The sequence below is a fragment of the Schistocerca piceifrons genome, chromosome 8 (genome assembly GCF_021461385.2).
Source record: "Schistocerca piceifrons isolate TAMUIC-IGC-003096 chromosome 8, iqSchPice1.1, whole genome shotgun sequence".
NCBI lineage: Eukaryota > Metazoa > Arthropoda > Insecta > Orthoptera > Acrididae > Schistocerca > Schistocerca piceifrons.
The window spans coordinates 243,479,522-243,538,661 of NC_060145.1; the positions used below are offsets into that span (position 1 = coordinate 243,479,522).

The window sequence follows — 59,140 nt, forward strand, 5'->3', positions numbered from 1 at the left end:
TCTCATTGTTAATTACTGAGCCATCATCATTTTTAACTGATCACTATCCAAATTCCATCAAATACCGCACAGTTTTGTTTCATTATTGTTCTTGAAGTTTCCAGCTAACTGTATTATCAGATTTTTCATAGCTCATCATGTTCTGTCACATTTGTGTCATCGTTTGAAATTAACTCTTACCTTTTCTGTAGTAGAAGCTTGTTAGCGTTTCTTTTCTTTTACATTTTTCATACCCACAACACAGTTTGCTTTCTGGTTTAGTGAAGGTAAAGCAGTGTTGAAAACTGAAAGATTCTACCACGTGTGTAATGGTTCGATTCCGGCGCCAAAGGCTGCCACTTTGAATTCCCGCCGAGCGACGCACCTGGCGCGGGCAGAACCGTCCGGAAGTGGACGACGCGAACTCTCTGTGACAGAGACAGCTGGTGAAGAGTGGTTGCAGACTTCGCCCTGGTGATCCGTTGGACTGGTTGGGATACATGGTCAGTCAACCTAATGTTGCAAGCCGTTGTTGGATCCAGTGGGCATGAAGAGTTTTACGAAGGGTCCCGCTGGCAAACTACTGCATATCGCCGTTTGCCGAATTGTGGACTCTGAGAGACATTAAGCAGCCACATAAAAGGTGATGTTCGTCGATATGGCCGTTTGCAATTGATTAGACTATGCGGATTCGAGTGGCCGTTACAGCTTGTAAATGCGTATTCAGTGACCAGACTCTTGAGTAACTTAGTTGGCTGGAGCGAAGTACGTTAATGGTGCGCAGGGTGGTTATTGTACTGAGTCCACGTGGTTTTGGGGAGGCGTGCTTCACTTGACAAGAGTCACGTTTATTACATTATGTACTAGTCATATGAGTACTGTGTGTCCTGTTATTCATCTGATCATTTTTGAAAAAAGGTTTTCGGGAGGAGGGCTGTATATAGGTATTAAAAACATGTGAGTTATCAATTGAATGTAGCAATGGACTAGCCAGTTGTGTAAGTATTACCTGTGGTCATTTTAGTATCTATTCTCAAATACGGGATGGTGAACTTGTTCATTGCTACTGAGATCTGTGCGACTTCTGTCTGCCATGTTAGTTGATGGAATTTGTTCTGTATCGAAACATTCTGGGGGCGCTTTAAAATTGTTTATTCTAAATGCAGAAAGGTGAACCCAGCAAATAATTTGAAATTTTTTTTGATTCCAAGTACGATTATGTGAAGCTCGTTCAATAGCTGCAGTCTTAAAGATAAAGGAGGAATGAAAGTTTAAATTGAAATTTTCCCTGCTCATTGATCTTAAAAGTTTATTATTTTTTTTAAAAAAAAGAGACTCTTTCTTTCACAAGCTGTGACATTGTCGCGAAAAAACAGTTTCCTTTAATTTACGTCTATGGTCACAAACTTTTTGTTAACAAAATGTTTGTAACCATAGACGTAAATCAAAGGAGACTCTTTCTGTGTTCAGCGTTCAGAACACTGTGCTATAAAAATTGCTTTATCGAGTCTCTTGTGTATCGAACTTGGGTTTCACCTCTTGACTTAATTTCATGTTTAAAAATTTGCGTGTAAGAAAACGAATGAGCCGTGCTCCGGCTCGCGTTTGTGCCGTTGACAGATTGACGTCGTGTATTCGGATTGTGATCTTTCGTTTTCTTGGTGCGTTCACTGGCGCCACTACGTTTGCCCGCTTCGTCCGTGAGAGGCAGCAGCGCTGTTTATCGATAGCGAGTACTGTGGTACTATCTTTGGAGTGACCTCTAGTATTTGCGGGTCGTGTTATGCCGGAGTCATTTGAGTTGCGACGGAGCATAGCGCCAGTACGCGCCGGGACAGCTGGCGACACATGCACTGCCCCATGGAAGGACGTGGTCGCGAGAGTGAGCGACCACGTCGAGGTCCGGATTCAGCGAGTTTAAGTTGAATGGATTGTTATTCACTGGTGTGTGTGTGTGTGTGTGTGTCCGCCGAAGTGACCTCATGGAATAAGCTGTCAGTCGACGATTCATACTGGAACGTTTGCTTTGCCTGACTTGATCGAGAGCGACCGTTGGTTGGTCGTTCGGTCGGTCGTCTCAACGGACGACGTGTAGTTGGTCTTCCGACCGCTTCTGGGGTATCTGCGTTTGTGTGGACTTGTAATTCGTCCTTGTTGATCCACAGCGACTGGCTTTAGTATTGTTTGAGTTGCGTGTGATGTTGTTTTCGTGGATCCGTGTGTATCTAGTGTGGTTTTGAGTGAGCAGTCATTTTAACGCTGTCCGCGTACTGGATTCGTGGAGGCAACTTGTTGCGATGCCTCGGATTATTCTTGCGTTTGAACATGTTCTCTTGTATAATGATTGTCCTTTTACGATGTCAAGAATGTAATTCGCCCATCTGCCTGGCATGAGTTACTCCGTCTCGTGATAACTGGGTGTTGTGTGATGTCCTTAGGTTAGTTAGGTTTAAGTAGTTCTACGTTCTAGGGGACTGATGACCATAGATGTTAAGTCCCATAGTGCTCAGAGCCATTTGAACAATATTTTTGAGTTACTCCATCTTTGTATTGGGCATCATACGTTAGGTAGATTTTGCGACAGTGTTGGTCATGCGTTTAAACTGTGACTGGTTTGAGTTGCCATCCCGTTAAGTGAGCATAACAACTCTTGGCTGCCTGTCTCAACGCTTACGCAGCTGTAGGGACTTTCCTCAGGTAGATCCTTGGAGCACTGCCTGTGGATCTCTCCCTTCTTTATTTGGTCTGATTGTGTGAGTTGTTTAAAAACATTTGTTCAAGATATTCCTATTGCTTGTGGCCTTCAGGCGAGAAATTGAATTCTTCTTAATAAGGCCTACAGGCGTCAGTGTAGCTTGTGTTACAATCAATTTTTTTAAATGATTATTTTAAAAATGATTTTGGTATTTTCAACGTTTAGTTGTCTTCATACTTGTAATTCAGGCCTTCAGCCGTTAATTGTTCTGAAGTATTGCTTGTGGCCTTCAGCCAACAAATAATTTGAATTCTTTCGTAATAATGCCTTCAGCCGTCAGTGTAGCTTGTGTTACAGTAAATTTTTTTAAAATGATTATTTAAAAGAAATTTATTCCTTAAATAAAGTGTACATGTTTATTGTGCAACCAACGGTAACTGATTAAGCCCCGTCCACATCTTTTCCTACCTTCCCTAAGTCCCACCTATCAAGGATGGAACATTTTTCATTGGAATGTAATTACGTATGCTTATAAACCTCAGTATCACCACTCCATTACTACGTTACAATATATGGTTCTGTTCTTTCGATTGAACTTCCTTACGCATCCTTTTATGGGAGATTTAACGTTTAATTTGGACTTGGAACGGCCGTGCACCTTGCATTTGTTTAGCATATGTCAATAATTGCCAGAGCACGCAGAACATACAAATGAAATAACAAATCCTAGTACGAGCGGTTCACTAAACATCGAACATTTTACTTTGTAGTCTGACTACGTACAAGTGCTAAAAAAATTATTTTCATCGTGGCAGCGACAACAGTAACCGTTATGAAATTGACTCGAATGAAAAACAGCCCACAGTTGCGCTAAATTATGTTTATTTTAAACCTCGACCATGGTTTCAGCTATAATAACATAGCCTTCCTCATAGCCAGAGCCGCTGGGGTAATACATTTTTCATTTATTAGTATGTATAACTTCTGAAGAGGGTTATATTATTATAGCTGAAACCATGGTGAAGATTTAAAATAAACATAATTGAGTGCAACTGAGGGCTGTTTTTCATTCAAGACAATTGTAAAAAATGTCGCTTCCTTCTGTGAAGATATAATCTTGATTTTCTAAGCTTGTGTGCTCGTTGCTTAATTTTACTACCCTACTTTCGCTTTCTGCTAAAAGTCGTCACATGGTACTTATCTGTTCCATTCCTAGATGAGTTGATTTCTTAGAGCCTTATGTGAAACTTTATTGTGATTATTATTCACATATTTCAGCAAAAAAAGTTTAACGAGGTTTAAAGCAGTCACAAAGCTCGCAGGACATTTTGACACTCCTAGAATTCTGAAAGTACATGGAGTATCGTACGTTTATATTTAAGTTCTTGTGACCTATTGCAAAATGTATTCGACAGATCTACGACGAAGAATAGACTTACATGTTAGTATCATTACTTTTAGGACGTTATTTGAGAAAGGAACACATGGCATCAGTTTTACTGCTAATCGACCTGCCTTAGTGATAATTCACAGGCTAAGTATTGTTCTTTTTGAGTGATATCATTATCACAAACCACTATATAAAAAGGAAAAGATGGGGCACGAGCCTGTCACTGCCCTATTGGTCTGCCTTTCTTCAGCGCGTCACTAGGAGGCGGATAGTAGCAAGCCCAGCACCCCAGTCGCTCTCCTCCGAGAGAGACCACGGTACTCAAACTTCCTGGAAGATTAAAACTGTGTGCCGGAACGAGACTCGAACTCGGGACCTTTGCCTTTCGCGGGCAAGAGCTCTACCACTTGCCCGCGAAAGGCAAAGGTTCCGAGTTCGAGTCTCAGTCCGGCACAACGTTTTAATCTGCCAGGAAGTTTGATATCAGTGCACCCTCCGCTGCAGAGTGAAAATCACATTCTGGACCCCAGTACTCATTTGATAGCAGGCTAATTAGAACCAGGGCCGACGTGGAGGGATTAGAACGAGGAAAAATTAACACCCGTATCTGACACTGAAACTGGGATCTTTGGGGCCAAATACCACTGCTCTAGTTCATAGACCATCACAGCCACGTAAACATATATGGCCACCAATATTTTGTTTATGAAAACCTGCAAATGTTTAAGGATAAATTTGTTTTATTTCAGACTGGTCTGACTGTCTGTAGAGGAATTATTTCAAAGCATATCTAGGAGAGGGTCAATAAATTTTTGAAGAATCGGTAAGTAATTTGCGAAAATTATGTCATTCAACATCTTTAGCAGTATGACATGGTGCTCAGAAGAAATTCGTGTATTGTCTTCGTTACAAAACACACGCATATGTGTCGTAGTGTGACAGTAATATAGCGATCGTGCCATTGTAAATAAGACGGGGTTTATGAACAATAATACGAGGGGTATTCGTTTATTAAGGTGCGATCGTTCATGAAATGAAAACAACAGCAAAAATTCAATGGAACTTTTCAAAAATGCCTGCCGTGACATTTCGCCTGATTTTATGCAGCCCACCTAACATAACTGCCACGGATTTCCTTTTTCATAACAATTCTCAGCTGCACACTGCAGGGGTAATGAAGACGCCCCAATAGCATTTCCGATGGGTAATGTTCGATCACCCATCATACAGGCCGGATTTGTTTCTCCTGTGAGTTTCATCTCCGCTCACATGAACAGTTGGCTATGAAGACGGGGTTTTGGCACAGACAAGGAGCTGCACACCTGCGCAGAAAATTGTCGGAAATTTCTACCCTATGGCGAGGGTACTGGAACGTTGGTACTGCGCTACGACAAATGTCTAAGTCGGAATGGCCACTGCGTGGAGAAGTAGCTGGGAGGTGAAGTCAACTATCGCGAATAAAACCGATCGGACCTTAATAAACGAATGACCCTCGTAAATAGAGGCACATCATTGTAGTAAGAATGCCGGCCGGTGTGGCAGTGTGGTTCTACGCGCTTCAGTCTGGAACCGCGTGACCGCTACGGTCGCAGGTTCGAATCCGGCCTCGGGCTTGGATGTGTGTGATGCCCTTAGGTTATTTAGGTTTAAGTAGTTCTAAGTTCTAGGGGACTGATGACCACAGATGTTAAGTCCCATATTGCTCAGAGCCATTTGAACCATTTTTTTTTTTTTTTTTTGTAGTATGAATGTAAACATAATTCATTCACTTCTACGGACGATAACTTCAATAAGTTATATTGATGAAGAGTATACCGTTGGTTCAAATTCCCATTTAATCTGTGAGACCGTGACATATGCGGATCTTAGCTGCCAGGAATTAATAGCAACATTCCAGCTACAAGAGGTAGGTGTTAAGCACTTGCTTGACGATTTTAAGCTGTTAGTTCAGAAACTTGTGTTGAGATATTATACATTTGAATGATCGTGAGGTAAGCAGTGACAGTCCACTTAGCCGACAAGTGTAAGTGCAGCGTTGCTTCCAAGATACGAGGAGGATCGTAGCAGCGGCTGCTGCGGTGCGGGGCGCACCGTGACGGGACCGCTGCCGAAAGAGACTTTGGGCCGGTAGCCGTTCTCGTCGGCCTCGTAGGTGACGCTGTAGGTGGCGCCTCCAGCATCCGGCGGCTGCCACGAGAAGCTGCCCCGCAGGTGCGCGCCGTCGCCCTCCGTGCCGAACTGCTCCTGCCGGATGCCGTTGCTCGTCTCGTACCTGCGCAAGCATTTCACCCACCAATCATTACTGCAGAGGGCGGAGTGCGAAGCTATCTACAGAGCAAGATGATCTTGAGTATGTGTGGGTGTGTGGCTCCAAAACGACAGGGACAATTAAGACCACAGCTGGTAAATGTATGAATTAGTACTATCAAACGCTTGCTGTGGGGTTAAGACCAAGAACTGGTATTAAAATTCAGTGTTTAAAAATACATGTCCAGGGTGTCCCCAACTAACGTTACTAATGTTCACCTGGTCAGCCACTAGCTACGTTCGCGATTTAGACTGATATGAATAGCTTCATGAAGTAGTTTTCAACTGCAAAAATAAAAAACCACGTGAAATCTATGTACTTGTACGTTTATCTAGAGTATCGTTAAAAATCAGTAAAAGAAAGGCTTCTGTTTATGAAGAATCTGTCTTTATAAAAAAAGAAATAACCTTCCACACAGTTAAGGCTCTTACACTACCATTGTCCTCTTAAATAGTTTTTGGAATTTACTTAAAATATAAAGAAATCTACTTCACCAAAGTCCACGAATACGTTCTGAGATCAAATAATGATGAATTAAGGTAAATATAAAGAAAAATAAACAATGATTTTCAATAAAAAATAACAGTAGGTGCATGGACGAATCATCTAAAACAACGAAAAATATCCTAGTCTAAATCATGGAATTTATTTTCAGTCATCACAGTCAAGACCTACATGTTTATATATAAAAATAGCCACATTCTTACTATTTTTCGTTTCTCTTCATAAAAGTTCCCTATTTCGCTGTCATTGTCATCATCAGATATTTCTGTTTCATTGTCACAACACTTGTCTGCCTCTTAAAAATAAACTGATGTATTCGATGACTCAGTCTTCACTAGCTAATACCAATTTAAAATTTGATCATTGTTCTAACACTGCTCCATTCTGTCTGAAACAGTCAAAAATGATTTATGATAACAAGTAAGCGTTTATAGCTTTGTGCGGTATGTTTCCGCCTCAACTGGTACGTATCTACGGAAATAACGGTCGCTGCTTAGAACACAGCTGCACAGTGTAGAAGCACAGCCAGTACAAAGATTGCATAAAATCGAAGTCACAACGTTGCAATGGCAATCGTAAATAAAAGTGTGACACGTACAGTAATAAATTACCCCCAAAAGCAGTTTAAGGTTAATTTTAAATATATGTACAACAAGAGCCCATAAACTATGTGATCTAAAGTATCCTGACACCTGGCTGAAAATAACATACAAGTTCGTGGCGCCCTCTATCGGTGATGCTGAAGTCAATAAGGTGTAGGCCCACCCTTACCCTTGATGACAGCTTCCTCTATCGCAGGCGTATGTTCAGTCACGTGCTGGAAGGTTACCTGAGGAATAGCATCCCATTCTTCATGGAGTGCTGCACTGAGGAGAGGTATCGATGTGGGTCGATGTGGCCTAGCGGGAAGTCGACGTTCCATAACATCCCAAAGGTGTCCTATAGGATTCAGGTCAGGACTCTGCACGCCAGTCCATTACAGAGATGTTATTGTCGTGTAACCACTCCACCACAGGCGGTGCATTATGAACAGGTGCTCGATGGCGTTAAAAGATGCAGTCGCCATCCCCGAATTGCTCTTCAACAGTGGGAAGCAAGAAGGTGGTTAAACATCAATGTAGGCCTGTACTGTGATAGTGCAACAAGGGGTGCAAGCCCCCTCTATATAAGCACGACCACACCATAACACCACCGCCTCCGAATTATAATGTTGGCACTACTCACGTGGGCAGATGACGTTCACCGGGCATTCACCATACGCACACGCTGCCATCAGATGGCCATATTGTGTACCGTGATTCGTCACTCCACACAACGTTTTTCACTGTTCAATTCAGCCAATGTCTAAGCTCCTTAGGCCGGCCGAAGTGGCCGTGCGGTTAAAGGCGCTGCAGCCTGGAACCGCAAGACCGCTACGGTCGCAGGTTCGAATCCTGCCTCGGGCATGGATGTTTGTGATGTCCTTAGGTTAGTTAGGTTTAACTAGTTCTAAGTTCTAGGGGACTAATGACCTCAGCAGTTGAGTCCCATAGTGCTCAGAGCCATTTGAACCATTTTTTTCTAAGCTCCTTACACCAAGCGAGGCGTCGTTTGGCATTTACCTGCGTGATGTGTGGCTTATGAGCAACCGCTCGACCATGAAATCCAAGTTTTCTCACCTCCCGCCTAACTGTCATATTACCTGCTGTGGATCCTGATGCAGTTTGGAATTCCTGTGTGATGGTCTGGATAGATGTCTCCCTATTACACTTTAAAACCCTCTTCAACTGTTGGCGGTCTGTCAGTCAATAGGCGAGGTCGGCCTGCACCCTTTTGTGCTGTACGTGTCCCTTCACGTTTCCACTTCAGTATCACATCGGAAACAGAACCTAGGGATCTTTAGGAGAGTGGAAATCTCGCGTATAGACGTATGACACAAGTGACACCCATCACCTGACGATGTTGGAAGTTATTGAGGCTAATAACTACTGGGGTCGCTGATATGGAGTACCCGGCAGTAGGTGGCAGCACAATGCACCTAATATGGAAAACGAATTTTTGGGGGTGTCCGGATGCTTTTGATCACATACTCTGTGAAGCATTGGAAATCATTGAAGATTAACCAGGCCGCCCTACGTGTCAACGCAGAGGAGGCCAAGCGCCCAGTCAACACATGGTTGAAATAAAAAGCAATGTGATTAAAACGAGGAGGTGCCTTGTCTTGCTGCTGCACTATGAAATTCAGAATTCAGTCAGGCTGTCACTGCAGTTCCAAGAGAAGCTAATACACGACAAGGTAAGTAGTGCCTATTGTCGTTTGCTTTGCCAAAACGAATGGTCCATAAATCTTAGTCTTGGTTATCACTAGCAATCTGTTCTGTTTCAGGGTGTTTCTCTTACCTTGTTGCATCAGATGACTCTTGCCGGCAGATATATGGCAATTGTGACGGTTCGCAAAACTACATGTACGCAATGTGGCCTGTCTAAGCTTAGGAGGTTATCTAACAGTATTTCAGCTGTCAGCACGCACATAGATATAGACAATGTAATCATTCTTCTCCGGGTAATATAATACCAGGATGCGATACGCCGTCAGCGTGAAAAGGAATACGCACCTTCCAGCGACCTTCTGAATGCCCCAGGCTTACTCGTCAGATGTAGATGGCCGTCCAGGACTTTCCTTGTCGAGTATACTACCTATTTGCCGGAATCTGTTGACATGAGGCCGGATTTTGGTTCTTCTTTCTTTCTCTCTTTTCTCTATCTTCGACTGCGCAGCCCACTCACCTCTTAGAATGTTTCATTACCAAGTTCCTAGTAATCAATGGCTCTCATTTCCACTACAGAGAGACGTATGGATGCATAAATTATATGAATCGTTAGTTTTGGGGCACCTTCTAAAGGGTGCTGTGTTTATCTTGGCCACTGAGAATAACTCTTTGTCCAGATGCAAAATAAAAAAAAAAAGTCTCTAGCAAATGTTATTTACCTAACAGCGGGACATTAGGCAGCATGACTGTTTTACTTATAGCATCATTCATTACGAGGATGTGAACAGCAGTTCGTCTTTTTAAATGGCGCCAGATATTTTTGTTCGGCAATCCGCTTTCTCTCCTCAAGAACTGTTGAAACGTATGTTGTAATGTACTATCCCCATAAACCATAAACAAGACGTTACTAAAAACGTGTCACAAAACTCATTTCGAGCGTCCCGCACTAGCACAGTATAGGTACCCGCCGTACCGCAACTCATCCACTTGCTGGAGATAACAGTAAACGAATGGAAACACGAGCAAGCGCACACTAGTCATTCAGTGGACTATCTTCTATTGAAGGTATGTGCGAGTACAATGCACAACAGTGTTCGGACTCAAGAGTCATTATTAAGTGCTGACAATATATACCTTAGCAATTTAAGGGCGCCAGAAAATACGGGAAAGGTCAAAATTACATTTAGACGTGACCTGTTTTCTATACGTGGTGTAAGAAAAATACATGGCCAAACTTTCAGGAAATATTCCGATATGTCGCGAAGTTACGCCTGAAAGGTTGACAACACATCATACTTCCCAGGGTTAGAGGTTGCCCACTAGGCAGGTTACAAATTTTCGCCGAAAAGTACGAAAGTTGGAACTTTAATAGTGGCAACTATTTATTTACAGCTCGTACAAAATAGATACGTGTTTCAAAGTTTTACTGACCTTCAAAGTAGTCACCAGCATTGTGTATAACCCGTTTCCAGCGGTGTGGAAGTCGTAGGATACTCTTAGCAGTGCCAGTTGTGCTGACAGTTCGAGCGGCGCGGTCTACTGCCCGACGAATTTGTAGCAGTTCTGAAGCGAATGCCACGAAGTGTTTCCTTCAGTTTAGCAATCGAGTTTCACTCACGATGGCTTAAGTCGAGGGAGTGCAGTAGGTGTATATTACTTAGCAGCCCCGTCAATCAAATCAGTAACAGCTTGCACTGTACATGTTTGAGCATTGTCCTGCAAAATAATAGTCAGGTCCTGCAGAAAGTGTCTCTGTGCTGTTCATATTTGGAACACAACCTACAATCAGTTTAGAGACAGAAGTGATGACACTTTCTGCAGGACCCGACCATCATTTTTCAGGACAATACTCAAACATGTACAGTGCAAGCTGTTACTGATTTGATTGACGGGGCTGCTAAGTGATATACACCTACTGCACTCCCTCAACTTAAGCCATCGTGAGTGAAACTCGATTGCTAAACTGAAGGAAACCTTTCACGGCATTCGCTTCAGGACTGCTACAAATTCGTCGGGCAAAACGCCGCGCTGCTCGAACTGTCAACACAACTGGCACTTTTAAGACTATCCTACGACTTCCACATCGCTGGCAGCGGGTTGTACATGATGCTGGTGACTCCTTTGAAGGTCATTAAGGCTTTTAATCTATCTTGTACGAGCTGTAAATAAATAGTTTCCACTATTAAAGTTCCATCCATTGTAGATTAGCTGTTTTTCCAGAGGGCGGTCGTAGCAACGCCACCAAAGGTCGCGGGTCTCAGGAACCTACTTGCTTCCGCAACACACGTGACCGAAACTAGATCCCAAGAGATTCTGATGCGGGACAGTATGTAGACTGGCACAAGGCCGTCCATCGGCATTTCGCTACGAGCTAGGACTCCAAGTCAGACGTCCAGCCACATTTCCGCCCCAACGAGCCGCCACCGGCACGGATGACGCCCTGATTCGCCACGACGCAGAAGACAGATCTGTCTTCGTGGTTGTGAATGTCGTAAAACTTTGCTTAAATTATTCTTGTAGTACATACACTGTAAACTGTTCCACGGGAACTTGAACTCTCTGGATAGACAGACGAACTTTTTCGTGGAATTCCGTGCATAATAGAAGAACTGAAAGTGTAATTCAACTGTGCTTCAAGACAGTCTCAATGAGGCCTGCCATTTTCATTGTGTGAGGCCAGTTTGTTTGTTTCTAAAATACGGCCTTCAGCTAATGACTTTCATCGTGTCAGTCTTGTATTATTATTCGTCGGAGTAGACGGACAGTGGTTTCTGGGTTTGTTAAAAACTTCTCGAAGAATCTATGACATTGTCACCTACGATGGATTCTTCACGTCTCTCACGTGTAAAAAAAGAGAATATGTCATGTGCACATGAGTCCCGAAAGACTGTCTCCAAGTTAACGTCAGTTTCTACAACTGAACATATTAATTATCTGCTTTTGAACACAACCTCATCGTGAACAGCGTATTTACTGTACGGCGAGGTTTGACACATTGACGAATGAACCATTCGTGATGGCGACCTTCGCATAATATTATGCAAAAAGTCTCTCATTAAACCAAAAGGAATTCTATCCACATGTAAGGCTGTTAGTGGTACGAAAGTTAATGTTCGGACAGTCTTGGATGAATCAGGAACTAAAATTGAAGGTAACAAAGCAAAAGCGGAACTGTTAAACTCAGTTTCTAAATGCTCCCTTTACAAAGCCAAATATATCAGTATTGTCACAAATTAATGGTCACATCACTTCAAATATGAGTGGTATGGATATCAGGGTCAGTGACACTGAAAGACAGTTGATCACTTCAAAACTGAACAAAGGTCTAGGGCCTGACACTCACTGTCAGACTCCAAACCGAATTCGAGGCTCATTTATCTCCTTCTTTACCCATAATATACCGAACATCCCTAGAACCAAAAACAGGGCCAGATTGTTGGAAGAGAGCACCGGTGACACCTGTCTGCAAGTGTGGTACGGAAGTGACCCACAAGAACCGTCAAGTATCCGTGACAACTATTTATCTTAAAATATTAGAAAATATTTTGAGCTCAAATGTAATGAAGTATCTCAAGCAGAATAAGCTCCTTCTTGCTAACCAGCATGGGTTCCGAAAATAATGATCATCTGGAGACCATGTTGCACTTATCGCACATGACATCCCGAAAGCCATAAATCAAGGCTGTCGCAGAGATGTAAGTTTTTTTCCCCACAAAGTAAGAGGGCTATCCGGAAAGTAAGGACCGATAGGTCGCGAAATGGAAACCACAGTGAAAATCAAAACTGTTTTATATGCGACAGTTAGCTACAACTTCCAGCTACTTATCTCCATAGTCGCCGATTCGACTTAGACGTTTGTCGTAGCGTTGTACCAACTTTCCAATATCCTCGATATAGAAGGCAGCCGCTAGTGCTTTCCACCAATTCTCTACGCTGGCCTACAGCTCGTTGTCTGTGCCCAAATGTTGTCTCCATAGCCAGCGGTTCATGTGAGCAGAGATGAAACTCAGAGGGAGACAATTACGGGCTGTTTTGTGAGTACTCAAACATTTGCAATTGAAAACGATGCAGGAACTTCTTCGTTGCCGCTGCAGAATGCGGCTGAGAATTGTCTTGAAGAAGAAAACGCACGAGAGTCATGTAATGTTGGTTGCACAGCTTCAGGCGAAATTTCTCACCAGACCCACGTCCTTGGCGGGAGACACGTATCTCTATGTGCTCCCTGTGTGCTCGTAAATAAAAAGAACGACGTAACGCGATCGATGGGCATACTAGAGACACTGCCCAACACACCTGTGCAAAACATCGGTGTTTCACAGTGGTTTCCATTTCGCGACCGATCGTTCCTTACTTTCCGAATAACCCTCGTATTTGGATCACTAGTATATCTATACTTATTTTTGATACTACGAGTATTTGGTGTATCAAATGAAATTTGTGACTGGATTCAGAATTTCTTAGTAGGGAGAATGCAACGTGTTATGTTCGATAGGGAGCCGTTGACAGGTATATAACTTGTTTCAGGGGGATTTGAACACTTACTGTTCGTGTTGTACGACTTTAAATATATCGTCAGAATATTCGCTGATAATGCGGATGTCTATAATGAGGTACTTTTGGAGAAAAACTGTACAAATATTGCCGGCCGGTGTGGCCGAGCGGTTCTAGGCGCTTCTGTCTGGAACCGCGCGACCGCTACGGTCGGAGGTTCGAATCCTGCCTCGGTGATGGATGTGTGTGATGCCCTTAGGTTAGGTTAGGATTAAATAGTTCTAAGTTCTAGGGCACTGATGACCTCAGATGTTAAGTCCCATAGTGCTCAGAACCATCTGAACCATATGAACAAATATTGAAAAGATATCAAATTGGTGCGAAGATTGGCAGCTTGTTTTAAATGTACAGGAAATGAAGTAACATTGTATTCTATGACTATAATATATACGAGTCACAACTAGAATCGATCAACTCTTACAATTAAAGGTAGATAAATGTTTTGGTTTAGTGGTAAAATGCGTGGGCGTTCGATAAATAATACATTTTTGTCTGATTTTATTCAGGATTGCAATACGTCATATTATTCCCCAATCTTCTGGTTACACAATGCTGTTTTTCACCATAATGCGACGGCCTTACGCCACCTTACTGGAAGGCTCATGGTACCGCTCTACTGACCGACCTAGAGTACAAAATTTTGCTGCGCCAATAACCTCCTCAGCACACACATACTAGTTCCTGTGGGGTGCGTCCTTCATTGCACAGCTGGTCCTTAGTTGCCATTTATGGTCTTCTGTTAGACGGCGAGGTACCCAGCGAGCAAACGCCTTTTGAGTATCCCAAGTGGTGGACGAGTGTGGCAATACTAGCAACAGAGGCGTCCAATTGTGCAGCGAGGTGCTTGATTGTGATCCGCCCACCACTTCGATTGAGAGTGTCCGCACGTTCCAACACTGCAGAAGTCACAGCTATGCGCGACCAACGGGCACGAGGGAGATGGACAGGTTTGAACGACCACGTTGCGTTGCTGACGACTCACGGTGCTTTGGTTCACTGTCAGGTGTCTGTAGAGATTCTGCAAGCGCCTATGAATATCCGCATTGGTCTGATTTTGCACCAAAAAAATTAAGTGATTGCTCTCTGCTTGGAACGCACCTGCCTTACACACGCCATTTTGAAGGCTATGTATAGAGCCGCCAGCTATCGGTACTTCGTGAAACTATAGAGGCTGAAGCGGGAATATTTCAATATGTCCCACAGCAAATTCCGCATTTTTTTCAGTTGAAACTGTTAGAGAAAAAAAAAGTGTTGCATTACTTACTGAACGCCCCTCGTACTACGGAATGCAATGGGTCTACAAAGGAGATTGATTACAAAACATTTCTGCGACGCGTATTAGAAAATGTATGGGACACATACCAAATGGAATCAACGAGAGACGTTGAACGTATGCAAAGGAAACATGTTTTTTGACCCGTGGGAGTGTGTCACGAAGATGCTGAAAACACTTGTGCAACTCTTGAACATAGACGTAAAGTATCTCTAGAAACCGTAGTTACAAAATTTCATGGACCAGCCCTAAGAGAAAAATGTAGGAAGACAAGATTAGATAAATTACAGCGCCCACAGACGATTTCAAGGAATAATTCTTGCAGAGTTCCATATGTTTAAGCAACGGCTTAATCAGCAACACAGATATAATGTTTAGCAACGCATAAATATTTTTCCTTATAATGTAAAGCAAAACAGATAAATAAAAGAATCAGAGCCAAGAAGCTAGCCGAAGAAGGCAAAAAAGGAAAGCGAATGGACACGGACTGTGTGACGAGATGCCCGATTTGAAAGAAAAAAAAAAAAAAGGTGAGGGACCTGACGTTTTAGTCAGATAGTGGACACTGGACTAGTTCTTTGAGATCAGCTGTTCATATCTCCGGGTGGCCATCCAGACTATGGTTTACGTACTACTTCCCTAAGTTGATTAAGGAAGATGTCCGGATGGTTCGTTTGAAAGAACGCGACCGATTTCTTTCCCTATACTTCACTAACCAGAGTTTCTTCTCCGTCTCTAATTACCTTGTCGTCCAATGGTAGTTAACCCCTAATTTTTCTTTTTAAAAACGAGAACACATTTGAGCGAGTATTCATTTTTATTATTCTCAAATGGCTCTCAAAATTGATGTAGGGTTATTTTAAGGTATAGCGTAAGTCTGGTTTTTGCAAGAGGTCTAAAGATGATTCGTAACGAGCACTCACTGTTATTCACGTCAGCCTAGCATTTTTTTCTATTCACATAATTATGTTTCACGCTGCACACAAGTCGTAATTGGATGCGAGTTAATGACGAATCCAATAGCGTGTTGCGATCTTTGCGGCTAGTGTTTACTCAACAGCTGTATGAATGTGGGTCGCGGTGCGAAAGGTCGCACTGCTGCAGCCGACCACCTGGTCGTGGCAGTCCTCCAGCGACTGCGAAGTAACGCACGAGTCACTAAACACGGAACTCACGTGCGAGTAATGGTAATCACGTAAACGTTTAATGAAAGTCTAAAAGTATTCTTGACACGCAGTTATGTCGAAAATTTACGTTCTGAGGTCGTGTTTGCGTAAAATACAGTTTAAATCATAACCAGCCACTACTAACCCCAGCAAGACCAATGCATATCGCTTATCGCGCTATACGAGAAGGTTAGGGGGCGAGTGGGATATCTTGAGCCCATACAAAAAATTTCAAAATTCGATAATTGTTGTTGACTCAAGAAATATTGATGTGTAAATAAGGTCCTGAACTTGAAAATATTGAATACAACATTCACTGGGAAGAGTAGCATCTAATACGAAGACTTAAATTTTTGGATTAAGTTTAACTGGAAAATTTAAAACATTTCTAGAATATGGTAGAAGGATTCATTAAGTACAAGATTTTTCAAAATTTTAAAATATAAAAAACTGACTAGATTACCATATTTCCAAAAGGTGTTCATAAAATAGCCCCATCCGTCCTTTTTGTATTACGAAGGTTAATGATGTTTAAACCACATGCCATGTTGGCTGACTTTCGTTGCGGTGGAAGTTGCTTGCGCTGGTGGTGATAAATAGCAAGAAACGATTTAAAGAATAGAACTTCCATCTTGAGTCAGCAGTCTGACTGATTTGGTGCGGCCCGCTGCGAATTCTTCTCCGACACCAACCTCTTCATCTCAGAACATTACTTGCACCCTACGTCCTCAATTACGTGCTAGAGGAATTCCAGGCTCTGTCAGCCCCTATAGTTTTCACCCTCTACAGTTCCCTCTAGCACTATGGTGGCTATTCCCTGTTATCTTATGACCTATAACCCTGTCCCTTCAACTTTTCAGTGTTTTCTATACTTTCCTCGCTTCGCCGATCCGACGGAGTACCTCCTCATCCATTACATCCACCTGACTTTCAGCATTCTTCTGTAGGACCGCATCTCAAACCTTTACGTTCTCTTCTTTTCAGGTTTTCCATTATCCATGATCAGGCTTCCTTTTGGTTTCTCTTGGCCTGTGCTGGTTCGCTTTTTATATCCTTCTTGCTTCGTCCGTCATGTGTTACTTTCCTTCAAGGTAGCAGAATTTCCTAAGTTTCTCGCTACGTGACTATCAATTTTGATGTTAATTTTCTCACTGCTCTCATTTTTGCTGCTTCTCATTACTTACGTCCTTCTCGGTGTACACGAAATTCGTATTCCGTACTCAGTAGATTGTTTCTTCTACTAAACAGATCCTGTCATTCTTCTTCGTTTCCTTCTTCACTTTCACTGAGAATAGAAATGTCAGCCGGAAATTTTATCATAAATATTTTTTTCTGCCTGGATTTGAATCGCACTCTTGAACCTTCCTTTCATTTCCGTCATTGCTTCTTCGATGTATAGATTCAACAGTAGAGACATCCCTGCCTTACATCATTTTCAAACCGAGATCTTCAGTCTTCGTCCAGTCTTATTGTTGTCGTTGTTGTTGTTGTCTTCAGTCCTGAGACTGTTTTGATGCAGCTCTCCATGCTACTCTATCCTGTGCAAGCTTTTTCATCTCCCAGTACCTACTGCAGCCTACATCCTTCTGAATCTGCTTAGTGTATTCATCGCTTGGTCTCGCTCTACGATTTTTACCCTCCACGCTGCCCTCCAATACTAAATTGGTGATCCCTCGATGTCCCAGAACATGTCCTACCAACCGATCCGTTCTTCTAGTCAAGTTGTGCCACAAGCTCCTCTTCTCCCCAATTCTGTTAAATACTTCCTCATTAGTTATGTGATCTACCCATCTAATCTTCAGCATTCTTCTGTAGCACCACATTTCGAAAGTTTCTCCTCTCTTCTTGTCTAAACTATTTATCGTCCACGTTTCACTTGCATATATGGCTATGGACAAATACTTTCAGAAACGACTTCCTGACTTTTAAATCTGTACTCGATGTTGACAAATATTTCTTCTTCAGAAACGCTTTCCTTGCCATTGCCAGTCTACATTTTATATCCTCTCTACTTCGACCATCATCAGTTATTGTGCTCCCCAAATGGCAAAACTCTTTTACTACTTTAAGTGTCTCATTTCCTATTCTAATTCCCCCAGCATCACCCGACTTAATTCGACTACATTCCATTATCCACGTTTTGCTTTTGTTGATGTTCATCTTATACCCTCCTGTAAAGACACTGTCCATTCCGTTCAACTGCTCTTCCAAGTCCTTTGCTGTCTCTGACAGAATTACAATGTCATCGGCGAACCTCAAAGTTTTTATTTCTTCTCCATGGATTTTGGTACCTACTCCGAACTTTTCTTTTGTTTCCTTTATTGCTTGCTCAATACACAGATTGAATAACATCGGGGATAGGCTACAACCCTGTCTCACTCCCTTCCCAACCATTGCTTCCTTTTCATACACCTCGACTCTTATAATTGCCATCTGCTTTCTGTACAAATTGTAAATAGCCTTTCGCTCCCTGTATTTTGCCCCTGTCACCTTCAGAATATGAAAGAGAGTATTCCAATCAACATTGTCAAAAGCTTTCTCTAAGTCTACAAATGCTAGAAACGTAGGTTTGCCTTTCCTTAATCTTTCTTCGAAGATAAGTCGTAGGGTCATTATTGCCTCATGTCTTCCATCATTTCTACGGAATCCATACTGATCTTCCCCGAGGTCGGCTTCTATCAGTTTTTCCATTCGTCTGTAAAGAATTCGCGTTAGTATTTTACAGCTGTGACTTATTAAACTGATAGTTCGGTAATTTTCACATCTGTCAACACCTGCTTTCTTTGGGATTGGAATTATTATATTCCTCTTGAAGTCTGAGGGTATTTCGCCTGTCTCACACATCTTGCTCACCAGATGGTAGAGTTTTGTCAGGACTGGCTCTCCCAAGGCTGTCAGTAGTTCTAATGGAAAGTTGTCTACTCCGGGGCCTTGTTTCGACTCAGCTCTTTCAGTGCTCTGTCAAACTCTTCACGCGGTTTCATATCTCCCATTTCATCGTCATCTACATTGTCTTCAATTTCGATAATATTGCCCTCAAGTACATCGCCCTTGTGTAGACCCTCTATATACTCCTTCCACCTTTCTGCTTTCCCATCTTTGTTTAGAACTCGGTTTCCATCTCAGCTCTTGATATTCATGCAAAAGTCTCTTTAATTTTCCTGTAGGCAATATCTATCTTACCCCTAGTGAGATAAGCCTGTACATCCTTACATTTGTCCTCTAGCCATCCCTGCTTAGCCATTTTGCACTTCTTGTCGATCTCATTTTTGAGACGTTTGTATTCCTTTTTGCCTGCTTCATTTACTGCATTTTTATATTTTCTCCTTTCATGAATTAAATTCAATATTTCTTCTGTTGCCCATGGGTTTCTACTAGCCCTCGTCTTTTTACCTATTTGCTGCCTTCACTATTTCATCCCTCAAAGGTAACCATTCTTCTTCTACTGTATTTCTTTCCCCCATTCCTGTCAATTGTTCCCTTATGCTCTCCCTGAAACTCTGTACAACCTCTGGTTCTTTCAGTTTATCCAGGTCCCATCTCCTTAAATTCCCACCTTTTTGCAATTTCTTCAGTTTTAATCTGCAGTTCATAACCAATAGATTGTTGTCAGCTCCTGGAAATGTCTTACAATTTAAAACGTGGTTCCTAAATCTCTGTCTTACCATTATGTAATCTATCTGATACCTTTTAGTATCTCCAGGGTTCTTCCATGCATACAACTTTCTTTCACGATTCTAAAACCAAGTGTTAGCTATGAATAAGTTATGCTCTGCGCAAAATTCTACCAAGCGGCTTCCTCCTTCATTTCTTAGCCCCAATCCATATTCACCTACTATGTTTCCTTCTCTCCCTTTTCCTACTCTTGAATTCCAGTCACCCATGACTTAAATTTTTGTCTCCCTTCACTACCTGAATAATATCTTTTATCTCATCATACATTTCATCAATTTCTTCGTCAACTGCAGAGCTAGTTGGCACATAAACTTGTTCTTCTGTAGTAGGCGTGGGCTTCGTGTCTATCTTGGCCACAATAATGCATTCACTATGCTGTTTGTAGTAGCTTACCTGTACTCCTATTTTTTATTCATTATTAAACCTACTCCTACGTTACCCCTATTTGATTTTGTATTTATAACTCTGTATTCACCTGACCAAAAGTCTTGTTTCTCCTGCCATCGAACTTCACTAATTCCCACTGTATCTAACTTTAACCTATTTTTAAATTCTCTAACCTACCTGCCCGCTTAAGGGATCTGACATTCCACGCTCCGATCCGTAGATGCCAGTTTTCTTTCTCCTGATAACAACGCCCTCTTGAGTAGTCCCCGCCCGGAGATCCGAATGGGGGACTATTTTACCTCCGGAATATTTTACCCAAGAGGACGCCAACATCATTTAATCATACAGTAAAGCTGCATGCCCTCGGGAAAAATTACGGCCGTAGTTTCCCCTTGCTTTCAGCCGTTCGCATTACCAGCACAGCAAGGCCGTTTTGGTTAGCGTTACAAGGCTAGATCAGTCAATCATCCAGACTGTTGCCCCTGCAACTACTGAAAAGGCTGCTGCCCCTCTTCAGGAACCACACGTTTGTCTGGCCTCTCAACAGATACCCCTCCGTTGTGGTTGCACCTACGGTACGGCTATCTGTATCGTTGAGGCACGCAAATTTCTTGCACATATTTTACACTGTCTAATATCGTCTAGGGCCACCGCGAGCACGTAGAAGTGCCGCAACACGACTTGGCATGGCCTCGACTAATGTCTGAAGTACTGCTGGAGGAAATTGACGCAATGAATCTTTCAGGGCTGTCTATAAATCTGTAAGTGCACGGGGGGCAGAGATCTTTTCTGAAAAGCACGTTGCGAGGCATCCCAGATATGCTAAATGATGTTCTTTTCTGGGGAGTATGGAGGCCAGCGCAAGTGTTTAAAGTGTGGGATGTCGCATTGTCCTGCTGGAAATCCTCAAGTCCGTCGGAATGCACAATGGACATGAATGAATGCAGGTGATCAGACACCTGTAAGAGTCGTATCTAGACTTATCAGGGGTCCCACATCACTCTATCCGCACACTCCCCACGTCGCTACAGAGCCTCCACCAGCTTGAACAGTCCCCTGCTGACATGCAGGTTCAAAGAATTCATGAGGTTGTCTCCATACCCATACTAGTCCATCCAACCGATAAAACTTGAAACGAGACTCTTCCGTCCAGGCAACATCTTTCCAGTCACCAACAGTCCAATGTCGATGTTGACGGGTCGCGGCGAGGCGTAAAGCTTCGTGTGGTGCAGTCCGCAAGGGCACACGAGCGGACCTTCGGCTCCGAAAGCCCATATCGACTATGTTTGTTGAATGTTTCCCACGCTGACACTTATTGATGGCGCAACGTTGAAATATGCAGCAATCTGCGGAATGGTTGCACTTCTGTTACGCTGAACGATTCTCTTTAGTCAGCATTGTTCCCATTCTTGCAGGATCTTTTTCTAGCCTAAGCGATGTCGGAGATTTGATGTTTTACCGGATTCCTAATGTCCACGGTACACTCGTGAAATTGTTGTACGGGAAAATCCCCAATTCATCGCTACCAATCCAGTATCTAATTTCGTAATCTCTGTCTGCCAATTCTGTAATCTAGCTGAAATCTTCCAGCGTCTCCAGTTATTTTCCAAGCATACCTCCCCCTCTTTTGTTTCTTGAACACAGTATTCGCTATTACCATCTGAAATTTATTGCAGAAGTTAATTAGTCTTTCTCTTCTCTGATTCGTACTGCCAAGCACATATTAACCCGTAACTCTGTTCCTTCCCATACAATTGCGGTTCAGTCGCTATTATCATTAGGTTTTCATTTGACATCTGTCATCTGACCCGTTTAGTATCCTTATATACTTTTCCTACCTATTCATCTTCTGCTTGCGACCTTAGCAGGTATAACTAAGCTATCGCAGTCCGCGTTGATTTGCTGTCGAATGTGATGAGAACAACTTTCCACTGAACTGTTCACAGTAACTCATTTTCTGTTGTACTTTCTTACTCGTAAAGAATCCACCTCATGTTATACCACTTTCTGCTGCTGAAAACTCCTACATTACTGTAATTTGAGCCAACAATGCACTAAAACTAAATAGATAATTTTCTAAGAAAAGAACTGAATTAGTTTTATTTTACTTACATTGAAAATCGTATCTTATTTTATGACTTCCTTTCAAATATCCATGTTACTACAGAAAACTGATCTAGATTCAACACTTTTTTGAAAACGCATACTTACACGGAACTTAACGTACAATGACAGTGACTTACAAAAGCAAGCCAGCACTAAAGTATTTGTCTCTCAGGGAGGTTACATTATTTACGTGAATGTTAAAACAGATTGTCTCAGGAAAACGGGAGTAGGATTCGTTACGAATAGGAAACTCATGGTAGTGACTGAGGTGTTGTGAACAATTCAGTGACAAATATATTCTCATCAGAATTGGCAGGAAACCAACGCCAAGAACAACAATTTGTACTTGAACAACAGTTAGGGTATACATTTCAGCGTCAAAAACATACGATGTAGAATTAGAGTATGTGAGGGCATTGAATAGCTAACTCAGTTAGGAAAAGGAGATGAAAATCTAACAATCGTGGGGGTTGGAACACTGTAGGTGGGAAAGCAAAAAAGATTGCATCAAGGGAGAATATTGGCCCGGTAGTAGAGATGAGAGAGGAGAAAGATTAGATTAGTTTTGTAGTACGAGGGTGAAGACAAAGGAAAAAGAAAAGAAATACAGAGTATATATTATAGCCATTCGGAATAAAAGAGACGACACCTCCTTGAGTTCTGTGATAAATCTGAGCTAGTGGTGATAAATATACTGCTCAAAATAAAAGAAAATAGGATTTACCTAGGAAAGACAGATACGGGAGGATACAGGCTGAATAACATCGTGGCGAGACATAGGTTCAAAAATCAGAAAGGAGTAAGAAATCCAGGAGGTTGCTGGTTCCATGGAACAATGGTAAATTGTATAATGGTTAAGGAGTTGGACTCGCATTCTGTAGGTGCGAGAATCACATCTCTAACGCACCATTTTCATTTTCATTTTCTTCCAACAGAACAGAACCGGTATATCTGTCAAACGTGAGTCTATACTCTGTCCCCAATGATAAAGTAACCTTGTCTTCGATGGGGAGTTTAACCACACTTGCTTTTCTCGACATCTGTAACGCTGGAGAAATGTTTCCTCACAACATAGTCTCTGCGCCAGTGTCCCGTATTTTATTTTAAGGTCTATGTACAGCGTGATTAGTTGAGAGACTGTCATTATTTCTCTACTTTTACTATACTGAGCACAGTCTCGTGTTTAATGAGAAATCATAGGAAACGTTTTATTTAAATGTATTAGCATTAAGTGTGACAGCGTGTGTGTTAATCATAATACATTAGTGACATACTTCCAGTGCCACGGGTCAATTCCATTGAAGTCATTCTCCAGTAGACGAATGGTAGCGTCTCCCGGGCTAAACTGCGGTGCTGCTAGAACAGCGTTCAGGAACACAGCAACCAAGAAAATCTGAAAAATATGTACAACATAAAAGATAACTGCATTTGAAACACTAGACTGCTCTCTAACACAACCACTAAGAACGTACATACCAAATGTACAAGCACAATCATAGTCACCCTTACTCGCGAGTGCACATTCACATAAAATCTAGTTTTTTCGTGACAACGACACAAATTTGGTAAATGAGTGACAGCGTGACCCAGTGCTAATGTTTTTTTTTCTTGTTCAGTTTTAGTGGTGTAACAAGTTACTAAAATACACTGACATCATCTGTACTTACGTTAATATGGTTACTTTTGTGATTTATCTCGATAAGAAATGGAATTCTACAACCGAATGTCCATCTGTAAATTTCAAAGGAACGCCATATTTTGTTCAGAACGTTTTTTGTGGGTGTATATGTCAAAGAGCTATAACAAATTGAGAACTAACACAAAGCAAATCAACACCGCAAACATAGTTTACTTTGTGTGCAACGTTAACTGATTCTATCGTTCTCAAAAGTGAAGCTTTTGACTGGAAATAACGTTTTTGTCCTTTGCAACAATAACAAATAATTCATAATGGCTTGCAAGACTTTCGAACAGTAATTCTTTATCATATGAAACTGTTCTTCAGAACGCTGGAACGTGACGAGATTTCCTTTTCAGTCTCTTTGTGTTCGTAGTTATAGCGACAGCAGAAAAAGAACTCGTCTATGTGGGGTAACCAGTCAGTCATACCGGAAAAGTTCAACATAATTTGGCTTTATGTACAAATTTATTTATTTCTTAACTGGGCGAAAAGTTAATCTTCATAGAAAATATCATGGCAAGAAGACCTCTGTATCTTACTGAATCGTTTGGTGCACAATCATCTGACAAATTTATACGCTTGGTTCAAAACTTATCTGCATGACTCATCACTACCTATTACCGAAATGCGCCTTCTTGGGTATTATCAAGGGGTACCAAACTGAAAATTACGTTCATGTTATCGCATTTCGTGATCCATCCAGGAATATGAAAAGGAAAATGGATGAAGCTTAAACAGTAAGAACTCAGCGGTATCATAGTTGACAAGGGCACAACTAACGCAGACGTGAAGTTTAATGTGTAGAAAAGGAGAAGCATATTTTATCACCGTACCAGCGTCTCTAAGACGTTAAATTAGGTGAGCATATCTCTTGAACTGAAAAAAAGGCTGCAATTTTTTTCGCTCTTTACAAAATATTTCACAATTCCTGTTACAGGTTTCTAGGGTTTGTAGAGAGGACATAGCAGGTAAAGTGTTAATGAAGACTCGTATCTGGGACGTATCGATTATATACGAAATGAGTTTGAAAATGGGATCTCCTGTTTCACTTAAGGCACACTGAGAAGATGATACCATCGTCAGTCTTCGCCGTAATTATAAAATCGCATGCCATTTTTTCCGAATACACAATGGCTTAAAAACTGGTATGTTCTCCACTAGGAGGGTTGACTATGGTGCTCCGTGGAGGCGCCGCATTGTTGACTTTGAAGAGGAAATCCTTCGTCACGCAGTAGAGAACCCGACGAAGAGTGCACCTGTAGAACTCAAAGGGCAGAGCACATTGTCTCCGCTGTGTGCGTGCGCTGAAGCGGGAGATACGAAAATAGTCCAATCTTTAAACTTATTTTACATCCAAACGAAACATTTTCGGAAATGTTTTCCTTATCAAAACTTTACGTAGAAAGTCCCTTCTACAAACTCTAGAAGCCTTTAAAAGGAAATGTGAATCACCGTATGTATGAAACTTCACATATATGTAAGTTGTGCTCTACAGCTAAGTGGATTACGAAATGGTGTAAGATTTGTTTTCATATTATCCTGAAAGGCTGTTGAACTCGCATTCTCACGCCTCCATCTCCACTATTCGCTCTTCCACCACTGCTCCTGAGTGAGTTACTGGATGAAACACTATATTCGTCCTGGCTAATAAGGTCAAATTACCCCCTGGTCTTGAGTATATAGTTGCACCGAGGCTGCCCTGTGTACATGAACCTCGTCGGCTCTCGCGAGAAAACAATTTATCAAAAAGGGAAACCAGATGCTGGGCTATCCCATACGTCAGAAGAAAACAAAAGAACACCTACTTGCACATACCGTAAGAGATTTAATACAATTCATTATACCACTGTACGAAGCAAGTGCCAAGTGATGGAGAGATTTCTCCTATAAAGCTATTATTGTTCAAATGTTCAGATGTGTGTGAAATCTTATGGGACTTAACTGCTAAGGTCATCAGTCCCTAAACTTACACACTACTTAACCTAAACTATCCTAAGGACAAACACACACATCCATGCCCGAGGGAGGACTCGAACCTCCGCCGGGAAGCTACTATTAAGGGCTGCCTCTCCTCCAACATGTTGTCGAAGTAGAGATTCCATTGCCCTCACAACTGCATCTGTTCATGCTATTAGAGACAGTCAATCTCATAGCAGGTGAGTCTCTGTGACTGAACACTGCGCGCGCGCGTTTGTGTGCGTGCGTGTCTGTGTGTGTGTGTGTGTGTGTGTGTGTGTGTGTGTGTGTGTGTGTGTCACCAAATGACTGTGGGCTCAATTTCATCTAATACCATTTACCCTTTTTCACATTAGTCCAAATGAAAGCACGCAGGGAGCATTTGAAGAGAACTACATGTTTTTGATTCGAAAGTTCATTAGCAAAAAGTTGTGCACCTAAGACATGCCTTTCCAAACTGCTATCGAGTGGTACTTCAAGCAGACAGCGAGGTCAAAATCGATCGACGAGTAGACACCGTGTAGGACGACAAATCCACATTATTTAGAAGCGCAGATGAAACTACACTCCTGGAAATGGAAAAAAGAACACATTGACACCGGTGTGTCAGACCCACCATACTAGCTCCGGACACTGCGAGAGGGCTGTACAAGCAATGATCACACACACGCACGGCACAGCGGACACACCAGGAACCGCGGTGTTGGCCGTCGAATGGCGCTAGCTGCGCAGCATTTGTGCACCGCCGCCGTCAGTGTCAGCCAGTTTGCCGTGGCATACGGAGCTCCATCGCAGTCTTTAACACTGGTAGCATGCCGCAACAGCGTGGACGTGAACCGTATGTGCAGTTGACGGAGTTTGGGCGAGGGCGTATAGTGGGCATGCGGGAGGCCGGGTGGACGTACCGCCGAATTGCTCAACACGTGGGGCGTGAGGTCTCCACAGTACATCGATGTTGTCGCCAGTGGTCGGCGGAAGGTGCACGTGCCCGTCGACCTGGGACCGGACCGCAGCGACGCACGGATGCACGCCTAGACCGTAGGATCCTACGCAGTGCCGTAGGGGACCGCACCGCCACTTCCCAGCAAATTAGGGACATTGTTGCTCCTGGGGTATCGGAGAGGACCATTCGCAACCGTCTCCATGAAGCTGGGCTACGGTCCCGCACACCGTTAGGCCGTCTTCCGCTCACGCCCCAACATCGTGCAGCCCGCCTCCAGTGGTGTCGCGACAGGCGTGAATGGAGGGACGAATGGAGACGTGTCGTCTTCAGCGATGAGAGTCGCTTCTGCCTTGGTGCCAATGATGGTCGTATGCGTGTTTGGCGCCGTGCAGGTGAGCGCCACAATCAGGACTGCATACGACCGAGGCACACAGGGCCAACACCCGGCATCATGGTGTGGGGAGCGATCTCCTACACTGGCCGTACACCACTGGTGATCGTCGAGGGGACACTGAATAGTGCACGGTACATCCAAACCGTCATCGAACCCATCGTTCTACCATTCCTAGACCGGCAAGGGAACTTGCTGTTCCAACAGGACAATGCACGTCCGCATGTGTCCCGTGCCACCCAACGTGCTCTAGAAGGTGTAAGTCAACTACCCTGGCCAGCAAGATCTCCGGATCTGTCCCCCATTGAGCATGTTTGGGACTGGATGAAGCGTCGTCTCACGCGGTCTGCACGTCCAGCACGAACGCTGGTCCAACTGAGGCGCCAGGTGGAAATGGCATGGCAAGCCGTTCCACAGGACTACATCCAGCATCTCTACGATCGTCTCCATGGGAGAATAGCAGCCTGCATTGCTGCGAAAGGTGGATATACACTGTACTAGTGCCGACATTGTGCATGCTCTGTTGCCTGTGTCTATGTGCCAGTGGTTCTGTCAGTGTGATCTGACCCCAGGAATGTGTCAATAAAGTTTCCACTTCCTGGGACAATGAATTCACGGTGTTCTTATTTCAATTTCCAGGAGTGTATTTAAATGACTCAAGAATCTGCCTAAACATAAAAAACCTTTACCGCAGCTGATGACACTAGTAAAAGTTGAGAAACGGTCTACAGCGATATAGTGCTGCTTAGTATGTGTTCCTTGGCTCAGTTGTATGATATATGACGTAACTTGTTATTCTGTTACAAAGTCGAAATACATTTGGATGATTACCATTTTCAGGTTGGTTTGTATAATAGAAAACAAAATTTAATTAAAGACAATATGGATTTATAAATGGAAATTGTATGACACTTGATATAGACCTTAAAATTCATAGAATGAAACTAAATTTGTAAGAAAAACAAGAAATAAACGAAGTAAGTACGACATTATAACTACCAAGAAGTTGAACAAGCTTGAGTTTTTCACAAGTCTGTTGAATTTATTATACAAGATTATTCAGCTGCCCGTGTCACTGGGTTTCGTGCAGCCCGCAACGCCTTCAACTTGTTACCTCTTCAGCTACCCGCATGCAAGATTTTCATGTTATGTTTTGCGCTAAGCGGAAAGCTGTACCGAAAAAAATTGAACAGGCCTTTTTTTTAGGAAACATAATGTAATTAAATTTTGTGCTGGAGGCCAAGGTTTTCCAGTTAATCAAGAAAAATGCGTTTGGAGGTTACTTTTGTACGTTTTCCTTGAATAATTCGAAAACTACGGCTTCTAGCGAAAACGCATCCCTGGATGACAAAAACGTCTTATTCATTTTCTTCTGTATGACTAATAGTACACACGTAGCAAACGATGAATATGAAAATCTTGCACATGGGTATTAGAACGCATTACAGGTTGCATGAAAGACAGTAGTAGGGGCAACTGAATCACCGTGTATAGCGTGCGTCAGGGGCAACGGTCAACATTCAGAGGTGTGACAAGCTATTACTTGGAGCAATAAATTTCATATGGACATATGCCATATTCTGAATTCAATGTAAACTGATATTTATTTTCTGTGTTATTCTGTACATTCTCAGGTTTAAACTAGCACATATATACAACAGTAAGTAAACGTTAAAGCATGCGCTTCACGAAGTATCAGTTGGACAATACGTATATTAACAAGTAAATCCGTCTCCAAACGTTATCGTTGATGTCACATTACACATGCAGCATCGTTCACAATAGATGTTCGAAGATTTCACCGTAAACTTCAATATATTTGTGTAGTTGTGGGAGACGATGTTGTGTCGCTTGTCTGAGTGCCTCTGCAGCTTCCATAATGACGACAGAAGAGCCCTTGATGCGACCAAGCAGTTCAGTTCACGTCGCGTATTGTCCGCTCGTTTGTAGTCCTCAGCCTTCATCCAATGCCATAAACAAAAATCTAATGGCGTAAGGTATGGCACTCTTGATGGCCAGTTAACTGTATTACCATGACCAACGCAGCGATTAGGATAAGAGCGGCTGAGATATTCCACAGCATGTCTCGTAAAACGTGGACAAGCTTCGGAAAAAAAAGCCCGTTCTGTCCAGTCATTCGCCCTTCTAAAATGGAACTTGGAAACTGATTTCCACTGTAGCCCATTGATTTTCCTGCGACAGTCAACGATTATTACGTGTGATGTTGATTGCAAACCGTGTAAAAGTGGCTTCAGCAGCGAATGGTAGTAATAGAAGCAAATGACGAGTTTCATTTAACCAGTCACATAAGTCAAGTCTTGTGAAATTGTCGTCAGTGTGAAGACTGTGGAGATGAAGTGTGTGAAATGGTTACTAGTTTTCTGCAAGTAATATTCGCCATGCCCGTGTTTGTTGGACGTTGGTTAGTGCGGAAAGATGCCGTGTACTGGCGATAGGACTAGGCTGCACCATTTCAACAATATGTTGCAGTTGCTGAACAGGTCGTTGAACTACACGTTCAAAAGAAAAATGGGACATTGGAAGAATACCTGTTTTACATACTTTGTTGAAAACTGTGGCAAACAATCTATCAGGAAATCGACAATTCGGAAGGCACCGATGGTATTCTTCAATAGCTGGAGGAGTACTACTTTCGCAGAAGCCGTAAACATACACCATACCCGCATATTCTTCATTAGTGTAACTCCCGGGGACTCGGTGTTTGTGTTGTCCACATCATTTCATCGTCATCATTCGCGACAGTGTATACATTGGACTGTGTAAAAATTGTACTGTGTAAAAAATTGGGACTTTGTATGTGCGCTGATGACTGCGCAGTTGAGCGCCCCACAAACCAAACATCAGCATCATCATTAGTGCATATGTGTGGCACTGTAGCAAGCGCGTTTACAAATACGGCTAATCGATGGTTCTGTCGCATACACTCTTAGTCCTTCGCACTAATTCACTAGCAACACACCAGTTCCCGTTTATCGCGAGCAGTAAGCAGCGATAAGCGGAATCCGAGTTCGAGTGCAGGTCCTGCACAAATTTCCATTGTCGTCATTCAAGTTTACAGCTGATGGCCACCCATATTTGGAATGGCGAATACGTTCATGCAATATTCCGCTGTCACTTCCTACAATTTTCAATGAAACTGAACAAAGAGTATCGAGACTTTATGTATTACTGAAAAGTAAACTCAAGCGGCCTGCCTGAAACGATTTTTCAATTTAAAACTCGCTGTTGTTGAATTTTTAAAGGAAAAAGGAGTGCAGTAACGAAAATTAGAACACCCAGAATGGATTGTTGACCTTGCATTTTAAGTGTGCTTGGCTGCACACTGCCGACAGCAGGACACTGCAAGCGGATAAACAACTTATTTCTGATTTGCTGGAGATGCATTTAAAGAGAAAATCGCATTATAGCAAGGACACATTCTGACAGAGTTCAGTCCCTAAGCTCAATGGTATTAAAGAAATAGCGATGTTTGAATAATTCATTGTGGCCTTGCAAAAATTACAAGTTTAACTTAATACACGTTTTGAGGGCACTGTCAATCTCACAGCTGTTTTAGAGATCGTATGCCGTTTCAGTAGAAATGTAACTGACTGATCAGGATGTGTACATTTCTTTCTTCAGAGTTTCCATGTTTCCATAACGAGGTTGCAAAAGTGCTAAATTATTTCGATCAACATATACGAATGTGTGAGAAAGATTTGTTTTTATAAAAAATTATAGGTCTTCAGCGGGCCAAAAATGATTGTATAATACTGAAACATTGTTTTGTTTTTCGTCTATGTTGTTGAGGAATGTGAAATATAAAACCAAATCCTCCACAGTACTGGTGCATTGAAATTTCAAGTCTACGCGTTTCCCCCTCGTCATCGTCAGAAAGCGTGGCGTAATGGTGGAGGAAAATGTGCCAGATAGGTTGAGTTGCATGGCACTCGTGCCAATGCCTGGCCCTTGGGCCGAATTTTTGGTCGCACCTGAGTTAAAGGACAGTGGATTAAGAAACAAAGACATAAGCAATGACCTTAAAATATTTGTAATAAGAGAGAAAACCGACACATATAACCATAAATGGAAGAAACATACCAAAAGGAGCAGGATGGCAGACACACTAGAAATTTCTGCAATATATACCCTACAGTTGTGAGGAACATAGGTGGTTGCAGGAAGCGATGGAGCTAAGAAGTTGAAACCAGAACAGGTTCCTCGAACCTAATCCATGAAAGCAGATGTAGATTTTACGCGGTAGAAAATTTTACACTGCACTGACATTGCACTGAAACGATGGTTGTTTGTGAGAGGCTTGTGTAAAAAGGGCAAACGTCAGTAAACTTGTATCGAAAATCGCCAGTGGCAGGAGTACCGAGATTGAAGTTTATCGTTTCGCGATACTGGTGTTCATGTTAATCAGCATCCCACAGCTGTAATGCGAATACGGACTGGATGGTTTAAGGAGGGCCACAATCAAAGTCTTGCAGGCTCTAGCCCCACGCGAGTAGCGCGCGAGAGGTCAGACTTGTTGCTCACGCGTACAGCCAACTTACTTCGAGTTAGGATGTGGCTTGTTCTCAGGGAAAAATATGCGCTCAAAACTCCTGAAGATAGACGTTACCTGTGGATATCGTATCACAGAGATACAATCCCTTTGACTCTTCAGAGATGTCACTAAATCCGCCCAAACATGTAAACAACCACGCATGAGCAGCACCTATTAGACGGAGTGGGTCCGACAGCCGATCAGTTCCCGTCATTCCACCAGGAAGGAGGTAAACGGCTCGTGTTTTCTGTAGTTCAACCATGCCTAGATGGTCAATACCGCGGTTCGATCACGTCCGCATTGTTACTTTGTGCCAAGAAGTTTTCTCAACAAGGGAAGTGTCCAGGCGTCTTGGAGTGAACCAAAGCTATGTTGATCGGACATGGAGGAGATACAGAGAGACAGGAACTGTCGATGAGATGCCTCGCTTAGGCCGCCCGAGGGCTACTACTTCTGCAGTGGATGACCGCTACCTACATATTAAGGCTCAGAGGAATCTTGACAGCAACGCCACCATGTTGAATAATGCTTTTCGTGCAGCCACAGGATGTCGTGTTACGACTCAAACTGTGCGCAATAGAATGCATGATGCGCAGCTTCACCCATGACGTTCATGGAGAGGTCCATCTTTGCAATCACGACAGCATGCAGCGCGGTACAGATGGCCCCAACATGTCGAATGGATTGCTTAGGATTGGCATCAAGTTCTCTTCACCGATGAGTGTCACATATGCCTTCAACTAGACAATCGTCGGAAACGTGTTTGGAGTCAACCCGGTCAGGCTGAACGCCTTAGACACACTGTCCAGCGAGTGCAGCAAGGTGGAGGTTCCCTGCTGTGTTCGGGTGGCATTATGTGGGGCTGACGTACACCGCTGGTGGTCATGGTAGGCGCCGTAACGGCTTCATGGACGACAATTCGCGCCCCCATCGTGCACATGTGAATGAATTCCTTCAGGATAACGAGGTCGCTTGACTAGAGTAACCAGCATGTTCTCCAGACATGAACCCTATCGAACATGCCTGGGATAGATTGAAAAGGTCTGTTTATGGACGACGTGACCCACCAACTACTCTGAGGGATCTACGCGGAATCGCCGTTGCGGACTGGGATAATCCGAACCATCAGTGCCTTGATGAACTTGTAGATAGTATGTCACGACGAATACAGACATGCATCAATGGAAGAGGACGTGCCACTAGGTTTTAGAGGTACCGTTGCGTACAGAAATCTGGTCCATAAACCTGTGAAGGTCTCGCTATAGGATGGTACAACATGCAATGTCTGGTTTTCACGAGCTATAAAAAGGGCAGAAATGATGTTGATGTTGATCTCTATTCCAATTTTCTGTACAACTTCCGAAATTTACGGAACCGAGGTGATGCAAAACTTTTTTGATGTATGTATATCCAAATGGACCGAGCGATGACATGTGGAGCACCCAAGACTGTTAGCACAGCTATTATTGTTGCAGTTTCTCGTGACCTGACAGCAGGGGCAGGCACGTGAACAGCGCTGGGTCCGACGGCAACACTGGAGACAGGAGTAGTCAAGTATTCCGGTTTCTTTTAAAGTGAAACGCTTGAGTCCGGAACAACACGGCTGCTTCGGCCGCAGGTTCTAATCCTGCCTCTGGCAGGGATGTGAGTGCTGTCCTTAGGTTAGTTAGGTTTACGTAGTTCTAAGTCCAGGGGACTGATGACCTCAGATGTTAAGTCCCATAGTGCTTAGAGCCATTTGAACCATTTATAGTGAAACCATGGACAACGAACGGTGCCAGACTACAGCTGTCATTGTCGAACGGGACCAGCACCTGACGTTATGAGCTGGAGTATCACTGGGTAAACGTTAACCTTTCGCACGTTGTCGATGCTGTCGCTACCTACCTCGCTACAAAGAGTGATCGCCTGTTGCTCTGGTCGTCACATCCTTCAGATTTATCAATCATTGCAAACATCGGGTCATGGGATGACCAAAAATTGGCATGGTTGAGTAGAAGCAGCATCCCATGACCCGATGTTTGCAACGATTGAGGGATCTGAAGGATGTGACGACCACAGCATCAGTCGAACACTCTTTGTAGCGAGGTAGGTAGCGATAGCATCGGCTACGTGCGAAAGTTTATCGTTTACCCAGGGACACTCCAGCTCATAACGGTCAAGTGCTGGTCCCCTACGACGATGCCCAAATACCCTTATCTATCATCCGAGCTCATTTCAAATCGATGGCCTGCCGGTTTAGAACCTTTGCTGCTGCTAGAAAAAGCTAAACTACAGTATTAAATTTTTCTCTCTGTATGTCTCCACGTCACCTGCAAATATCGTTCCTAATACAGTCATAAGTAATATTTAAACTTTTGCTATCATTCTTTGTTCTGTAATTTCAACTAGTAGTAGTGTAATGATAATTATTTTAGTACAGTATAACAGTAACAACTCGCGGACTGTTAGCCTTTCATCCGTCGGTTCCCTAGGTCTCAGACAGGGGGAATGATTTACAGGAATGTAAGTACCGGAGAAATCAAATATGGAAATCGTACAAACACTAATTCAGCGGACGAAAACAGCGATGGTAAACCATTGGTGATCAGCAGCTTCACGGCGGAGGAACCCCAGAGGTTTTAGCGGTGGAGAAGCTGTATCCATTGCAGTCAACTGTCCAGCAGTCAAAAGCGACTGTTTCCCCTTGAAGCCATGTTACACACTGTACTAGGTATAAGATACTTGACTCTAAAACATTCAATAAAAGAGACCTGTGAAAAAGGACGCTGCTTGGGGATGCCAGAGCACCTCTTAAGTTACCTCTGATGGTGACAACATATGAGCCGCCAAGAGGGGGACGGGAATTCAGAGCGGCCTCCCATCATCCACGAAGTACCCATCATTTCCATCTAGCAATCAGTCGCGACCTACAGTGCAAGTGTTGTAGCTAGATCAGTCGACCACAGCCACACATCACCCAGATATGACGGCGAAATGCGAGTGCACATGAAATGTACCGCTTATACACTCCCCTATAAAATTAATCTGTGCACACCATATAATGCAGAACTGACCATTAGATGTGGGGCAGCCACTATAAAAGGAGGCGGGCGCTGTTTTAAGTAGAGGACCAGTAACAGCAGGATGTGTCCGTCAGGAGTGCTCACTGACTTCTTATGTGGACTAGTCATTCGCTATGACATGGGTAAGAAATCGTAAGGGAGATCTAAAACCCTTCTACAGCTGCTAATTTTTTCTTTTTCTTTTTAACACGTCTAGTTGCATAGGACCAAACTGAGGAGCAAATGTCCGTAGCCACAGAACGTGTCAGTACATGAGATTACGACAGAAAAGTATTAATAAATAAAATAAAATGTTTATGAATCCTAAGAGGACGACAGACTATAAGTTTATAAAAGCGCAATCAACAATATAACGTAGGGATCACTTTAACTTTTCAAGGGTTTCCTGGACAGACTAGAGTCCGCAGCTCGTGGTTTCGCGGTCGCGTTCTCGCTTCCCGAGCACGGGCTCCCGGGTTCGATTCCCGGCGGGGTCAGGGAATTTCTCCTACATCGAGATGACTGAGTGTTTGTGTGGTCCTCCTCATTTAATCATCATTCATGAAAGTGGCGAGTTTGAACTAAGCAAAGGTTCGGAATTTGTACGGGCGCTGCTAACCTCGCAGTTGAGCGCCCCACAAACCAAACATCATCATTATCATCATCGACAGACTGGAAGGAGTGGCCCGCGAGGATACTCATCAGTTTAGATTTGAAAGCGCGTGAATTGCTGAGTTTTTGAATGACGACTGCTAGTGGTGTGACTGTGAAGTGGAAACGTGAAGGAACAGCCACAGCTAAACCAAAAACAGGCGGACTATACGTATTGACGGACAGGGACAGCCGAGCATTGTGAAGAGTCGCTGTAAAAAATCGTATGAAATAAGTGGAAAGAATGACCCATGAGTTCCAAAGTGCTTCCAGCAGTCGGTACGATGACTGTGCGTTAGAAGGTAAAAAAGACTGGGACACAGTATTCGAGCAGCTCTTCATACTCCACTAATTTCTGTAGTCATTGTTATGCGACACTTGAAGTGGTGTAAAGAGCGAAGCCATTGGACGGATGCTGACTGCAAACGAGTGATATGGAGTGATGAGTCAGACTGTACCCTATGGCAATCCAATGGTAGTATTTGGGCTTGGCGAATTTATTGTTGTAAAATTTCCTTGGTATGTGCTGTTCCGGGTTAACTGTAAGAGATGGCCTTAGGCCCTAATCAGTTCCGGCTAAGTAAGCAATAAATGAATAAATACTACTCCAGTCGACGGACATGAAAGGGAGCAGTGACTGAGCAGGGAGTGAGACAGGTTCGTAGCCTGTCCCTGATGTTATCCAATCTGTACGTTGAACAAGCAGTAGGAATTAAAGTTCAGAGGAAAGAAATAAGAAAGGGAAAAGAAAGAAAAACTTTGAGGTTTGCAGATAACATTGTAATTCTGCCAGAGACAGCAAAGCAGTTGGAAGAGCAGTTGAATGGAACGGACGTTGTTTTGGAAGGAGGATATAAGATGAAAATCAACAAAACCAAAACAAGGATAAAGGAATGCAGTCGAATTAAAAGACGAGTTTTGCTACTAGGGCAGCAAAATAACTGATGATGGCCGAAGTAGAAGGGATATAAAATGAATACTAACAATGGCGTAAAGAGCTTTTCTGAAGAAGAGAAATTTGTTAACAACGAAAATAGATTTAAATGTTAGGAATTCATTTCTAAAAGTATTTGTATCGAGTGTAGCCGTCTATAGAGGTGAAACATGGACGATAAACAGTTTAGAGAAAAAGAGAAGAGAAGCTTTCGAAATGTGCTGCCACAAAAGAATGCTGAAAGTTAGGTCGGTAGATCACGTAAGTAATGAAGAGGTACTGAATAATAACTGGGGAGACAAGAAATTTGTGGCACCACTTGACCTAAAAAAGCGATCGGTCAATATGACACTTCTGGGACATCAAGAGATCACCAACTTAGTACTGGAGGAAAGTGTGGGTGTTAGAAATCGTAGAGGGAGAGCAAGAGATGAATACAGTAAGCGGATTCAGATGGATATGGGTTGCAAAAGTTATTCCGAGATGAATAGGCTCGCAGAGGATAGAGTAGCATGGACAGCTACATTAAAGCAAACTAATTACAGGGCAGAGCTAAATGTTTAGTTTAGTGAACTGTAAAATAAAGTTATCCTCTAGTGGAGAACTCCACTAGACACGCTCTTATTGCAGGTTGCATGCCGTTGCTTTCATCTGTCTATTGGAACGACCGACGTGGACAATTACAAGGGATTCTTCAGTTTATAGCAAACTCAGAACCACGATGGTTCTTGATGTTTTTCACAATAACAAATAATTTCCAGAGGTGAAAAAAGCGGCATCAATAAAAAGAAATTGCCTGTTAGTAATAAGTCATCATTGTTCACGAATGCCTAGGTTGAATTCAATTCTAATGAACTATTTAAAGCGAGTTGCTGCTGAGAATACATATACTATGATGAGGTGCTCAAACTAGCTTTGCTGTACAATATGCTCGTGAGTCAACTTAAAACAGTAGCCTTACTTCAAATTTCTTGCAACGATAAGTAAAACTTCCTGGCAGATTAAAACTGTGTGCGCGACTGAGACTCGAACTCGGGACCTTTGCCTTTCGCGGGCAAGTGCTCTACCATCTGAGCTACCGAAGCACGACTGACGTCCGTCCCTCACAGCTCTACTTCTGCCAGTATCTCATTTCCTACCTTCCAAACTTTACAGAAGCTCTCCTGCAAACCTTGCAGAACTAGCACTCCTGAAAGAAAGGATACTGCGGAGACATGGCTTAGCCACAGCCTGGGGGATGTTTCCAAAATGAGATTTTCACTCTGCAGCGGAGAGTGCGCTGATATGAAACTTCCTGGCAGTATCCTTTCATTCAGGAGTGCTAGTTCTGCCAGGTTTGCAGGAGAGCTTCTGTAAAGTTTGGAAGGTAGGAGACGAGATACTGGCAGAAGTAGAGCTGTGAGGACCGGGCGTGAGTCGTGCTTCGGTAGCTCAGATGGTAGAGCACTTGCCCGCGAAAGGCAGTTTTAATCTGCCAGGAAGTTTCATATCAGCGCACACTCCGCTGCAGAGTGAAAATCTCATTCTGGGATCGATAAGTAAGTTACACCAAATACTACAGAATGGTACTTATTGTAGGAGCAGCGGGTTGTTGCTTTCCCCCTAACTCTTAATAACAAAAAGAACATAAATGAGTAAACTGAGAAGTTTCTCTCCACGAGTTGGAAAAGTTCAAATGAAATCGACTTCATAGTATCGTTTCAGGATGCTGGTGCTTTTTTTTTTTTTTCAAAGATGAATTCTCCTCACTGTCTAGGCACAAAATTTCTCACCTGGCTATTAACTACTGTCCACGAAGTATAACTGGAGTTGTAATTTATAATGTGAGGTGTAAGGTTGCTATTTTTGTGAGCAGGGAGGGAATGTTCATACACATATTTCTTTACAGATATTTCTCTTGCTGTTCGTGTACTGATATTGGTTATAACACTCACCTGCACCAAGTGCTAGGACTCCTTGATGTTCGTGAAGCTGGTCTTTTACTTATACGATGGACATTTGCAGACATAAGGCCGTATCTTGTCGATATACGTTCATGAATCTCTCCTCTCATAACGTTATCCACTGTTTACATTTATGAGTTCCCTGGCACAGCCTGTTTATTCCTTTCGTTAACTAGAGCGTGAATTATTTGATAGATGCATAATGAAACTGAGAAAGAGTTTCAAACAAAATTCTGCAATTTAGTTAGTAAAATATCTTGGACAGGTCACAAAAATAAAACAAAAAGAAGTGAATATAAACCAACTTCACGATTGTGACATAGGTTACTTGTAAAAATGTGATAAGTGAATATGTAAATTGTGTTCGAAGTCCTCCAATCTTTTAAAATGCAAAACGACAGTCCTGTGCTAATACCTACGACAGTAACAGTAGCAGATACACTGCTTAACGAGGTTATCACAAAAGAACCAGCATATATACGGGTGACTCACCCTGCCGGTATCCATTTCTGCTGGAGGCTTCTAGGGGACTGGGGGACTAGTGACCTACGATGCGCGCGCTGTATTATATAAGGTCTTCGGAGGGAATCGACCAGTCCCCCCCCCCCCCCCCCCCCCCACTCACCGGTAGGTGGCATGGGCAGCGCTAGTCGTCTTACAAGACGTTGTGCTCGAAACTTGTTTGAAATTGCTCAACATAATTATCCATTACTAGGCGGCTCTTCAGTTTCTTGTGGTGTTACTGCTGTACCCAGCTAATCTTGCCACGCACAGAAAAAAGTTTTCTGCTTCCAAACGTTAAATCGAAGAGGTGAAGTGTCATGATAATGGAGCTCGAAAAAGCAATAGCGTGTATTTCTGCTTAAGCAACAGCAAACACAGTATTTCCCTAAAATGAATGCGAGGGTACAATCTGTGTCACTGCTGGGTAGCGTCTGCCTGTTTATGGCTCGAGAAATGAATGACTAGGTATCTGAATTTCGCACCAGAGCAGTTTTCGTATCGTACCGGTACTTGCAGAAAAAGAAATATATAAACAGTACCGAAGAACACGCACTACTACACTTTTTATTTGTGTTATAGAAAATTCTTCTAGGTATGAACAGCTTATTCGATAAACTTTATCTTTTACGAGTACATGTTTGTGCTAATCAGATACAACGGCTTATTGTAAGACTTCGACTTCAACTGGTGCCCTACACACACAAAATTTAAAAAAAAAAATCAACAGTTGCTCAGAATTTTCCCACGAAAAAAGTAGGAAGATACTTTTTTCCAAACCATCAGAAACTTCATTATTATTATACACTGAGAAGGTGCCCATATTGTCGTCTTTCGAACACCAAGACGATAATCACAGCAGATCAGCCCTCCAAAATCGAAGATCGACAGTGACAGCAATGCATTCTACAATCGTTTCACACCTCGGAGGGCGATACGAGTTCTAACAAAACAAGTGATCGTTACGTAATTTTCCACCGCATCATACTCTCCAAATCGGCCTTCCTAGTGGCTCCAAGGTTGGAAACTGTTATTTGGTTGGAAATGGTACCCTCAAAATGTTCTGATGTCCAGTGAATGTTGATGTGATATGACTTTTATAAGAGATACTAGCCACTAACTTGATTATACAGACTTAAAATATCTCATTGCATCTTTATTATAGTGGTTTTAAAAACATTTCGTTCCTCAGTAAATGGCTAAATTGCACATACAGGAAAACTTTAGATCAGATATGATAGTGTCGTAAGCGAAAAACGTTTGAACCGAAGTATACTCGTGATGACTATAAAAATAAATTCTGCTTAAAATAATAGGCTAAATGCATCGTCCATGTACCTCCAATAAAAAATTCAGTTACTTCCGAAAAATGCGTTTTACATGTAGCATGAAATGTCAAGACCTGAAATTAGCAGACTGATCACCTTGAGCGTGGCAATTCACGTAGGAGTGATGCTGTGACTCTCCACAGCTGAAGAAAGTCATGGCAGTCAGTTATATGTATGAGCTCGGTAATGCACTACTGGCCATTAAAATTGCTACACCACAAAGATGACGTGCTACAGACGCGAAATTTAACCGACAGGAAAGAGATGCTGTGATATGCAAATGATTAGCTTTTCAGAGCTTTCACACAAGGTTGGCGTCGGTGGCGACACCTACAACGTGCTGACATGAGGAAAGTTTCCAACCGATTCCTCATACACAAACGGCAGTTGACCGGCGTTACCTGGTGAAACGTTGTTGTGATGCCTCGTGTAAGGCGGAGAAATGCGTACCATCACGTTTCCGACTTTGATAAAGGTCGGAGTGTAGCTCATCGCGATTGCGGTTTATCGTATCGCGACATTGCTGCTCGCGTTGGTCGAGATCCAATGACTGTTAGCAGAATATGGAATCGGTGGGTTCAGGAGGGTAAAACGGAACGCCGTGCTGGATCCAAACGGCCTCGTAAGAGCCTGTCATCTCGACAGGCATCTTATCCGCATGGCTGTAATGGGTCGTGCAGCCACGTGTACAGGTACAGCAGCTCATGATCCATAAGTCAACAGATGGGGACGTTTGCAAGACAACAACCATCTGCACGAACAGTTCGACAACATTTGCAGCAGCATGGACTATCAGCTCGGAGACCATGGCTGTGGTTATCCTTGACGCTGCATCACAGACAGGAGCGCCTGCGATGGTGTACTCAACGACAAACCTGGGTGGACGAATGGAGAAACGTCATTTTTTCGGATGAATCCTGGTTCTGTTTACAGCGTCAATATTGTCGCATTCGTGTTTGGCGACATCGCGATGAACACACATTGGAAGCGTGTATTCGTCATCGCCATACTGGCGTATCACCCGGCGTGATGGTATGGGGTGCCATTGGTTACTCGTCTCGGTCACCTCTTGTTCGCATTGCCGGCACTTTCAACAGTGGACGTTACATTTCACATGTGTTACGACCCGTGACTCTACCCTTCATTCGATCCCTGTGAAACCCTACATTTCAGCAGGATAAAGCACGACTGCATGTTGCAGTTCCTGTACGGGCCTCTCTGGATACAGAAAATGTTCGACTGCTGCCCTGGCCAGCAGATTCTCCAGATCTCTAACCAATTGAAAACGTCTGGTCAATGGTGGCCGAACAACTGGCTCGTCACAATACGCCAGTCACTACTCTTGATGAACTGTGGTATGGTGCTGAAGCTGCATGGGCTGCTGTACCTGTACACGCCGTCGAAGCTCTGTTTGACTCAGTGCCCAGGTGTATCAAGGCCGTTATTACGGCCAGAAGTGGTTGTTCTGGGTATTAATTTCTGAGGATCTATGCATCCAAATTGCGTGAAAATGTAATCACATGTCAGATCTAGTATAATATATTTTTCCAATGAATATCCGTTTATCATCTGCATTTCTTCTTGGTGTAGCAATTTTATTGGCCAGTAGTGTATGTGCGGCTCCTATTCAGAGACCGAGTCATATCAAACTAATTCTAGAGCAGAGCTATATGTATAGGCCAGTGTGTAGAAAAACCAAAGTTGTCCTCAATACAGAGATTTGTTTCAGCACCGGAGAGCTTTACTACATAGGGTCATTTTGGAAGTTGCATGACGTTGCTTTCATTCGTCCTTTGAAACTATTTACGTGGCTAATTACAGGGGCAAGTACAATTTGACGTAAACACAGACCCACAGTACTTCTTGACGCCTTTTATAGTAAAAAAAATGATTCCAGGAGGTGAAAGAAGCGACAAGTGGCACAAAAAATCCTAGGATCGGCAGAAGTTAGAATCCTGATCATTGGCAGCCTGACATTAATACGCTTGGCCACTGAGCATTTATTGAAATCAAGGCAACGAACAGAGGTTGCATATTAGTGACAAATGTTTGTAGCGAAAGTCTGATGCCAATAATAACTATTTTTCATAAACATCGCTAAATGCAACCCATAATCTGCAGATAACCTAAACTCAGGACATGAGTAAATATAGGTATATGCCAGACGACGTAAAAGTTGTGTAGGAAGTTATATACGTCTACGTTGACCCAGTATAAATTTCAAGAACGGAATTATCCCAAAACAAACTGTGAAGAGTCTACAGGAACCTTATCTGCTACTTTCACTGTAATGGCGACTGCAGGTGACACTTGTGCAGAACACCTGCAGAGCAGTACATGGGGCTCTCGGTTAACACACAGGTTACTGATAACGTGTTGCTCAAACTGACCTCTAGAAAACAGTATCGTGCAAAAGGAGAAATCCATTAAATAATAACAATAGTAGTAATATTAATGAAGTTACACATTCCATAAAAAATTTTGATGGAGTGAAAGGAGTCGTCTGTTACTAAATTAGCCACCAAAAGTTTTGAAAGTAATATAGTACACAAATGTCTACGCTAAATTAAATTCTAATGAATTGTTTGAAACGTGTTTCTAATGGGAATATACTGTTGATACTGTGACGAAATACTGTTGATACTGTACAATATGAGCCATCGTGAATACAGCATATTACCCTCACTACAAATTTCTTGCAACGAAATGTAGGTTACTAGAGAATACAATTCTACAGTACAGCAGTGGTAGTAAAAACAGTAGGATGCCAGTTTCCGTCCACAACTTGTAATGACACAAAATACAAAAATGAGTAAATGGAGTAGTTTGTCTCCAAGACTTGAGAAAGCACAAAATAAAGTGACTTAACAGAAGCATTTCACGATTTCTCAAACGTGTTCACTTAATTATTTATTTATTTTTCACAAAAGTAAATTCTCCTCAGTGTCTAGGCAGCGAATACTGTCGCTACTGTGAGAATTAAGGCCGTCGTTGTTATTAACATAGAGAGAATATTCAAGACAACAGTTTGATTACACATGTTATTTAGAATTTCTTCTGTTGATTCCGTATATTGACATACATCTGCTAAAAGTGCTAGTACTGCTTGTTGTGTATTAAATGCGTCTTTTACTTACATGATGGACATTAGACTGAACCTTTCAGATATTCATTTATGAATCTCTCTACTCAGAAAGTTGTCCGCTTACTATATTTATGACCTACGTATGTAACCTATTTTATTCTTTTCATTAACTATAGCGGGAATTATTTTGCAGTTACATAATGAAGCTGACGTAGAGTTTCTAGCAAAATTCTGCTATTCGCTCAGTAAAATTTCTTCGACAAGTTACAAAAAATTTAAAAAGGAGTTAATAAAAACCAACTTGCCCTGCTATGATAACTTTTACTTATTAAAAATTTGCTAATGGAGTATGTAAATTGTGTTACAGGTCTACCAGTCCATTGAAACGCAAAATGACAGGCCTTTGTTCAGGCATTTACGACACCAACAGTAGCGGACAGGTTTTACTAGTAACAATTATTACACAAGGACCAGAATATATCCCGGTGACTCACCCTGATGACGGCCATTTCTGCTGGAGGTGCCTGGAGAACTAGTGCCCTCCGATGCGCACGCCGTAATATATAAGGTCCTTGGAGGGCATCGTTCCCCACTCACCGGTAGGCCGCCAAAGGCCGCGCTAGTCATCTCCATGAGCTGTGCCAGAAACTTGCTTGAAATTGTGCAAGGTAATGCCCCATTATCAGCCGGCTGTTCACTTTTTTACAGTCCTACGGCCAGGGATCAGATAATCCTGCCACGCGTCAGATACACGGATAATTGAAGTTTTCTGCCTTCAAATGTTAAATCAAAGAGCTAAAATTTCACGATATTGCAGCTGGAAAATAGCGACAACGAATTTTTCTGCTGAAGTAACAGCAAGCACAGTAATCTCCAAAATAGAATGCGAGCGTAGAATCTCTGTTATTTCTGGGTACCGTCTGCCAGTTTATGGTTCCAGAAATGAACAAAGAGGCATCTGAATTTTGCACCTGAGCAGTCGTCCTGTCCTGCCGGTGCTTGCAGTTAGAGAAATCGATGAATATTGTCGAAAGATTCCTACGTTTTATAAAATTAAGAACAGGCACTGCTACACGTTTTACTTATTTGCGATAAAGAGAACCCTTTTCGGTACGAATAGACCTGGTAAACTAAACTTGTGTTTACTTCTCTGTAGTAATCAGATACAACCGTTTATTGTAAGACTTTGACTTCACTTGTGATCTTGGCACCCCATTCCACATGTAGGTTTAAAGACAGTAAGACAAATTCAAGGTTAGGGTAAAGCCGAAAATTATAATCACAAAATTATTAATAATGGGTATCAAAAACCTGTGAATATTCGGCAGATGCTCAGCAGTTCTTCACCGAAGAAACGGGAAAAATCCTTTTAAAAATGAACGGCAATATTAACAAACACCAATAACGTGCACAGATTGTCGTCTTTCATACGGAAAGACGACAAGCATAGCAGATGAACCCTAGAAAGTCGAATATCGACAAAGATAATAACGCATTGTACAATTATTTCACATCTCGGTCGTTGGTGGGCCGGCCAGGTTGCGGTCGAAAGAGGCGTGCTGACCACTCTGCTGCTAAGACCGTAATAGTATCACTGTGTGCCCGTAAGTTTGAGTTATTCTGCCCCCCCCCCCGCGCCCCCCGCCCCCCCTCACTGGCACCCCGACCCCGTTGATGAAACTAACCGAACATCCATTTAGTTATGCTGTAGACGTATATTTCTGAATGGTGGCGTGTAATCGTGACCTCGTTAAGACCCACAAGAGAAAAGAGCTTTCTTTAGACAACTACATAATTTTGAAACAGTTAAAAGTTCCAAAGAAAAGTTAAGGAACTACCACCTTCTGTAATGGTGGTCGGTCTCAGAGTGAAAAAATTGTGTTTCTGTATAACTGAACTGACAATCCGAATAGAGAACTTTGCAAATACCTACCGTAAGAAGCTAGCACAGGCTCTAGATTTTGTAAATCAATGCTGACAGCACAGAAAATTACTAATGTAATAGAAGAAACCAACAGTAATTCCTATTTTCAGAAGAGCATCAATAACAATGGAAATTAGAGGACTAAGTCGCTTAAATACGTAATACAAAATACTTGTGTCAATAGCAGTAAAGAGAATGAGAAACATGGTAAATATCACATTACTCGGAGAATAAACTGGTGTTCGGAAAGGAAGGCCTGCTAAAACTATATTTTCTCATTAGAATAAAACACATAAAAAAGAAGAGAAAATAATTTAAAACTTTGGAGTATTATAGAAAAAGAGGGACACCACTATATCTCATTGAAGCTATCCGAAATAGATCAAAGATCAATTTAAAGCTAGAATCTGCAAATAGGTCCCAAGGAAATATTAATAAAAAGTTCAGACCAGGGTGCATTCCATCGGTACTTTTTAATTTACATGTTGACGATATTGTGAGGAAATGGTATAAACGGATTATGAAATCTGATATAGAGGACAGCCGGCCGGAGTGGCCGAGCGGTTCTAGGCGCAACAGTCTGGAACCGCGCGACCGCTACGGTCGCAAGTTCGAATCTTGCCTCGGGTATGGATGTGTGTGATGTCCTTAGGTCAGTTAGGTTTAAGTAGTTCTAAGTTCTAGGGAGCTCATGACCTCAGAAGTTAAGTCCATAGTGCTCAGAGCCATATAGAAGACAGATTCACAGAAAGAAATTGTTGAAAGCGCTTTATGTTTACTGATAACATGATTCCAGTTGCCGACAACAAAGATAACTTACAGAGAGCACTATATGAACTATACGTAGTGGCAATGCAACAAGTATTTCGACAAATAAAATCAAGTTGATGGTGCTTCAGGGCTCTCAACCTTTAAAATGTATATTCATCATGGGAAACAAAGCTATTGAACAAGTTAATATCTTCAGATTCTTGGGATGCGACATATCATTCTCGACGAAATGAATACATAAAAATAGGATTGAGACGTTCAATGTGATGCGTGGTACCCTAAAAAACTGTAAGGGACAATTAATAATGCAACAATGCTAAAATTTTACGAAGTGGACGACATTGAAGTGAAAAACTATACTTTGGAATCTAGAATATGTAGCGTATTCTTGGCTGCCAAGATGAGATATTTGACAACAAACTATGGCGTAACAAGATTGATTAAAATTGGGACCATGACAAATAATGAAGGAATTTTATGTTTAAATAAAGGTTAAGGAAAGAACAAATCGAAATAATTGGCGATGAACGGATCCTGAAACAATTGCTACAGTACATCGATAAACATTGGTAAACCAAAGAAGAGATGGACTGGTCAAGATGTATCGTTGCATCAACTGGTCTAATGCTTGAGGGAGATGATGAAGAAGATAAAAATAGAACAGCATACTACTGCATGGTTATCTGTAACTGAAACTTTGTCATTAATTTGACTCACAGGAATTAATGTCACGTCTCTATCAGCAACGGACGTTATTTTCAGTGTTCGGAAGGGTGGATACAGAAATGTAGCTCTTCTGTGCAACGTCTGACATCCTACTTTCTCCTAAAGGCTGGTATTCACTATGGTGTTGACCACCCTTAGCCTTGATGACAGCTTCCACTCTCACAGGCATACTTTCAATCAGGTGCTGGAAGGATTCTTGGGAAATGGCAGCCCATTCTTCAGGGAATGCTGCACTGAGGAGAGGTATCGATGTCGGTCGGTAAGGCCTCACACGAAGTCGGCGTTCCAAAACATCCCAAAGGTGTCCTATAGGATTCAGGTAAGGACTCTGTGCAGGCCAGTCCATTACAAGGATGTTATTGTCGTGTAACTACCCCCTCACAGGTCGTGCATTATGAACAGGTACTCAATCGTGTTGAAAAATGCAATCGCCATCCCCGAATGGCTCTTCAATAGTGCGAAGCAAGAAGGTGCTTAAAACATCAATGTAGGCCTGTGCAGTGAGAGTATCACGTAAAACAACAAGGGATGCAAGCCCCTCCATGTAAAACACGACCACACCATAACACCACCGCCTCCGAATTTTACTATTGGTACTACACACGCTGGCAGATGAGTTCACCTGGCATTCGCCATACCCACACCCTGCCATCGGATCGCCACGTTGTGTAGCGTGATTCGTCACTCCATAAAACTTTTTTCCACTGTTCAATCGTCCAATGTTTACGCTCCTTATACGAAGGGAGGCATCGTTTGGCATTTACCGGCATGATGTGTGGCTTATGAGCAGCGGCTCGAGCATGAAGTCAAAGTTTTCACGCGTCCCGCCTAACTGTCATAGTACTTGCAGTGGATCCTGATGCAGTTTGGAATACATGTGTGATGGTCTAGATGGATGTCTGCCTGTTACACATTACGACTCTCTTCAACTGTAGGCCGTCTCTGTCAGTCAACAGAGGAGGTCGGTCTGTACGGTTTTGTGCTGTACGTGTCCCTTCATGTTTCAACTTCACTATCACATCGAAAACATTGGACCTAGGCATTTTTAGGAGAGTGGAAATCCCGCATACAGACGTATTACATAAGTTACACCCAATCACCTGACCATGTTCTATGTCCGTGAGTTCCGTGGAGCGCCTCTTTCTGCTCTGTCACGATGTCTAATGACTACTGACGTCGCTGATATGGAGTACCTGGCAGTAAGTAACAGCCCAATGCACCTAATATGAGAAACGTATATTTTTGGGAGTCCCCGGAAACTTTTGATCACATAGTGTATCTAGTGTATCTTTTGTAAGTTATACGTCAATGCCATTCACATTTATTTCGACAGTACTTGATTCCTCAAGGGATCTAGCGGTTACGTTAGTTTACTCATGTTTGGAGACCATAGCCTCGCGGGATTAGCCGAGCGGTCTAGCGGTTGCAGTCATGGACTTTGCGACTGGTCCCGGCGGAGGTTCGACTCCTCCATTGGCATGGGTGTGTGTGTTTGTCCTTAGGATAATTTAAGTTAAGTAATGTGTAAGGGACTGGTGACCTTAGCAGTTAAGTCCCATAAGATTTCACACACATTTGAACATTTTTTTGGAGACCATACTTTGCAGTTGAGAACAATAGCGTCAACGAACAATTTTTTTTTCAATCGCTGCTGGATCTAATTCATAAATATTTTGTGGATGTTATTAACGTTAGACACCGTGTTATGCTTACTGGAGACATAGATAGGAAGATATTAGAACAGGAGGGGAATATTGCCGACCTTCGGGCTGAGTTAGACAAGGCCAGGGGAGATCTCGACATGTTAAGGAGGGAGAAGGGTAAAGAAAGGTGGGAAGTGGCCAGAGGCAACAGGAGGAACAGACTAGAACTTTGTCTGACAGCTTGGTGGTGAATGTGGAAAATTGATTTGACCTGTTGCTTCATTTAGAAGCTGGTGCGCCTCAAGCAGTTGCAGGTGTAGACAGGGCACAACAAACTTTCAGCAGCAAATTGAAAAGTAAGAATGTAGGGAAATCAGTAAAGAGAAAGAAAGTGTTGTTGTTAGGTACTTCCAATGTAAGAGGTGTTGGCCAACTTTTGCAGGATGAACTAGGATCAGAATACCTGGTCACCAATTTTTTAAACCTAGTGCTGGTCTGGAGCAGGTGACAGAGTATTTAGGATCACTTTGCAAAGATTTCACTAAGGAAGGCACCATGGTTATAGTGGGTGGGCATAGTATTGACAGAGATCCAGGGTAGACCGACCTCATTTGAACTCTTCTGTCAAGAGAGTTAATTTAGAGCTGGAACGGCTGCTTATGTCAGGTGCAGGGTCACACATTGGTGTGGTTTGTGTTGATTCTCACAATAGGTGGGATTATACTAGACATGGCCTTCACCTCAACAGGAAAGGGAAAGGTAAACTGGCTGAGAAATCAGAAGGAAATTTAAAGGGGGGAGGCACTGTCATGAGTGATAAAATACCAGTGGTTATAGGGTTCAGAAAAGATTTTTTTAAGGTAGAGAAGACAGAAAGAAAACAAATTTTAAGAGAGGTTAGGACTGAGACAAACCTTTGGTTTGAGAAGGAAACAAAAAAAAAAAAAAAAAAAAACATCATTTTAGCCTACTGCATCAGCATACACAGCAGATAGTTCAATCTACCCAATGTGAAATGTCAGCTACCTTTATTGCACCAAAATATTCGAGGACTGAGAAATAAAACTAATGAATTAATTATCTGCATAGATGAATTGGTCTTCAAACCCAGCTGACATAATCTGCCTCTCTGAACATCATGTGAGCAAGGGTATAGAACTTTTAAGTGTTACAGGGTTTAGGTTAGCATCTCACTTTTGTAGAGCAGAAATGGAGAAAGGAGGAGTTGCCACATTCATCAGGAACTGTCATAAATTTAAGAATATTGACATTCATAAATGTTACCTAGAATAGCATATGGAAGCATGTGCAACAAAACTAGAATTACACAAAAAATCCTTCATAACATTAAGTGTATATCAAGCACCTGCAGGTAACTTTAATCTGTTCACAAACCACCTTGAAGCTGTACTGGTGATTTCAATGTAGATTTCCCTAAAGACTCTCCCAATAAGACGTTTTTGAGTTAGTAACACTATCATTCAACTTAATTACCACTGTAAATTTCCCGACTAGGGTAGCCAATTGCTCAGAAACAGCCATTGATAATATCTTTATAGAAAAGTCCAATGAACAAAATTACATTACAAGACCAATAGTCAATGGCCTCTCAGACTATGACATGCAGTTCCTTCTGTTAGATGTTAATACTGAACAGGATATAAAATCTGTTAAATCTGAGCTCAAGGGGGTAATCAAGAAGCCAAAAATTGATTATTTCAGGACACTCCTCAGAGACATTCACTGGACTGATGATTACAGTGCTCATGACATGAATGAAAAATATAACAGTTTTGCTAATAAAGTGCTTCCCTTATATGAACAATGTTTTCCCCCAAAACCAACCAGGGTTAGAGTAACGTCTACAAATAAACCATTGATTACTTAAGGCATATGGGTATCTTGTAAAACAAAAAGAAAACTGTATCTGTCAATCCGAAACAGCTTCACTAAGGGTAAATGATACATTGGTGACAGATATGTATAGTGTTGCAGAACTTTTTAACAAACATTTTATAACTGTTACGGAAAAGATGGGGTTGTCAGGTTCTGTAGATGCTGCTATGTAATACCACAGACCAGACATTTCAAGTAACTTCCATAACATGAATATGGCTCTCACTACCCCAGCAGAAATAATGCCCATCACAAAATCTTTAAAATCAAAAATATCTAGTGGGTATGATGAAGTATCAACAAAGTTAATTAAATAATGTAATTATGTGTTAAGTAACATATTAATCTATCTGTGTAACCAGTCGTTTATCAGTGGAATATTTCCTGAGTGGTTGAAATATGCAGAAGTTAAGCTACTGTTTAAGAAGGGAGATAAAGAAATAGCACGAAATTTCTGTCCAATTTAACTTTTGCCAGAAATCTCAAAAATTTTAGAAAAAATAATGTAAAATCAGTTTTATAACTATCGTATCTCAAATAACATGCTGTCAAAGTCGCAGTTCGGAATTCTAAAGGGTTCTGATATTGAGAAGGCTATCTACACTTACAGTGAAAATGTGCATAATTCATTAGACAAAAAACTGCAGGCAACTGGTATATTTCGTGATCCATCAAAGGCATTTGACTGTGTAAATCACAATATCCTTTTAAGTAAATTAGAATATTATGGTGTAACAGGAAACGCTGCAAAATGGTTGAAACTTATATCTCTGGCAGGAGGGCGTTATTAGTAAAGAGACATGTATTAGCTATCAGGCATCATCCAACTGGGAACTAATTACATGTGGGATGCCACAAGATTCCATTTTAGGGCCCTTACTTTTTCTTCTGTATATAAATGACCTCTATCAGTAACATTACCAATGCCAAGTTCGTTTTGTTTGCCGATGATACAAACATTGTAATAAATAGCAAATCAAGTGTAGTCTTAGAAAGATTGGCTAATAAAATATTTATGGACATTAATCACTGGTTCCTAGCCAATTCTTTGTCACTAAACTTTGAAAAAACACACTGCATGCAGTTCAGAACTTGTAAGGGGTGTCCACTAGTATAAGCCTAACATACGATGACAAGAAGATGGAAAAAGTGTATAGTGTTAAATTCTTGGAATTACAGCTTGATAATAAATTCAACTCGGAGGAGCACACCACGGAACTGCTGAAGCGTCTTAACAAATCTCTATTTGCAATGCGAATTGTGTCAGACATAGGCGATATATAAATGAAAAAGCTGGCATGCTATTCTTACTTTCATTCCATAATGTCATATGGGATTACTTTTTGGGGTAATTCATCCAGCCAAACTAAAGTTTTCCAGGCACAAAAACGTATAGTAAGAGTTATATGTGGTGTGAACTCAAGAACGTCCTGCAGGTCTGTTTAGGGAACTAGGGATACTAACTACTGCTTCCCAATATATTTTTTCCTTAATGAAATTTGTCATTAAAATGTATCACTTTTTCAGACCAGCAACTCAATTCATGGAATAAATAATAGAAATAAGAATAATATTCACAAGGATTTAAAGTCTCTTACTCTTGAGCAAAAGGGTGTGCATTATGCAGCAACACCTATTTTCAATAACTTTCCAGCAGCCATATAAAGCTTAATAACCAATGAAATTCAGTTTAAGAGAAGCCTAAAGGATTTATTGGTGACCAACTCTTTCTACTCCATTGATGAATTTCTCAGTAGAACCAACTGATTTTTATATATAAGGGTGGTCCATTGATAGTGGCCGGGCCAAATATCTCACGAAATAAGCATCAAACGAAAAAAACTACAAACAACGAAACTCGTCTAGCTTGGAGGGGGAAACCAGATGGCGCTATGGTTGGCCCACTAGATGGAGCTTCCATAGGTCAAACGGATATCAACTGCGGTTTTTTAAATAGGAATTTCCATTTTTATTACATATTCGTGTAATACGTAAGGAAATATGAATGTTTTAGTTGGACCACTTTTTTCGCTTTGTGATAGATGGCGCTGTAATAGTCACAAACTTGTAACTACGTGGTATCACTTAACATTCCGCCAGAGCAGACGGTATTTGCTTCGTGATACATTACACGTTTTAAAATGGACCGTTTACCAGTTGCGGAAAAGGTTGATATCGTGTTGATGTGTGGCTATTTTGATCAAAATGCCCAAAGGGCGTGTGCTATGTATGCTGCTCGGTATCATGGGCGACATCATCCAAGTGTCTGGACCGTTCGCCGGCTAGTTACGTTATTTAAGGAAAGAGGAAGTGTTCAGCCACATGTGAAAGGTCAACCACTACCTACAACAAATGATGATACCCAAGTAGGTGTTTTAGCTGCTGTCGCGGCTAATCCGCACATCAGTAGCAAACAAATTGCGCGAGAATCGGGAATCTCAAAAACGTCGCTGTTGAGAATGCTACATCAACATCGATTGCACCCGTACCATAATTCTATGCAGCAGGAATTGCATGGCGACGACTTTGAACGTCGTGTACAGTTCTGGCACTGGGCACAAGAGAAATTACAGGACGATGACAGATTTTTTGCACGCGTTCTATTTAGCGACTAAGCGTCATTCACCAACAGCGGTAAGGTAAACTGGCATAATATGCACCATTGGGCAACGGAAAATCCACGATGGCTGCGACAAGTGTAACATCAGCGACCTTGGCGGGTTACTGTATGGTGCAGCATTATGGGAGGAAGGATAATTGGCCCACATTTTATCGATGGCAATCTAAGTGGTGCAATGTATGCTGATTTCCTAAATAATGTTCTACCGATGTTACTACAAGAACATGATCGATGTCCGGCACATAGCTCGCGTGCGGTTGAAGCGGTATTGAATAGGATACTTCAAGACAGGTGGATTGGTCGTCGAAGCACCATACCATGGACCGCACGTTCACCGGATCTGATGTCCCCGGATTTCTTTCTGTGGGGAAAGTTGAAGGATATTTGCTATCGTGATCTACCGACAACGCCTGACAACATGCGGCAGCACGTTGTCAGTGATTGTGCGAACATTACGGAAGGCAAACTACTCGCTGTTGAGATGAAGGTCGTTACACGTAATGCCAAATGCATTGAGGTTGACAGACATAATTTTAAACACATATTGCATTAATGTGGTATTTGCAAGTAATCACGCTCTAACAGCATGTGTTCTGAGAAATGATAAGTTCCCAAAGGTACATGTATCACATTGGAACAACCTAAATAACATGTTCAAACATACCTACGTTCAATGTTTCAATTTAAGAAACCTACTTGTTCCCAACTGTTCGTCTAAAATTGTGATCCATATACACTCCTGGAAATTGAAATAAGAACACCGTGAATTCATTGTCCCAGGAAGGGGAAACTTTATTGACACATTCCTGGGGTCAGATACATCACATGATCACACTGACAGAGCCATAGGCACATAGACACAGGCAACAGAGCATGCACAATGTCGGCACTAGTACAGTGTATATCCACCTTTCGCAGCAATGCAGTCTGCTACTCTCCCATGGAGACGATCGTAGAGATGCTGGATGCAGTCCTGTGGAACGGCTTGCCATGCCATTCCCACCTGGCGCCTCAGTTGGACCAGCGTTCGTGCTGGACGTGCAGACCGCGTGAGACGACGCTTCATCCAGTCCCAAACATGCTCAATGGGGGACAGATCCGGAGATCTTGCTGGCCAGGGTAGTTGACTTACACCTTCTAGAGCACTTTGGGTGGCACGGGATACATGCGGACGTGCATTGTCCTGTTGGAACAGCAAGTTCCCTTGCCGGTCTAGGAATGGTAGAACGATGGGTTCGATGACGGTTTGGATGTACCGTGCACTATTCAGTGTCCCCTCGACGATCACCAGTGGTGTACGGCCAGTGTAGGAGATCGCTCCCCACACCATGATGCCGGGTGTTGGCCCTGTGTGCCTCGGTCATATGCAGTCCTGATTGTGGCGCTCACCTGCTCGGCGCCAAACACGCATACGACCATCATTGGCACCAAGGCAGAAGCGACTCTCATCGCTGAAGACGACACGTCTCCATTCGTCCCTCCATTCACGCCTGTCGCGACACCACTGGAGGCGGGCTGCACGATGTTGGGGCGTGAGCGGAAGACGGCCTAACGGTGTGCGGGACCGTAGCCCAGCTACATGGAGACGGTTGCGAATGGTCCTCGACGATACCCCAGGAGCAACAGTGTCCCTAATTTGCTGGGAAGTGGCGGTGCGGTCCCCTACGGCACTGCGTAGAATCCTACGGTCTTGGCGTGCATCCGTGCGTCGCTGCGGTCCGGTCGCAGGTCGACGGGCACGTGCACCTTCCGCCGACCACTGGCGACAACATCGATGTACTGTGGAGACCTCACGCCCCACGTGTTGAGCAATTCGGCGGTACGTCCACCCGGCCACCCGCATGCCCACTACACGCCCTCGCTCAAAGTCGGTCAACTGCACATACGGTTCACGTCCACGCTGTCGCGGCATGCTACCAGTGTTAAAGACTGCGATGGAGCCCCGTATGCCGCGGCAAACTGGCTGACACTGACGGCGGCGGTGCACAAATGCTGCGCAGCTAGCGCCATTCGACGGCCAACACCGCGGTTCCTGGTGTGTCCGCTGTGCGGTGCGTGTGATCATTGCTTGTACAGCCCTCTCGCAGTGTCCGGAGCAAGTATGGTGGGTCTGACACACCGGTGTCAATGTGTTCTTTTTTCCATTTCCAGGAGTGTATTTGTGACTATCTCAGCGCCATCTATCACAAAACGAAAAAAGTGGTCTAGCTAAAACATTCATATTTCTTTACGAACTACACGAATATGCAATAAAAAATGGGGGTTCCTATTTCAAAAACGCAGTTGATATCCATTTGACCCATGGCAGCGCCATCTAGCGGGCCAACCATTGCGCCATCTGGTTTCCCCCCTTCAAGCTAGACAAGGTTCGGTCTTTGTAGTTTTTTCGTTTGCCGCCTATTTTGTGAGATATTTGGCCCGGTCACGATCTACGGACCATCCTATATATATATATATATATATATATATATATATATATATATATATATAACTTCTGCACAATTTCAATTTAGTAATGTGTTCATTGTAAATGTGTGTGTGTTAGTACAAACTAACTTCTGCACCATTTCAGTGCAGTAATGTGTTCATGGTAAATAAGTATTATAGGAGTTCTATTATATGTTTATTCATTATAAATAAAAACTTTTTTATTTTAAATTCAGTGCATGTGTATTTGTAAAATGATTCTTTCATATAGTGTTCATTAAAAAATGATGATCATTCCAATTGTACCTGTGGAAAGTACATTAGCTTATTTGTTTCAGTTGTAAATATTTGTCATGTATTATTGTTTTTCTGACATGTTCTCCATTCTGGAAGACCTCCTCACTACGGATCAATTGGAATGAAAGTAAATCTAACCTTGTGTAATATACAAGTTATTTCCATTTAGGTTGAATATTCGATGTCTTGTATCATGTTCCTGGTCTAGTACTGTAGCTAATGCCTTTCACACATACATAAATTTCTCTGCTCGTTAACAAATGTGCTGTGTTTTTCTCAAGCGATATCTCCTGATTCTGTGTACCTTTTTGTTTACACGTGTACATTAAGCATTGGTTAGTGCTCTTTTCAGTTAGAAGTACCGATCATTGCAAGTGAGATTTGTGATAAATGTGAAATTGTCTGACTCGTTATGGGCAGGTATGTGTGGCGAAGTTTAGTAATAGTCAGAGCATACGTAATTTTGTGAGTGTCTTGTAAACGTCCAACTAATAATCCCTACGATAATAAATGAAGTCGTCATGGTTCCAGCCGATTCTCAGTTTGAGAGCATTCAAAGTTAGTGTCAGTCAATAAATTCTCGTGCACGTAGCTGTTCCATGTACTTAAAACGCATGAAATATCAATGGGGAACAGCGTCTTTCGTAGTAGACAAAAGCACACAGCAAATTTTACGTTCGACGAGAAACTGCCACTAAATATGGACGTATTGTTAAATGGAAGCAAGTCGTTTCAATAAAACTGTAGAGGAAGAAGATCACTAGAGGACTCTTGTGTGTTATATTTCCGTTATCGTTTTGACGCCCTGTTTTACCCCACCGTACATTCTATGTTTCGACAGTGATGTATAAACCGACATTGACACCGAAAGCTACATGTCACATCACATCACGAGACAGAAGCGGTGTTTCTCACCGACAAAATGTGGTAAATAGAAACCCGATGAGTTTGGATGTTCTCCGAATGAGATGAGCTCCGCATTTAATCACACATTTTCTTTCGAGAAGACATCATTTGACTACTTACAAGAGTTTGGTGACTCTGTGCAACTTCTGCTGTCATAGAATAGATGTCTCCAAACAGAGTGAAGATGTCCACACAACAAGAGAATCCTCGTACATACTCAACGCTAGTCTCCCACCAGAATCATTTCAATGTAACTGAATCATACATGAGCAAGGAAAGCGATGTTCTGCGCTTCGCTGAGACGAGTAATTCGGGACCAGTATCAATTAGCGTTGAGAGAGAAGGGAACACGCCTTAGAATCTTCGCCGCGTTATGCACAATTAGCGCTGCGTATCTTTGCTAGGTCTGCGTGTTCACAGGATACCTTTTACCCCACTGGATGTTACGAAATAACATGTTCTCCAACCACATGTTCGTTTACTTCAGTGCACTGGTATGAGCGACGAAGGGACGTGTCCTTATGTCGGGAAAAGAGCGTAATTTCCCTATGTGTTGATATTTGCGATAAATAACGAGGAATATTTCTGAGCGCCAAGACGGGTGTCTCCTGACACCTGGTAACTAACTTTCAGTAATTTTAGATGTTTGGTACCATGAAGACGTGGTTGTCTCTTCGCGTTCTTTATGTGACACAGGTACTGGTCGCAGCAACGCCGGAAATAGCATTTTCTCCACATGTGGTGTTGGTGGGTACAGTAACAACATGTCAAGATCTTATAAGCTGTATGTAGTAGTGTGATTCCTCTATAGTTTCTACATCTCATTGGGTTTCCTTTCTTTAGTATAGGGCAGATGACAGACTCCTTCCATTATTGTAGGATCCTTTCCTTCTTCCAAATGAAGCAGATTAAGTGGTATATACTCGCTTGTAGAGTAGCTAATGTGCTAATTAATTTCCTTTTTTCCCTTCAGTATAGTTTTTAACGACTTCCAAGTAGTCCATTATGGTACAACCACTTTTAAAGCCTATTTCTCGTACTACCTGAAAAGATCCTATTCTTCTAGAAGTGGCTGATAAACTTTGCGGCTTAGTGAGAGGCTACTTCAATTTTTTATGAACATAGCATACTATCAGTTTGTGGCGGTCTTGTTTTATTTACAGAGAGATTCTACTGATAATTGATCAAATTCCTATTTTTAGTCCACCTTTGTACCAAAATTTAAGCACCAACGTCTTCAGACATCTTCCATTATACCTCGTTCAACTTTACTTATCATATTGGCCATTACTTTTGGAAAATCATTATTTCCTTTAGAAACGAGTGTTGTTCATTGCTTCAACTACGCAAATATCCATCCAATATTCATCGAAGACCTCGCTATTCATTTCCTTATTTTTCTTGTAGTTTGATCTGTCTGTATTATCAAATTTTCGAAGCTTACCATACTTTGTTCGTTTCATAATTTCCAAGAAACTCTCATATTTTCCGTTGTAGAAGCTATTTTACATTTGTGATTTACTTTCTTTTACATTTTTCAAACCCACAACATATTTTCGTTTCTGGCTAAGTAAGGTATAGCTTTATCGAAAGAACGCAAACGTGCTTATGCTCCTTCGATTTGCTCTGAACTGTCTTAACCACCCATTTACATGAGGGCTGTCAACCACCATGCAATTTACTTCATTCTACATTCTTAAATAATTGCCAAACGTAAAAGAAGTAATACAGGAGAGATTAGATCCTAGGACTGAGTCTTGCACATTTATGTTTCTATTTTGCTACTTAGCCAGGAAGCCACATTTTGGTTAAGACCGTTGGTTTACTGTCTCAATCTTTTGTGAACATATAACCTTGATTTTGTGAGATTCTATACACATTGCTTTATTTGATCTGCCGTATGCCCAATTTCTCATACGTATTCTCACAGTTTACATATAGGTTTTTCTGTCAGATGAGCTAGTTTCTTCCTAAATTTGTGCGAATCTTTACTCTGGATATTGCTAATGTGTTTCAGCTCAAAGTTATATCATAAAGCGTTTTAACGCAGTCGCTTCTTACACGAATTCCTTATAATTGTAAAATACATTTAACTTCAAGTTTAATTATATATAATGCTATCGTTGAAACTGTTACGGTTATAGGAAGAATAATTCTTGATTGTTGAGACATTATCCTTTTAGATCATGAATTTTCGGTATATGATATAATCAGAGCCGAAAATCTAACACTTTTTACATGCGATATTCTGAAAGAATATGGAATATCTTGCTTAGTGTTACGTAAGTGTAAGTTATTGTAGCAGACACTCATGAGAGATGCATGACAAAGAATAAAACATGGCTCTGAGCACTATGGGACTTAAGATCTATGGTCATCAGTCCCCTAGAACTTAAAACTACTTAAACCTAACCAACCTAAGGACAGCACACAACACCCAGCCATCACGAGGCATGACAAAGAATAGGCTTGGATAGTAGTGTCATTATTTTTAGGACACTGTTTGAGGAAACCAGTATTGTTATTAATCATCCTGTGACACTGATAACTCAGAGCCAAAACTATTTCATTTCTCAGAGACATCATATTCGTAAATAAAATACTACTACCTCAGTATCTTATTTATGAGAACCTGTAA

General features: G+C 42.2%; 1 protein-coding gene across 2 annotated transcripts; it reads right to left on the reverse strand.

Moving 5' to 3' along the window:
* Window positions 1-5,881: 5,881 nt before the first annotated feature.
* On the reverse strand, window positions 5,882-43,827 carry LOC124711532 (flexible cuticle protein 12-like). Of its 2 annotated transcripts, none has more exons than XM_047241660.1 (3): window positions 43,787-43,827; window positions 23,558-23,676; window positions 5,882-6,336 (listed from the first exon to the last, which is right to left on the reverse strand). In XM_047241660.1, exons 1-3 carry the CDS (start codon window positions 43,799-43,801, stop codon window positions 6,075-6,077), a joined length of 396 nt encoding a protein of 131 aa, XP_047097616.1. In that variant the 5' UTR covers window positions 43,802-43,827; the 3' UTR covers window positions 5,882-6,074. The 2 variants fall into 2 exon arrangements, with proteins under 2 accessions (XP_047097616.1, XP_047097617.1); XM_047241661.1 differs by lacking the exon at window positions 43,787-43,827 and adding an exon at window positions 38,871-38,898.
* Between the last annotated feature and the right edge of the window lie 15,313 nt (window positions 43,828-59,140).

Excerpts from the sequence above, each read along its gene's own strand:
- LOC124711532 (XM_047241660.1), bottom strand. Across the intron at positions 6,337-23,557 it reads ATTGACCCGTGGCACTGGAA|GTACGAGACGAGCAACGGCA; the intron begins GTATGTCACTAA and ends ATGCTTGCGCAG.